The sequence below is a fragment of the Musa acuminata genome, chromosome BXJ1-10, assembly GCF_036884655.1.
Source record: "Musa acuminata AAA Group cultivar baxijiao chromosome BXJ1-10, Cavendish_Baxijiao_AAA, whole genome shotgun sequence".
NCBI lineage: Eukaryota > Viridiplantae > Streptophyta > Magnoliopsida > Zingiberales > Musaceae > Musa > Musa acuminata.
Window position 1 is genome coordinate 23,071,778 of NC_088336.1, and position 69,726 is coordinate 23,141,503.

The 69,726-nt window shown below is 39.5% G+C and overlaps 9 protein-coding genes across 9 annotated transcripts in view; 4 read left to right on the plus strand and 5 right to left on the minus strand.

Annotated features, from left to right (window-relative positions):
- Positions 1 to 6,840: 6,840 nt before the first annotated feature.
- On the minus strand, positions 6,841 to 11,714 carry LOC104000771 (nucleoside hydrolase 3). The gene is made up of 12 exons (XM_065085493.1): positions 11,360 to 11,714; positions 10,976 to 11,155; positions 10,789 to 10,899; positions 10,342 to 10,671; positions 10,016 to 10,192; positions 9,640 to 9,927; positions 9,362 to 9,484; positions 8,967 to 9,164; positions 8,651 to 8,886; positions 8,301 to 8,505; positions 7,894 to 8,202; positions 6,841 to 7,816 (listed from the first exon to the last, which is right to left on the minus strand). Exons 1-12 carry the CDS (start codon positions 11,540 to 11,542, stop codon positions 7,532 to 7,534), a joined length of 2,625 nt encoding a protein of 874 aa, XP_064941565.1. The 5' UTR covers positions 11,543 to 11,714; the 3' UTR covers positions 6,841 to 7,531.
- A 3,088-nt stretch (positions 11,715 to 14,802) lies between these two features.
- LOC135595569 (LEC14B protein-like) lies at positions 14,803 to 25,239 on the minus strand. Its single transcript, XM_065086665.1, has 10 exons — positions 25,097 to 25,239; positions 24,419 to 24,905; positions 24,210 to 24,329; positions 22,214 to 22,291; positions 20,517 to 20,693; positions 20,062 to 20,139; positions 17,463 to 17,638; positions 16,130 to 16,285; positions 15,915 to 15,975; positions 14,803 to 15,394 (listed from the first exon to the last, which is right to left on the minus strand). Exons 2-10 carry the CDS (start codon positions 24,806 to 24,808, stop codon positions 15,182 to 15,184), a joined length of 1,449 nt encoding a protein of 482 aa, XP_064942737.1. The 5' UTR covers positions 24,809 to 24,905; positions 25,097 to 25,239; the 3' UTR covers positions 14,803 to 15,181.
- Positions 25,240 to 28,519: 3,280 nt separating this feature from the next.
- Positions 28,520 to 31,169, minus strand: LOC104000617 (gibberellin receptor GID1C). The gene is made up of 2 exons (XM_009422701.3): positions 30,675 to 31,169; positions 28,520 to 30,131 (listed from the first exon to the last, which is right to left on the minus strand). Exons 1-2 carry the CDS (start codon positions 30,711 to 30,713, stop codon positions 29,121 to 29,123), a joined length of 1,050 nt encoding a protein of 349 aa, XP_009420976.2. The 5' UTR covers positions 30,714 to 31,169; the 3' UTR covers positions 28,520 to 29,120.
- Positions 31,170 to 37,789: 6,620 nt separating this feature from the next.
- On the minus strand, positions 37,790 to 39,010 carry LOC135595570 (transcription factor MYBC1-like). Its single transcript, XM_065086666.1, has one exon. It carries the CDS (start codon positions 38,819 to 38,821, stop codon positions 38,006 to 38,008), a length of 816 nt encoding a protein of 271 aa, XP_064942738.1. The 5' UTR covers positions 38,822 to 39,010; the 3' UTR covers positions 37,790 to 38,005.
- Positions 39,011 to 40,555: 1,545 nt separating this feature from the next.
- Positions 40,556 to 46,073, plus strand: LOC135595571 (uncharacterized). Its single transcript, XM_065086667.1, has 6 exons — positions 40,556 to 40,909; positions 41,033 to 41,124; positions 42,197 to 42,293; positions 43,708 to 44,572; positions 44,651 to 44,784; positions 45,123 to 46,073. The coding sequence occupies exons 1-6, from the start codon at positions 40,803 to 40,805 to the stop codon at positions 45,991 to 45,993; spliced, it is 2,166 nt and encodes a 721-aa protein (XP_064942739.1). The 5' UTR covers positions 40,556 to 40,802; the 3' UTR covers positions 45,994 to 46,073.
- A 1,002-nt stretch (positions 46,074 to 47,075) lies between these two features.
- Positions 47,076 to 50,805, plus strand: LOC135595572 (uncharacterized). The gene is made up of 4 exons (XM_065086668.1): positions 47,076 to 47,600; positions 48,465 to 48,639; positions 50,043 to 50,320; positions 50,416 to 50,805. Exons 1-4 carry the CDS (start codon positions 47,193 to 47,195, stop codon positions 50,521 to 50,523), a joined length of 969 nt encoding a protein of 322 aa, XP_064942740.1. The 5' UTR covers positions 47,076 to 47,192; the 3' UTR covers positions 50,524 to 50,805.
- A 3,493-nt stretch (positions 50,806 to 54,298) lies between these two features.
- Positions 54,299 to 58,002, plus strand: LOC104000612 (tubulin beta-4 chain). Its single transcript, XM_009422696.3, has 4 exons — positions 54,299 to 54,431; positions 54,925 to 55,324; positions 55,684 to 55,953; positions 57,105 to 58,002. The coding sequence occupies exons 2-4, from the start codon at positions 54,931 to 54,933 to the stop codon at positions 57,782 to 57,784; spliced, it is 1,344 nt and encodes a 447-aa protein (XP_009420971.2). The 5' UTR covers positions 54,299 to 54,431; positions 54,925 to 54,930; the 3' UTR covers positions 57,785 to 58,002.
- Positions 58,003 to 58,711: 709 nt separating this feature from the next.
- On the minus strand, positions 58,712 to 62,494 carry LOC135595573 (probable mediator of RNA polymerase II transcription subunit 26b). Its single transcript, XM_065086669.1, has 9 exons — positions 61,533 to 62,494; positions 61,213 to 61,281; positions 60,995 to 61,077; positions 60,443 to 60,495; positions 60,244 to 60,362; positions 60,118 to 60,145; positions 59,613 to 60,022; positions 59,452 to 59,542; positions 58,712 to 59,358 (listed from the first exon to the last, which is right to left on the minus strand). Exons 1-9 carry the CDS (start codon positions 61,953 to 61,955, stop codon positions 59,225 to 59,227), a joined length of 1,410 nt encoding a protein of 469 aa, XP_064942741.1. The 5' UTR covers positions 61,956 to 62,494; the 3' UTR covers positions 58,712 to 59,224.
- A 4,604-nt stretch (positions 62,495 to 67,098) lies between these two features.
- Positions 67,099 to 69,726, plus strand: part of LOC135595574 (calcium/calmodulin-dependent serine/threonine-protein kinase 1-like) — a 6,680-nt gene continuing 4,052 nt past the window's right edge. Inside the window, exons 1-2 of the mRNA XM_065086681.1 lie at positions 67,099 to 68,280; positions 69,316 to 69,446. Of these exons, the coding sequence (XP_064942753.1) occupies positions 67,798 to 68,280; positions 69,316 to 69,446 (614 nt within the window). The 5' untranslated portion in view covers positions 67,099 to 67,797. The remainder of the gene's footprint in view (positions 68,281 to 69,315; positions 69,447 to 69,726) is intronic.

Genomic DNA, 69,726 nt, shown 5'->3' on the forward strand with positions numbered 1-69,726 from the left:
CTGGCATATTAGACATTTAGAAACAAATTCTGCTATATCTCTCTTCATACCATACCACCAGTAGTTTTGGCATAAATCTCGATACATCTTAGTAGTCCCGGGATGGATATTAAATTTTGATCTATATGCCTCCTCCAATAATTGCATCTTTAGTGGATGGCTTTCGGGAACACAAAGTCGATTATGGAATGTAATAGAACTATCTTCAGCTTGGAGGAATTCGGGTCTAAATCCTTGAGCTATCTCTTTAACTATCATCTAAAGATATGTATCTTCCTTCTGACATTCTTTAACCTTTTCCACCAAATATGATTATGCCATCAAACATACAAGAAAACCTTTATTTATCTATGATAAAAGTTTAAGTCTTAAGTCTGCCAACTTCGTCATCATAGAATTTCTTTGAATATTCATATAGGCTACAAGACTATATGTATTTCTGCTTAAGGCATCAACAACTACATTAGCCTTCCCAGGATGATAGTTGATATTAAAATCATAATCCTTTAGAAAGTCCAACCATCTTCTTTGTCTCATATTTAAATCTTTCTGTGTGAAAATACATTTGAGACTCTTATGATTTGTGAAGATTTCAAAATTTTGTCCACAGAAATAATGACTCCAAATTTTTAGTGCAAAAATGATAGCCGCTAGCTCTAAGTCATGAGTAGAATAGTTCTTCTCATGAGGTTTTAATTATCTCAATGCATAAGCAACTACCTTTTCGTTTTGCATTAGAACACAACCAAGCCCTTTTAGTGAGGCGTCGCTGTACACTACAAAGTCATCTCCCCCCGAAGGAATCACCAAGATAGGAGCACTGATTAATTTCTTCTTCAATTCTTGAAATCTTTGTTGACATTTATCATCCCACATGAACTTTATATTCTTTTGTGTAACCTGGTCAATGGTACTGCTATTTTTGAAAAGTCTTCTACGAATCTTCTATAGTATCTAACCAAACCCAAGAAGCTTATAATCTCTAAAACATTAGAAGGCTACTTCCATTTTAACACAGCTTCAATCTTGTGAGGGTCAACAGATATACCAGCACTCGAAATTACATGATCGAGAAATATAACTTCATTGAGCCAGAAATTACACTTGCTTAATTTGACATATAGTTTCTCTTGCCTTAGGACTTCCAGAATTGTCCTAAGATGGTGTTCATTCTCTGCTCTGCTTTTGGAGTAAATCAAGATATCATCAATGAACACAATTACAAATTTATCAAGATAAGGGTGGAACATCCTATTCATGAGATCCATGAAGGCAGCCGGTGCATTTGTGAGTCCAAAAGGTATTATTAAGAATTTATAATGATAATATCTTGTCCTAAAAGTAGTTTTATGTATGTCTCCTTCCCTTATCTTTAGTTGATGATACTCGGATCTCAAATCAATATTCGAGTATACATGAGTATCTTGAGGTTGATCAAATAGGTCATCTATTCGAGGAATGTGATATTTATTCTTTATGGTCACTTGGTTGAGTTGTCTATAATCGATCATAGTCGTATAGATCCATCTTTCTTTTTCACAAATAGAATAGGGGCACCCCAAGGTGATACACTGGATCCAATAAAACCCTTGTCTAAAAGCTCTTGGATCTGTTTTTTTAACTACTCCAACTCAATTATTGTTATTCTATACGGGGATTTAGAAATAGGTGCAGTGCCAAGTAGAAGATCAATTGTAAATTCAATCTGCCTATTTGGCAACAGTGCAAGTAGATTTTTAGAAAAAAACATTCGAAAAATCTTGTACAATGGGGATGTCCTAGCTTCTTAGATTCTTCTCTAGAAATGAAGGCCAAGTATCCCTGACATCCTTTCAGTAATTGTAGGGTAGCACTCAAGGCTAAAATAATAGAAAGAAACTTTTCTTGAATCTTAATGAACTTAAAAGATAGTTGATCTAGGGGTGAGAAAATAACAATCTTTCGAAAATAATTGACACTTACATGGTATGTTGAAAGCCAATCCATACCCAAGATAGCATCGAAATCTTGAAATTCTATTAGAATAAGATCTACTAGTAAATCATGACTTTCAATAGTAATAATATAGTTTCTATATATCTGATCAACTATTAAAGATTTTCCAACTGAAGTTACTACTATTAATGCATACTCATTGTCTCACGATTCCTATGTAGTTTCATAGTAAAATATGGTGATATAAAAGAATGCATAGAACCAGAATCTATAAGCACAGATGCTGGTATACCACAAAGTGTAATGATACCTTTAATAATAGATCCTGAGGCTTCAGCATCTTGATGAGTCAATGCGTGGACTCTTGCCTGTCCTCCCTCTCTGGGTCCTCGCTGTTGCTGTCTAACTATTTGGGGTGGAGCTCGTTATTGATGTTGCTTCTGAGGGCAATCCTTCGACATGTGCCTTGGTTGTTGACAATAAAAACATACAAGTTGTCCCATGGGACATGGGACATGAGGTGGAAACATGATCTGTCTTCCCATAGAAATAACATCTTATGACGACTTGATTGCTAGAAACTCCTACTTATTGATGCCCAAACTGTTTGCCTTTGCCTTTCTTTGAGGGTCAAGAATGTGATCCCCATGGTGAAGCACTAAAAGATCACTTTCGATCTTTTACTTGTTGTAGTCCATTATCCAATTTCTCCACCACTATAGCTCGATTTAACACTTCAGCATATGTTGGCAAAATTAATATTGCAACGAACTTTCTAATTGATGATTGAAGTCCCCTCTCAAAATGACGAGCTCTTTGACTTTCATTGAAAGCAATATGTGGAGAGAACTAGGGCAACTCAGTGAAATAATGATCATATTTCATTATAGTTCTACTTCCTTGGTGGATGTTAAGGAAATCTTGTTGCTTCTCAAAGCAAACTAAATCAGGAAAGAACTGCTCATAAAATGCATCCTTAAACTGTTCCCAAGTTATTACATTACCTCCAACCTCTAACATCCTCCTTTTTGAGGTCCACCGAGTGTTTGCCTTCCCTTCCAAAATAAAAGAAACAAAAGGCACTTTCTGATTTTTCCTACATTTGATAGCTTCGAATGTCTTTTTCACTTGACGAATCCAACGTTCAGTAAAGATTGCATCTGGTTTGCCCTCAAAAACTGGTAGTCCCAATCCCTCAAAGTGATCTAAGATATTATTCCTACCCCATGGAATTTCATCTCGCTCATTCTGATGCTGAAAGTATCCTCTAATAGCATTGAGGACTCCTTGTACGTCATCTTGAGCATTGACGGGTGCTGGGGCATAAGGGGCATTCTGCAAAGTTAGAGAAGCTGGCCCATAATCAGTGATAGGTGTATGTAAGGATTGGGTTTGCTGTACAATGTGTGGAGCTTCTAAGTTATTATTTGTTCGAACACCTCTCTAAGTGCATAGACTAGTAGCATTGTGACCATGAGTACCCCAAGTGATAAGACCGTTAATCTTTGGAATTGGCTCCATTACTCCTATAAGAGGTTAAAGACAATCATCGGTTAAAGTCGATCAATAGATCTAATACACCTATAGGCCCTAGACTATGCTCTGATATCATAAAAGATGTCACATCTTGGATTTTTTTTTTTTTCATATCTTTCCATTTATTCAAAACCAAGTAGATAAACATTACTTTATTCATCAATATCAAAGAATACAAATTAGTCTTGACTTGAACCCTAGTTTAATCGATCCAATTGAACTCAATTTACTAGAACCTAACTGAATCGATCTCTAATCCTCATTTAACTGGCCTGGAACTACCCTAGACTAATATAATTTGGACTAGATTAGGTTCAATTTAGGTTAAACTGACTTGAATAAGTCAATCAATTCGGAATCACCCTGAATCAATCTAGACTAATTAAGCATAGTTTAATTCAATCAATAGGCTCAAATACAACAATAATATTGGGCTAGATTGAGCCAGCCCATCTACTGGTCATGTGCATTACATATGACTGGGCATGCATAACATAAAGCTAGCCCAACCCTAGCTCATGGACTGATCATGCATGTAACCGCCCATGATGGTTGGGCTGAGTTAGCCTATGGGCCAAGGCCTGACCCGTGGGTTGGGCCTGGCTTGTGAGCAATTTCAATCCAATTTCAATCCAATTTTATACCATAATATATATATTAATTAAAAATATAAATAAAAACATAATAACACATAAATAAGGAGATAAACTTTAATACAATGAAATCACATTCTAAATTTGAATAGAAATGATAATACATTAAAAGATAGATCGAGAGATAAGCTTTAATATAAAGAAATAACATTCTAAATTCAAATAAAAATCATCCTTTCAATACATATATAATTTCAACATATTATAGTCAAATAAATTTTAAATCATTCAGAATAGCATATTTTAAATTTCAGATCAAAGAATATCAAAAAATTTAGATAATATATTTTAATCTAATAAAAATTTTAATCTAGATAAGATTAAAGATAAATTGTAATGTCATGAAATATCATATAAAACATATAAATTTTTAACATATTTAAATCTATAATAAAAACCTTAATAAGGGGTCAAAAATTATTATAAATACTGATTGACTTTAATGTAATAATAAAAATTTGACATTTAAAGGACTAATAAATATTTTTCAAACTACAAAACTTTCAACATTTAAAGAATCAAATAAAAACTAAAACTTTTATATTCAAGAAAGGTAGGGAAACCTACTTCTCGTCGGTAGGATGTAACTCCTTATTCCTCCCGTTGCTTGGCTCAGCTAAATGAGGAACAAAGGAGAGAAATCCCTCCCCTTATATAGGAGGAGGTGAGCCTCCATTAAAGGAAATCTATTTTTATTTTTATTTTTATTTAATATAAATTATTTTTATTTAATATATTAACAAATATGATATCGCCCTATTTGGAATGTTTAATAGTTCTTTCCTAATTTGTATTAACAAACAAGGAAATAAATTAAAATTTCCTAAATTACAATGGCAAGTAAGAAAAAAAATTAATTTTTAACTTATTATTATTTTACTTGATTACACTAAACTAGCTTGAACTGATCAAACTTATCTGATTTAATCAATCAACAAGCTCAAACTAATAAAGGAAGAGAAAATTAGACTATGTTATATAGTGCTAGCCCTATATAGTGCTAACCCAAGATAAACCAATCCACTTGAGTCATGGATGAGTCACGTCGTAGCATATGTTTATCTTAAGTAATAGGTAAAGCTAAGGCACAATGAGCTAGATAGAGGAGCGATAATATATATAGCGTCAATCACATAATTGGGTGGGCCTAATTTCACGATGTAAGCTAAGCCTTACTTATAAGTTAGGCTAAACCTTATAATTGAATTAGGCTATGCTTAACTTTATGGGTTGGGAAGTGCCTAAATATATGAATTGGGGTTGTATCTAACTACATAGATTGGATCGTACCTAGCCACATGAGTTGGATCATGCTTGGTTATATGGGTTGAGTCATACTTTACCACATAGGCTGAGTTATACATGGTCATATGGGTTATGTCATACTTTGTCATATAGGCTAGGTTGTATTTAGTCATATGGGCTAGGTCATATATGGCCATATGAACTAGGCTATACATGGCTACATGGGCTAAGTCCTACAAAACCAAGTTGGGTCGACTTGGTTTCAACATATCAAACCGACTCAAGTTAGGTCATAATTGGACTCCTCTTATTAAATTAGATTTTAATAGTTTAAATTATCAACGAATAACTTAAATCCATGAATTAAAGAATTTAAATTCATGATTTTAAATTTAAAACTAATTATATCATAAAAATTCACATATAATTCTTAAAACATAAATATATCTAATTAAATAAATTAAAAATATTATATTAATCCAAAAATAAAGATTTTAATAATTAAATCAATCTTAAAAATTACATAAGCTTAAGATCAAATAATCATTCTAATATCATGAATCAATTATTATTATTTATTAATTATAAATTTTTAAAATTAAAATATTATTATGCATCATAAAACTATAGTAATCCTAATATCAAATATTTCAAATCATGAATAAAAGATAATTAAAAAATAATAGATAATCATCTCTCTCCTTAGGACCCTCTATTAGGGTAATACTCTCTTCAATCCTTCTATTGTCAAACTTTTAACGAGGAATGAAAGAGGAGTGATTTCTCTTCGAAGGTAAATAATAATTTAAATTTTATTTTAAATATATTTTTATTTTACTTTCACACTCAAAACTAAAATATAAACTGTTTAATTCTTAAAATTCATATCACTCATTAGAAAATAAATCAAATAATAATTTAATTCGTTAATAAAATTCTTAATTGATTCACATGATTAAAGAAATTAATTTTAATCATTTTCTTGATCATACTATATAAATAAAGAAGTTAATAATTTAAATAAAATAGTATATTATTTATATTAATTAATTCATGTTAGGGGAGAAAATTATCATTATATATATCCATCACGGTATGATATTAACAGTATATTTTGTCGAGGTGTACGCATGAGCATTAGTATCATACATAACGTATGTGGGATAGAAATGACATCCCCAAGTAACACAGTGACAAATCCTAAAACATTATAGTGCTTCAGATCTATCATCAACTATAATCCATAAATGCTGACAAAGCTTCCAACTCTATAGGCGGGTTCAAAACATGTACAGAAAGCCATTAATGTGTATAAGAATCAAAATTATTCATTGTCATTCCAAATCTTGTGTTTTGTTATATTGGCGAAGAAAATCACAATCGAGTGATCCAAAATGAAAGCTGTGGAAGAAAAAAAGCTTAAGATATTAACCACCGTCCATGACCGATCCACCCACGAATAAAACGAACAGTCTGTTGTAGTTCAAGAATCCTTGTTCGCTTTCTCTTCCGAGGAGGGATCGTCGCCTTAAGCGATGGAACCGGCGATGACATCTGTCATGACTTAGCTCGGTGCGGAGGACGGGATTGTAGTAGTCGGCGCGGGCGGCCATACACTTATTGAGCGAGTGGCTCACCTCCAAGCACTCGCCGGAGGTATCCGTGCCGCTCCTCTCGGCGTCCATGACGCACTTCTCCCAAGCAATGAAGCCGTCCTTGCTGCTGCCGCCGCCGCACTCCAATTCCTCCTCCCCCTGCTTCGATCCCACATATAGAGCTTCAGTGGAAGAGGGGGAATCAGCAGGAGGCGTGGAGACTCTGGATTCTCGGTCGTAGTGGATCGAGGGAGGAGGTATTTTAATTGAATAATGTTGTAAATTTCTAACGGAAAAAAATTAATGTTCACAGCAACATTTATAAATTGAGAATATATATGGAAGGAAAATAGGATTATGGTTGCCTATTAATTTACTACAAGAAGGATTAGTGAATTCAATACATGAATTAGATGCTTCGTGTGGGTTTATGTTGCATTGGAAGCAAATACATGGATCTTTGTATGGCCTACAGGCATTTTACAGATCGTATACCTTTCATTTCTGTTTATTATTTGCATGCAAAAGAAACTTCCTATAGGGTATCATGCCGAATGTTCCACCGCTTCATTTAGGCGGTGTCCTCCATATCTTCTGCTGTTCCTCAAAGCTCCCAATCACTGCAGACTGCTGCTTATCACCTAACAAATCTCCAAGCAGCTTGTAATATGCCTCGCTGTCAAATTCATCCACTATGTTCACTAACTTTCCATATCTTTTGTCTACTGTAATCTGCCCGTCCAGGCTCATGTTCCCAGTTAAAACAGTAATCTTCTCCGTTTGCATCGTTGCGTTTAGTTTAGAATGTTCAACCAAGAAAACTGCACCAAGGACTTCCCCCAGAAATATTTCCTGCAGCACCACAAGAAAAAGAACAAACAGTAAGCGCACAATAGGATACAAGCGGCAAAGAAATGCTGGTAAACTACCATGTGATTGTATAGTTTTGGTTGCTTCTGCTGCAGTTTGTCGAGCAATGACAGCAAGCTATGTGCAAAAATGGACTCAGGAGTCTTCTCTGCAATCTTTAAGTTTTGTAAGGTCCTCTTAAAGGAGCTCACTTTCTGCTGAGCACTGAGAGGAATAAGCGTGATCCTAAGATTCGACTCCATTACCTTCTTCGCAGCTACAGGGTCAAGGAACATGTTGAACTCGGCGAACTCGTTCGAAGGAACCGTGAAGACGTTTCCTCTCTTATTTTTCCCATCGATCACTTGCCCACCGACTACGTAAACATCCTGCAATCAGAGAAGAAGTGCAAGAACTCTCTAGTTCAAGATTTTCTCCTTTCAGATCGATTCAAGAAACTATAAACTTATCAACAGATTCGACTGACCTGTATAACTTCAGCTGCACTTTTGTCCAGATCAATAATGTTGGCTAAGTTAGTAAGAGGTCCATTTGTCAGTACAGTGAGCTTTTCCCCTGGCTGCAGTGCCCTCGAGATGGACTGCCAAACTTCCAGAGCTAATGCCTGTCTAAGTTTAGGCTGATCAGTGTTTCCTAGTGCTCCAAACCTCACAGGATTTTCAACTGTGTAGCTGGAATAAATTGCAACATACTTGGCATTAGAAAGACACAAGTAAAGAATAAACATCAGAGTTAGTAATGCATTTCCTTCTCGACAGAAAGATCTAAATATTTCCTTTGAATCCAACAGCCGTTGCAGGATGCAAGAAAATGTACCTCCTGGGACTCCGGGGCAGTGTTCGACCAAGTCCATAGAGTGTATCGGAGTCGAGAAGTCCACCACTGCCCTGTGGAATGGCCTTCACGTACTTGCATCCGAGACTTGGTGCGCCTAAAGCAGTGAGATTTCCCAGACCAACCGGAACATCATCACGGCCCATCATGTGCAGCACATCGTAGATGATGTCTATGGTGGCGGCGGTTGCCCATCCATTGCCGCTCACTAGTATTCCCTATGAACAAAGTGGATGACAGCAACAAGGATTAGAATTGGTATTCTTGTTTTCCTTAAGTTCATGCATCAGACTGCAACCTTGAGGTCTACGATATCCACAGGAGCTTTGAGCAGATAGATGAGTGCAATGAAGTCTCCAGCGCTCATGTCCATGTCCAACACCACCGGCCTTCCCCGCGTTCGACTTGTACGATTTGGCTTGTAGAGGATTTCTCTGTAAAAAGGGAACTCTGTTATGAAGTTGAAACGCCCAGACGGGTGGTGGACATTGAGAACCTGCGTTTCAAAGCGAGCACGCTGTTATGTTTCAGGTATACTTCACTGCAGACATGGAATCATCTTAAGTCTGTGACATGATAAATTTGGCATTTCAAAGCATGTAGAAATGAAGCTTTTCTTGCATCTGGAATACAGATCATTTATTCACATGGTGGTCGATGTAACATGAACAATCAGTGGTTCCAAACACTTACATCCAGAAAGCTTTTGAAGAACTGCCTGTTTAATGGACTGTGAACATCTTGGTTAGGTTTTGCTTCCTGTGCAACAAGTACTTGAACTGCTTCTGGACCGGCTTCTTCCTTGGTGTACCCATCCTGAATGTGCAAAACCCTCGCATATCACTAATTGAAAGTGCAGAAGATAGTGCGGGAAGGAAGAAGACGAAGAGGATACAATGAGGCCTACAAACGTTTTACTGTAGCTATGTAATGCAGCATATGGATTCCCACTTGTTAAAGGTTGGAGCTACCTGGCATATCCCTCTGTCGCTTCCCTTCACAATGCAAAATGGATCTTGAAGGCCAGTTTGAACATGACCACTGTGCACTCCACCTTTCTGCAGATTGAACTTTGGAACGGCACGCCCATCAAAAAAGGGATTGGAGCCATCACGCACACCATATGGTTCGTTTGAAGTAACGACTGTTATGTTCAGATATTTCATCTCTGCGAATTCATTCTCACCATCATAGTTGTCCGATTTGCTCATGATCTCTATGGCCACACCAGAAGTGAAGGAGTCCCACATGAAGTAGCTCTGCAAGTAGAATCCAAATGACAAGCTGCCCGTGATCAGAAAACATTGCACCAGCCAAGTACTGATAGAAACCTCATGAAGAACTCACTGTGTAGAACTGGTTGTCGAACCAGTTATCCCGAATGATTTTTAGAGATTTGAAACAGTATTGTGCCTCAAATGTTTCTTGCTGCTGTTGGAACGCATCAAAAAATTCCTCATTGATGGGGATAGTGTTGGTCGAATCAAGTGGAACGAGAGTAACTGGAATCCCGGCATGAAAGACCTGCCTCAATGCAGTAGACATCAAATGAACTAGTCTTTCTGTGTTTATGGAAACTAAATTAGAACTTGCACTGCACACAAGCAGTATTGCTTGATTCTAGCAGAACTGTATTCAACTCAAAACAGATCCATGTATGACGGACTATTCACCTGGTATGCAGCAAAAGGATCTCCAAATATATTGAACTCTGCATAAGGATTGCTGATGTATCCTGTAAACAGGTTCCCCTTACGGTCACAGTGCTGAGGCTCGCAAGAAGTGCTTGCATTGTTTGTGCAGCAAGGGTTCTTCGACTTTACACCACCTCCCATAATATAGATGTGCTCGATGTTCTTCTTCAGATGTGGGTTGGTCATGAGAAACAAAGCAATGTTGGTGTGAGATCCAATAACAAAGAGCACAGTAGGGCCAGCAGAGACTGTGTCAATCAGAACTTTTTGAGCTGTGGGTTGCTGAAGAGGAATGTAACGCCTTCTGCCCTGGTGTTTTCAGGCACAAGCAGGATGTAGGCATCAGATCATTGAGAAGACCATGAAAGGTCGAAGAGCATGATCATGAACTATCAGAATTCAACCATTACTAGTTGAATTGAGTACCTGAGGTAGGAAGCTCCTACGCAAGCCATAGTTAGTGTTGACATCTAATCTTCCATGACCACCTACCGGAATCGCTTGTCGATAACGGCAGTCGCCTGCCGTCGACATTCCCTGATATTTGCCTACGGTTAGCGCCTGGTTTCGCAGAAGCCGATAATATATAAGAATAAGAACCTTGTAGATGTACCTGTTCTATTAGGGGGAGATAGCCACCAACGTGCGGGAGTATGGTGCCGTCGTCCAGTATTCCACCATCACCTCCGACTCCGACGGGAATGTCGTCCCGGTTCATCATGTAAAGGATGTCGTACACATGATTGACAGCATGCCCTGCATCGGTCCATGCATTCGCGCTAATCGTAATAGCCTGAAATGATCATGCATGCCACCCAGAATTATGCAAGCAAATACCACTCCATGAGGTTTAGGTTTAAATTTTTGATTCATGAGTTCTATTCGTCACTGCGGTAATGGAGATCACGACTGCAGGTCCGGATGAGAAAACAGTCCCTTTGATCGGACATCACTGACACAAGCAATGTCATTACTGGATGAATGGCGGGAATCAAACCTTGAGGTCGAACTGCGATCGGTTCTGCTTCAACAGGTACAGAAGCGCGAAGAAGTCATCGGTATCCATGTCCGTGTCCAAGAGAATCCGGCGAGGCTTCGCGTCCACCACGCAGGATTTCCAACCAAGGAATTCCATCAACACAAGGAACAGAAGCCCCACACTCCTTGCGGTTCTCATCATCTCTTCCCCAAACGAGCATGCAAAGGAATCACCAGGCCAATCACCAACCTTCGCTTCAAATACTAGACGATTCTTGACCTCAAAGTACACATGATTAACAGCATGCCCTGCATCGGTCCATGCATTCGCGCTAATCGTAATGGCCTGAAATCATCATGCATCTCAATCAGAATTATGCTATCAAACACAACTTCGTGAGGTTTAGGTTTAGCCTTTTGTTTCATGTTCTAAGTGCGTTCCTCTCTTGTTCATTGTGGTGATGTGAATGGAGATCACGACTGCAGGTACTGAAGAGAGACCAGTCCTTGTGATGGAACTCTGATCGCTAACACAAGCAATGTCATAACCAGATGAATGGCGGGAATCAAACCTTGAGGTCGAACTGCGATCGGTTCTGCTTCTACGGGTACAGAAGCGCAAAGAAATCATCGGTATCCATGTCCGTGTCCAAGAGAAGCCGGCGAGGCTTCGCTTCCACGGCGCAGGATTTCCAGCCAAGGAATCCCATCAGCACAAGAAACAGGAGCACCACAGTCCTTCCCGTTCTCATCCTCTCCTCCCCAACCAAGCATGCAAAAGAATCTCAGCAAGCCAATCACCAACCTCAACTATAAAACACGAGACGATTCTTGACCTGAAAGCAAACTCACATCTTTCTTCTAGCAGACTCGCTCCACCAACGCACACAAACATAAACTTACACAGGTGGAGCGAAGGATTGGTGAGAGGAAGAAGGAAGAGGTGAGGGTGGACCGGAGAAGGAAGAGGTGGCATCCCGCAACACCTCAGTTGGCTGCCATGCAGATGTAGCAAGAGCCACCATGCATTGACTATAATTGTATGTTAGTCAAACATCCAAGCAATGCGCCGAAGCCACGAAATTGCTGTGGGTGGACGTGAATGATGAGATCAAACAGTGGCAAAAGACTACTAGGTGATGAAATCTATCGTCATGAAGAGTTCTTCGCCCAACCTTGACGCAAACAGCACATGGAGATGGGTGATTTCTCGTTCTCATCATGTCTCAGGCGTCCACTGTACTCGTCAACTTAGCCACCTTGCTTATTCGCCGTGGTTGAGTGACTTGGATTTATGCCAAAACATTCCATCATCCGCTTCTGAATCTTATTGCTTTGATCATTTTACACATCAAAGACTAGATGGCGGGTGGCAGCCGGCAGACTGGACTAATTGGATGTTTATGATCGTCTTTTCTCGATATGTTTAACAAACATTTGTTTGGATTCATCTCACTGTTACATTAAGGTTTGAGAGCAACAAGCAGAACATAGTGTGGGATCACTGAAATTTCCTGTTTGACATTTGTTACTTGTTCTATGTTCTTGAGAGAGCATCAGCTAACTCTGTTCAATACAAGATTTTTTCTTGTTCTATGTGTTTGCGTCAATGTCTTTTCTATCAATGACTGTGGCCCTCTAACTTTGTCTTCCTCTCTCTTTTATCACCTTCACAGTCATGGTGGAAAGATGGAACATTCTGACAATTACACTTGACAGATCCAGCAAACATAATGTAGCCTACTTGAATGTTTCTTATGCTGTGACATGCAAAGCTCAGAGCTTGAGATGTAGCAAGGGCTGTCATACATATCTGGAAGCAATTGTCTATGTTGCATGCCTATAACTAGCTTACGAGTTTCCTAAGTCTTTGATTCCATCAGGTTGATTAAGAAGAGATGCTTACTATTTTATGATGTGAAGCTGAACTGAGGCCTCAGGTGCAGCAGATGTGGATTGAATGCTTGTCATGCTTGCAAGTTAAAATGATCCATTGACCCAGCAACCATAAGCAGGATGAGCACATGACTGTAGGTGTTTTGTATTCTTATACATCTCAACTAGTATAAAAAAAAAAAAGCTTGGATGTAACCAGAATCATTGATCTAATAAACTTAAATCACTTCAAGCAAAGACAAAGTATGATAAGATGGGCCAGTGTTTCTTGGAGTCTTTCTTCACCTGTAATGACATCATCCTTCATCTTCCTTGAGCCTTGAACAATGAACAAAGGGAGAGGCAAAGAGGGAAGAGTGTCCTCCATAACCATGGACTTTCAGAGAAGTCAGAAGTTGGCCCCCCTGAATCCCCTTCTATCTGAATCCCTGGGGTCAGCCACCCAATCAGTCATCACAAAGATCAATGTAGTTCTGTCATATAAAAAATTAGCTGGGTGGTGTCATCTCATTATAAACTAATCAAGCCACATTTATGGATGGAGTTGCATCATGTTGAGTTTTAATATGGAGTGGTATCAATCTTATGTGATGAAAACAAGACAGAGAAAGACTAGTTTAGTCATTTGGAACCTGATTTTTGTGGCATTTTTTTTATCTATTTAAAATGTGAAAAAACCAAAACAAGAGTCAAAATTTTTTTCTTGTTTTTCTTTATGGTATGAATATTTTTTTCCTACAAACATGAGGACAAAATAAATAGCAAAAACACATGTTGCCTGGTTTCCAATCAAACAAGAGAGACAAGGGACCAACTTTCCATTAGTTATTGTCTTTGGATGAGAGGTGAGAGGTATCCTCCAATGAAGCAAATCAAAACCATACAAGTCAAGACAAAGGTTTCCTTTGACCTCTCATCAACCTAATCCATGGACTCCAGGACAGCTGAAGTTTCAGCCATGAAGAAGCTTCCTTCCTCTTTCTTTACATTCATTATTACCCTTCACATATAAGCCAATGACCACAATGGAACACTTCTGGCTCCCACTTGTTCTTTCTTTATTATCTTTTACTGAAGCTTCTCATAAACAAACACCATGCAACGATTTGTTCTAATCTCTAAGGCACTACCCAAAGAGAGATAATAAGATATTGGGGATGATTAGATTCACTTAAGAAATTAGGGTTTCTTGTGGATGAGATTTTGATTCATTCCATCATTACAAATGCCTTGACGGACTTATCATAATTTGGTTAGCATAAGCTCGATGTTTATTTAGGTACCATTAAACCATACCAAATGAGAGGAGGTGGATGCCCACTTTATCTGCACTTTGCATGTTATGGAGAACGAATCATCTCTATCTGCACTCTTTTTCTTTGGTTGACATGATTCTGGTTGAATTCATCCATTCACAGATAGAATGAACTGTATAGTTAACACCTCCTCATGACAAAACTGACAATACTGGGATTATTGCATGTAAAAATGGTACACAAAATTACTTGACATTGTATCCGAGAACACCATTCGATATGCACTGAAGATAGAAACACTTGGTTCTCATGCAAAATGCAGTCATTTATCTTGAATGACCCACCTGGATTATTGCATCTTTTGAATGGATGAGTACAAGCATCTCGTTTTTACATAAGAACACACAAGACGGCGCACCAAACATGCAAACGCTTCCATTTTACATTTTTAATTTACTTGACAAATTACATGTGATGATTCTATGTTATGTGGCTAATATGTGCATAAGCCTCATGATATATATGGTATGAAAGGTAAAGGTGGTTATGGGAGACCATACTTGTCATGGGCTTGTTGCATTCTTAGGACTTGAGTGGTAGATTTTGCCTTCAGATTCTAGTTGGCGAGTGATAAAAGTGGTTTTGCCTCCTGGTAAGAGTTGATTCTGAGCTATGAAATTTTATGCTCCTCAGAGATACATGACACGGAACATTTGGTCTTCGATGGATCCTCCTCTGATCTTGTTATTGGTGGCATGGACTGCATCATTCCCTGGGAATTCCCATCGAGTAATCTGGCCATCCCAAGAAGAGCTGACGAGCAAAGGGTAGTAGGGGTGCCAGCTGCAGTCTCTTACAGTCAACTGATGGCACTGCAGTCGTGCAACATGATCTCCACTCACCTGAAACACTCAATTAGTCTGATTCCAGTTTTTTTTCATAAATCTACAATATTCAGGATGCCCAATATGTTGTGAAGGTTCAGCAATTTGCTTTAAAATGAACGAATAGCAATTCTAAGTTGGTTAAGGTGACCTTAGTCAGGATTGTGACCACATATCAGATAGCTTTCCAGACTCAAACTCCTCAATGAGAATCTTTGCTTTCTAAGGTTACTGCCAAAGATGACGTGAACACTCGAAGGACAAAAAAGAGACAAATATGATACTGTAGTATGCAAGAATTTATATTATACTGCTAAACTGCAATTAGACAAAGTCATGGGAAATTATTTTTTGACGAAGGTATCAGCTAGCTTGGCTAGTAAAGATCCTAATAATTTATCGCAAGTTCCTAGGCTCGAATCCCGCCTGCGCCACTTACTCTTTCCAAAAAAACACTATTCTTTGATCTTTAATTTATAATGCAGATGCAGCAAAACATGGTTAAAACAGTGACAGACAAGAAAAAGCTTTGACATACCACATCATATATGTAGACGCAAGTGTCATGAGATCCAGTATAAATGTACTTTTGGCCAGTGCTGAAAAAAGAGAGAAGTAAATGTGAGTGATTTAAAGAACGAATATGAGAATTATTAAAAAATTTAATTATTTTAAGAATACCAAATTAAAATGCTTACTCCACTAAAAACAGAAAAGTTAAAATGACAGAAAGAAACATACTCTTGACATTACCTCTTTGAGGGGGAAAAATAACAGCGTATTAGAGTACGTAAAACTGAATGGCCTCTGTATGCAGCTACTGACATATCATTTGGATGTTTTAGATGTTTATTCTGAGGTGGATACTGTGAGTATCTGTAATCCCAACCAGAAGTTCTCGTCTTTGGACTGCATGAGTGAGTTGTGGCAATGGAATCAGAAGAGTAACTTCACAAAACAAGAAATTCAATCTGTACAGGTCAGACTTATTACTCATGTATCTTGACTCAAGCACAGCTGTGTACGGCATCCATGTTCAGCTACTATGACTTATGAAAGTTCAAGCAATACGACTTTCGTCCACATGTCCATGCATTTGAAAAGAAAAACATGATAATGATATGCATATCCTTGCTGCAACTCTATTGTTGGTCCTTTAGCTGAAACGTGGTATAAGGACTATGATCCACAGAGCACAAAAATGACAGGCTTATTTCGCATAATAGCAAATTTGAATTCATTGATTTTGAAAATTAGAGCTTTTCTGTATATCATAGTATTTTTTTACTGATACAGTTAAAAGCCAATTCCCCATATAACTTCTCATTTTTCAGGATCCTAATAGTCAAATTTTTAACAACTCATTAGTTATGACAAATTAATGTTGTATGCACATCATGCATGCTGTTCTATTTTCTGTTCTCTTTCTTATGTTACCACCAGCAGAAGAAGCTATTTTAGGAGAGCTAATAACACTAGTACCTTGGGGAAATCTGAGCTTAATTTATTCATTAAAATATGTTTACAGATTTAGTCTCAAAAAATTGGAAGTGTGCATTAATGCCTTGCCTTGATAATTAATATTCGGTGACATTTTTTGTGGAATTTGATTATTTTGAAATTTTCAGTACTCTTGTATCAGAAATAAGTTAGAATAAACATAAACCAAGAACAGCATTGCATTACAGTAGTTGGCTACCATATATTTCACTGCATGGCCAGATTACAAACATACATCATTTTCTCTTAACTCTTCTAGCATAATTAATTCATAAAATGCCCATTTAAACTTTTGCCAGTTTTACTGGGATGAAGTTCTATTGGATAATTTGAAGTGATCATCAAATGGTTGAGATCAGATAGCATTCAAGTTTTTATTTACACCTAGAACCTGGCACACTCATGATGTGTTACAATGATTGCTTCTATTTGTCTAATTTGGGGTGCCTAAGATGTAGACAAGAGACAGTTAACTTGCCTCTTAAATTAGTAGTCTAAAATCCAACACACACTGCTATGCATTTTATCTACAAATTTGCGACCTGTGAAAAAAGAAAAGTAAAGTTGAATAGGAACTAACACATACCAATTTGTACCAGAAGACATTTTTCGGATGTCCCACAGCTTGATAGTTTGATCTTTACTATTTGAAATAAAATACCGACCATCTCCATGGCTATCGATGAAAGTAATTCCTTCTAAATGGCCAGTCAAAACTCCAGCAGCTTGTCTTTCTGTGACAAAGCAACGCCTGTCCCAGACCTGACAATTGTGCACATTCTTATTTATTGAATTTTGTGATTGAACAAACTTATCCAAGGTACAGATCAATTTAAATACTAAATAAATTTATTTTAATTCACCTAAAATAAAGACTGGAAACAGGAATGATACTATAATTCTTGATATGCTGAATCATGAATGTTTCAGGATAAGAACATGAGCAAGAGTAGTTATAAAATATACAAAACTGGAGAACTTGCTAGTCAAGGAAATCATGGCTTTTTGGTAGAAAAATACATCTGGAAACTTGCTACTCAAGGACATCATATCTTTTTGGGAGAAAAAAAATCATTTGAGGATATGTGAAGAATATTCTAGTTGTCCTATCCTAGGTATTGTCCAAAACAAAGTTCGTAATTTCGTACCGTACTGGAGAATCTGGTACGTTATATATATATATATATATATATATATATATATATATATATATGGTCTGCAGTACCGATCTGTACCGCCCGGTACGGGCGGTACGTACCAGTCCGACAGGCTTCCGGTACACGGACCGCCTATTACCAGTCCGACACTGTAGCAACACTGTAGCTTGGCACGCCCGAGTATACCGCTCGATACACCTGGGTGTACCGCTCGGTATACCGTACCGTACCGGTACCGAGCCCAGGTCAAAATTCCGGTACGGTATTGCGGACCTTGTATATATATATATATATATATATATATATATATAAAAGTAAAAAGAAAAGAAATTGCGACGTCGCCTCGTTTTTCTACCCACGTGGGGAGAAGAAACCAAGGTTTCCTTCTCCCCGTGCAAAAAAGGGCGACGAGGCGACGTCGTTGCCTCGTTTTTTCTGCCCGCGCGGGGAGAATAAACGTCGCCTCGACAACACTCAGTTTCTTCTCCCCGCGATGTCGCCGAGGTTTCTTCTCCCCACGCAGATAAGGAAAAGTCACCGACGACGCCAAGGTCTTGTCGCCTCAGACAAAAAGGAGGCAACATCTCATCTGTGATGTCCTGTGAGGGAGGGCGGCGACAAATCAGGATCATTGATGGAGAGCAATGCCGGATCTCTAGGTTCTCCCTTTTCTTCTCCCTCTTCTTCTCCCTTGGCTAATACCACCCGATAACGGGCGACGACAGTCGAAATCGACCGTCACCGACCGATTTAGGATGGTAATGGGGCGGAAACAACCCCAATCGACGGTACCGTCCAGTAGTGGACGATCTACGTACCAGTCTGTTGACGGGCGGTATTATTTAAAATTAGAATCCTTGGTCCAAAATTCATCTGACTCTTCATCATCTCCTTGGATATGATCATATGGAGGTGTCATAATCCCCAACAAGATAATACCTGACATTCTCATAACGACACATACAGAGTCCAATATTCACTTATGGGGTTCCCATGCCCAACTAATTCACAGCACCTTGTATCTAAACCATCTTGGCTTGCAAACGAAAAGGTAAACCATCTATGCATGTGGTAACCGACATAGTGGGATCTGCAAAATTGATTAAATTGACCTCCAACAATCAACCTATATGCTTACTGTATGTTTATCAGCCCATACAAATGATAAAAATTACCAAAGATTGCAAAGGGAAATGATCTCCTGTTGTTTTAGCACTAAATGATTTTTTCATAAAAATAGCTTGACAAAATAATATTTAAAACCATGCTAAGATATCAAATTTTGTTAAATCATACTAGCTGCATGGTTTTAGATAACAGCACATAACTGGAATACATTTAAAATGCCAATGTCAACAATAAATAATTACCACATGTACTCTTTATTGTGTAATGAGCTACTAGGTTTGGATGGATTACTAGCAATAGAACCTCTTTTTAGAAGCTGCCCACAATCACAAGCATGGCATATCCCAAATCGCCCAAGAATCTGAAGAATTGATAGGAATGAGGAAAGTACAAGATACATTCAACCATCATGGCTCATTAAAATCCCAAGGTTGAGAGTGTGTATGAGGCATATTTGGAATAGGCGTACTGCTTTGTGCACAAAAGGCCTTGATCCAATATACATTTCAGAGAATTGTGAATTGACTGCCACTATCAGATCCTTGTATGCTTTGTAACTCAATAGAAGTTGATGGGTAATGAAGTAGTGACTTATCTCCTGCCCTGCCCTTATATTCTTATGTCCTGCCCTCACATTTAGAATATCTGCCTGATGCTGCAGCTTACGCATCTGAACATCTTAGCCAGTAGAACCTAATGCTTCAAAAGAGTTTTAAGTTTAATTATTCAAGTTTACAAATGACCAAATTTACTACATTGTTCCAGGTCTCCAAGATACAGACAGAAGATTTTGTCAAATGAAACATCTCTGAGCATTTCCACAATGCTGACACTATTTGAAAGGGGAAGTATGATTATGCTTAGAAATGGAGAACACAGTAGTGAAGAACCAGAAAGCACCTTGCAAAGGTTATCATCACTTCCGGAGTATATGACATTCCCAGTTTCATCAGCAAACGCCACTGTGTTCACATCAAACTGGATATATATATGGAAAAAATAGAAGGTATATCAGCTCATACATAAAAGAAGGTATAGCTCATACATAAATGAATTCATTATACATCGTAGAATAGCATAGCTCATACATAAAAGAAGGTATATCAGCTCTCAGTCTTACTGTTTTCCAATTAAATACATTCTTCTATGTTTCAGTTTGCTAAGTATGTCAGCTATCGAACTGAAACCTATAAATTATACAGGAGACACGCCCATCTACATCCAGTTTTCTGCATGTGGCCAGACATTATTTGCACCAAATATGCATGCACAATTGTCGTGATGTGTAAGAGTGGACATAAATGTGTACCTACAACGCTACAATTACTTTCTCCAGGAACAAAACAAACTCGTACCGAATGAGCGGGAAAACGTGATTTTAGTTTGTTTGCTTCAAGGTCATAAACATATATCGAATGGTCACTGCTGCCAGCAACAAGCTCCCGACCATCAGATGAAAATTTTATAGAAAATATGCCAAAAATGCTTTCCACATCCTCATGCATAGAGAAGTCTAATCCTTCATGGATTTCCTGCATGACATTATTAAAAAGAAACTATATGTATCAGGATGTAGAATAATCAATCTGTAAGGATTCAGTAACCTAATGAAAATATTATCTGAAACATCCAAACACAAGAACGTAATTGTAATGAGATTGAACAACGGAAAGATATTATCTGGAGGGTAAATTGGTGTGATCCAATAAACAAAAAGAACATTTTACTTTTGTGTAAGGGTAACACATCTCTATGTACCAATTATGCTCTTATAAGAAGATAACATGGTTACTTTTTTCCTAAGAATTTGCAACTCTATAAAACCTGGTAATACACTGTGGACTCTTCCAGAAAATTTTTGAAGATTAATGGAGGTCTTACTCTGGTGCGCACCACTAGTTTAATTGGGTACCTGATAATGGATACTTTCACAAGCAACTTACTTGTTAACTAATGTCAATTGAGTCCTGTGATATTTTTGAAAATGATTATCTTAAGTGTTTTGACTTTTGTCAACATATGGCAAACAAAGGCAAAACCTTTTAACTAATTTAAACCCAAAGTCCCAAAAGCCGAATAACACCAACAATAGTTTATATAGAAGACCTTTTGGATGTTCAGATCCCTCTAAAGTGTAAGAGTTGTGTGCACTCTAAAGTTAATCAGATATGTCAAATATGGTGATGCATATTATTGAAGAAACTGACTGTTTAACTCTTACTTTGATATAACCAGGCCTCTGTCAAGCAGGTAAGCAAGAAATATGAAACCATGTATCTTCAGATCTCTCTACTGATCAACTTTGAAAGTTGATCGGTGCCAAATTATCACTGACATGGGAGAAATATATAAAAAAGACCATTTCATTTAAAGATTTTTAAGTAGTAGAACACCCTTTAGACTGACTAAATCTGAAATCTTTGGATAGTAGAATACAGGCATGGCTGTATTAAGCATCAGAAGCTTTAGGCTTGAGCCAATTATAGGAGCTAAAATGAAATTATTGCTTAACCTCTTAAATCAGATAAAAGAACATTGAGATGTTTGGAACAAAAGAGAGTTTTATATTTTCCAGTTGTCAATACTGCCCTTATTTCTTGAAATAAGACCAGCCTAAAATAGAGGTATATCGTGTCAACCTTCTTCTGTTTAAGGTAGAATATTACCCAGTTGTGCTCTTGCAAAAACCGCAACTATTGAATGCATCATTATATTTGAAGCCCCAAAATTGAGCAATAAGAAATTGTGCATATATCTACCCACTATGGTCATTATCTTTAATAAGGTATACCAAAGCAAAATTCTCTCAGTAAAGAAAAAAACATTTCTATTTTTCTAGAGTGACATGAGGTGTAGTGATAGGATGGATTTCATGTTCAATGCAAATGAAGATGTGAATAATAGTACTTGCATAATACATTTCTATCTATTAAGTAACAACAGTTGAACTCAGAGCAATATAGAAAAAGGTGATAGCAATTCTAAATAAAAAAACTACACTTTTTGTAGACCCAAAAAAGTTATATGGGCATTTGTGAATCATGAAGCATACTGTAATATTAGCATGTGATTCTGTTGCAGCGGTTCCCATATTAACAATATGAACAATAGGCGTCATACTGGCATAGACCTGCAAAATGTAAGGACCAGAGCTTATAAAACAAATTCTTTATCGGATATTGTAGAACCAGAGCAAAATATAAAAAAGAAACACAAAAAAAAAGCATATACAGTTGTACATATTAGGTTATCCAAAAAAGTTTAAAAAGACTTAGTCTACTGAAAAGATACCTTAAAGCACCCAAAGCAATAAATAGCAATTTACAAGTTTATTTTGTGTTCTGATAGTATAATTAAGTCTAATAGGGTGAATCATTCCTGAAATTATACTGCAAAGTTAGTAATCATATGACAAATAGGTAGACCAACAGCTAAAAAACAGTCCGCTCTTGATTTACATGACATGTTTTGCAAGACTATAATTATTAAGTACTATTTCACATATATAGCCCAAAAGTTTTAAGTAAATTTACGAAACACGTTTTTATTCTGATTTAGCCATCTACTGTCAGTGATATTGCTCAAGGTCCAAGCTTATACGATCAAACAAAGCTTCGTGTTGGCTGTCATCTAAAAAAACTTTATTAGGAAGAACAAAATGAGATTTGACCACTCTGAGTCTTCGTAGTGATATTCCCAAATAGAGCTCAACAATGGGAAATGATCCATGCAGCCAACCCCATGTAGTTGAGAACTTCGGATACTGTGGGTTGCTATTTTTTCATTTGTGAATGATGTAGGCTAGCTTGTAAAAATAAAAACTAGCAAATCTCTGAAACTGCAACTTTATGAAAGTTAAAGAAAACAGAATGTAGAATGATTATAATTTCCTTCAAATTAAATGATCTAATTCACTATAGTTACTTCCATGCATCTACAACTAAACAGAATCAACAGACTGTTGTGAATGTAAACATTGAAAAATTTCAGATTGTACATATGAATAGCCATACTACAAAATGCATGAAAAAATGTTTCTTAGTCAGTTGGAGATTGTTTTATCTAGAAAAAGAAAAAAGAACAACCCCATGAGAATCACCTATATCAAGTACTTATGAATCACATCTACAAGTATTCAGACTGAGAATGTCTTCCAAATTAAGAGGAAACAAACACTAGGGAAAGGAATGGTTTGTTTTGTTTGATGGGGCTTGGTTGATTCTATTTGGCCGGCTTAATGAATTCCTCAATCTCATTCTTTATCAAGAATGATTAAGTTTTTCACTCCTCTGTTCCACCATTATCTTTCTTCAATCCTTACCATTTGATCATATCACATATTACAGAGGTCAAATGCAACCACAGAATTAATCATGAACCTAACTTCCATCACAATAGACATAAAACCCTTGATGGGTTTACTCTCATGCTAACTTTGACTAGAGCATTATAGGGTGGGGTCAGATTCCTTTGTCGGGAATGAACTGCAAAAGAATTGAACATGGTTTAGTGATTACCTACTCCACAGAAACTTCCACCACCAATCGAGACACTACAAAAAGAAAATATAATTCTTTTTCTCTAACACCATTCTCAGCAATCAGGTGCACACAACATTCTCACGACAAACCTTGCTGTTGGCTGCTCATCACTAGGTGGACCTCTCATGCATCACTGGAGCACTCATAGCACCTCTACACTGTAATTCACAAGCCTCTGCCACTTCATGATCCCTCACCTTAAATGTATATAAGGACAACAAATTCCTATTTACAAATTCAGTTCTTAAATCAGTCCCATACCAGAGGACCCATTTAGACTCCATTACCAACATTGCAACAGTTGCCACTATCTAAGCAAGCTTTGCCCACTTTGCAGGATAGAATTAAGAGTGATTAAACCTTAAAAACTTCCAACAACAACTTCATCTATTGAAAATTACCGTTGGCCATCAGTTTTCCAGGAACAAAAGCATGAATCAAGTATCCCCAGGAACAAACAGTTCAATGATGAAGCACTCTTTTACCAAGACTGATCCAGGAACTCACAAGATATCGTCGATCTGGGGAGAGGGATGTATCAGTTATTGTCCATCTCAAGCTTCTGGCACGGATATCCTTTTCCACTTTCCACCCCTTATCGACATTGTAGATTCTTATACGACTTCCCTGTCAAATTTCGAGAAACATGCAATGATAAGGTGGACGCAAAACATATTCTGTTTAAAAATGAATCAATGAGCAATTGCAGCAAACACCTGGAATGCAGCCACAAAGAGTGAACCGTCTTCCGAGAACTGCGAAACATATACTCGGCTATCCATTCTGTCTACAGGCCACGGGCCATTGACAGGCAGATACTGGCCAAGAACATAAGAACAATCGGCGGAGGAGAACCTCCCCCTTCCAGAGACATTAGCCTCTCTTCCTGACAACATCCTGACCGTCGAGATCGGCGCCGTGCGCCTTCCATCGATGCCCTGCCGGACCCGTGCACTAGGCTCGGATCTCAACCGGGTCAGATAAAAGATCTCATTGTCCACATCAAATGTTTCACCATGGCCTCTCCTCAAGCGAGCTGCATCCCCGCCCCGCGCAGTATCATGCATGTCGATGTCCATATCCGGCCTGCTCATGCCATAACCCATCTTGAGATGGTCCTCTGCAGCATAGACTTGTAACTATTCACCAACAGACTCCTTTTTCGCTCCAATTTCAACCTCGATCTTTTTGATGATGATAGTCCTGAAAGATAACACCAACAAGGAGGCAACTGCACAAGTCAGCTAGAAATCTATATAGAATCAGATTGTTTATCACAGTATCTACATCTTCAAACACGAAAAGAATGAAATATTTGTCGATTGTATCAAGATCAAAGAAATTAATCGGAACGCTTGTTCCAAAACCTATGATTCTCTCCGTTGCGAACTTACCCGAGAGTGAACATGGGAGTCGCAGCGAATCCCTTTCCCCCTTACTAGCTGGCCACGGAGGAAAGGAACAAACGTTTCGTGCCTCGAGGACGGATGGGTTTCTTCGATGGTTTTTAGGCAAGGGATGGATACACGGCGCGGGGGCTGAGATGGATCTGATGCAATTCACATTGTAAAGAAGCGGCAGAACGGAGACATCCGTCGGATCTAATGCCCTGCCGCGGTGGCTGTCGGCCGAGACGCGGGACCGGGTCTGTCGCTCGCGTAATGGCGTTCCACGTCGGACGTGGATGCGGGCCCCGCTACGTTTCGTGTGCGGTTGATTCGCGCTGTGCGTGCGGCGATGCGGGCCCGGGACTGGGACATGATAATAAACCTCGAGTTATTTTCCGTCCCTCTCCCCTGCGTCACCCGCCGCGGCACCGGCGCCGCTACGGGTACGATGAGTGGGTCCCAGAGTCACCTCATCGTAGGTAAGGAGCGGGTAGAAAAAGTGGTCGCTGGTTAGCGGCGGAGTAAAGAACGACGGAGAGCACCGGCGACGGAATTTAAGACAGGAGAGAAAGTTAACGACCGAGGCATCTTCTAGAAGCACAGAAGAAACGGATCCGATCGATTACGTCAGGAATATACATCGACAGTGTACATTAGGAGTGACGAGGACATTAGGAGTGCACTGAGTTGAATTGTTGGCGTAGGAAAAAGTAGCGATGTGTCAATGTCAAAAGCATGTCGACTTGGATTAGGAAGTGTTTGAATGCACGAGACGCAATAGAACACACAGAACTATGAGGTGTTCGAACATGAAAAAAGACACGAGAGAGCATTGGAAGCTTATAAACTTAAACCATCTTTACAAAAATGTTACTCTTACGGCGTACACGAGGGTATCTCAGTGTACTCACTTGAATTATCATAAGAAACGATAAAATATATGAGAGACATGAGAGTATTAGAACATACTATCTTAAACTTCTCGAGGGTAGAACAATGAAGATGCATTAGGACATTGAGAGCATATTGGCTTACATTGTATATATAGAAAATATAGCATATAAAGAATGCACGAGGGTGCTTAGGCATATCGATTTAAAATGTACGTTGTATGGAGTATTACATGATAAAGACATGTGAAAGATAGAAATGTGCCAACTTGAAATGCTTAAGCTTGGAGTGTCAAATGTGACAGAAACATAGAGTATTGGAGCATATCAATTTGAACTATCAATATAGGATATGTCAGATATAAGGAGATGCAGGAGAGTGTCAATGGTGTATTATTTTAACTGTGAGTATAGGAGTATCGGATGTTAGAGATATGTGCATAGTGTCTAGGTTATGGGAGAAACATGAGAGCATCGGGTATATACCGGGTTAAGTTATCTATTTAAAAGTGTTGAACACGAGTATCGAGACATGCTAACTTGAATTACACATGCATGGAGCATGCAATGCAAGAGATATTATAAGAACGTGATGATGTACTAACTTGAACTATTTGAGGGGGGAGCATTGAATGTAAAAGACACACGAAGGTGTTGGAGCATGCCAACTTGAATTACCATCTAAGAAGCACCATATATACAACAAGAGGGTACCACGGGCATATCAATGTTAACTAACTATGTAGAAAGTATTAAGCATTAAAAATATACAATGGTGTCAAATTATGTTAACTAGAACTTTGCTTGCTGGAAGAGTTAGATGTGAAAGACACATAAGGGCATCAAGGCTTGTCAACTATAACACATTGTTTCCAAGATGTGATGGTGCATGTGAGGGTATCATAACCAATACCAATCCATTGTAAGTTTTTAAAATATCCCCAAATGTGAGGCATGACAAATTGAATTGTTGATGCCATCAAATGCAGAGACACAAGAGATGTTGTGGCATGCTAATAAAATATATTGGTGCAGAAAATATCATATGCATGAGATGCACAAGGGCTTTAAGGCATATCAATTTAAACTGCATTTGTAGAAAGCATCAAATGCGACGACACGAGATATGCATTGGGAGTTTTGTTGTGTTGAATTGCTCATGCAATGTGCATTAGAGACTTGTATAAGAGTATTGAGGCATGCCAAGATTCTGACACGAGATATGCATGAGGAAAACAAAAGCTTGTAGGCTTGAACTATCTTAAGATCATCGAATGTAGGAGATATGCAAGAGTGTCATCACATGCCAACTTAAACTACCTACGTAGAAAGCAAAAGATGTAAGAGACACATGAGAATATTGAGATATAGCAACTTAAATTAAGGAGCACCGAACAACCCATGTAAGGAGCACTGAACACGAGAGACATACAAGAGAATTATGACATGCTATGAAAATGTAAAAAAAAATAGACACACACAAAGGTATTGATGGCATGTCAACTTTAACAACTCGGGAACTTCAATCGTATGAGATATGAAAGGATATCAAAGACATACCAAATTAAATTACCCATGCACAAGATGTCAAATATGAAAGACACATTAGAGCATCAAACATAAGAATATCACAGAGTAACAACTTGAATTACTCAATTAGGGAATGTTAGACAAGAGAGACATCGAGGTATACTAACTTAAACTACCAACGAAAAGAGCATTTGATGTGAGAGATGCTCGAGGGTGTTGAGGATTTGTTAACTTGAATTGCTTATGTAGAAAGTATCGAATCCAAGAGATGCACTAGGATGTCAGGTGTGTCGAATTATTCTACCCATTTAACAAGCGTTGAATGTGAGAGACACATGTGAGAATTGAGATATGTTAATTTAAATCGCCCATGCGGAAGTGTAATATGTAGAAAATACACGAAGACATTTGAGGTCTACCAACCTAAACTATCGATCTATGCCGATATGATGATCATCACATTACGTTACATTACCATTATTGGTTCTAGAACTTAAATCTTGACGACAATGGTTACATCACAAAGGGCAAGAAAAGAAGAATAGAAAGTCGATTACAATGTAGAAAGTCAATAAATCGATCATCGATTTGACTTTATAAAGTCAATACGAATGTTATCATGACCGAAACCCTTATGCTCCTTCATGTCTCTCGTCCCCTTGATAGGAAACTCTCTCCCGAGCCCAAAGATCATGCAAAACTATACATCATAAGCATATCTGATAAAATTTCTTCAATACTTAAGCTAATAAAGAGTTCATATAAATAAGTTTAGTTCAGAGAATTCAAGTGTAATTATCAAATCTAGTCAAACAAAGAGAAGTGAAAGAGTAGATATAATCCATATAGAGAGAGGTATGGACTGTCGGTTAATATATAGGGTGATGCAATGTATTCGCATGCTTCATCTCGTTTCTAGTGTCTCCCATGGATACCTGAGAAGGTATCAGTGATGGGGAAATGTTCCTTGTATCTGTACACTTCATAATAATGGAATCCATTCACTATGTGCACACAATAAGATTAATAATCCACTGTATCAGGACACCAAAGATAAAAATAATGTCAAGAAAGAAATCACAGGCCATCCTTATACCCAACATAATATTCATGGCACGCAACGTTGACCAGGAAGGAAACTAGTCCTGTCGATGCATCCCCATACACAACAAGAAGGTGTTCCATCATCTTCTTCCTGAACTTGAATCACTGTACAATATGGTGTCCAACGGATACCACTGAACACACACACACACACACACCAGTAGAAGGAAGAAAGGCAATTCAGTTGTTCTTCTTCCATAGACTGCGTCACCTATAGAGTTAGCACCAGCTTCCAACCTCATCAAATATGAGGAGGAGCTGGATCAGGCAATAACAAAAGACTCTTATCAGTAGAAAGATGAAGAAAAGTCACCTTTGATTCAATGTTCATGAACAGCTTTGAGAGGTTTCAGTGGAGGCCAAGCTATACCGCTCTTGCCGCGGAATCATTCTTCGAGTTCTAGCGAGCGAGCAAGACGCTACCCGAGCTGCAACAAATCATTGACATGCCATCGAACTAAACTAGATCTGAGAAAAATGTGTAGCTTCTGTGAGAGTGTAGAGCTTCATATATTTGCAGGTTGCTTTAAGTTACAAGTAACGAAGTTCCTGATCTCCTCCATTACTTCATAGAAATGGTCGGTGTTCGGCAACAAGTAGAACCCGATCGTGGCCTGTTCACGGTAGACAAGCTTGACCTCTTTGCCGGCCTTCTTCAACCCCTCGGTGTAGGCCAATTGCCAGTCCTGAACAAGATCCAGACCTGCCACTATAACGAGGCTTTTGGTGAAAGGAAGCTCTTCGAGCTTCATGCCGTTGGGGCCAAAGGGGTTGCAAGCGGGGTGGTCTCTGTCGGCTCCCTCGGGGAGATAAGCCTTCCAGTACCAATCCCTGTCTTGAATCGTGACGAAGTACTTCCCATCCAATCTCTTCTCTGACTCGGTCCGGTGATTACCACCGAACATGGGGTTGAGGAGGATGTTCCCGGACACCTCGATCCCGGATTCTGCAGCCTTGACTGCCACATGGTGTGCGATGTTCCCCCCGGAGCTGTCACCACAGAGGAACACCCGAAGTTTAGCATCCTTGCCGCTGTGGAGCCATGGCTCGGTGGAAGCCCACTTGAGGGCGGCCCATCCGTCGTCATAGGCACAGGGATACCGGTATTCCGGTGATCGACGGTAGTCGACGGAGATGACGACGGCACCGCACAGGGAAACGAAGCGGCGGCAGAGGGAGTCGTAGATGGCAGTGTTGGACGAGGAGTGGGCGAAGCTGCCGCCGTGGAAGAAGATTATCACGGGGAAGGGATCGGGGGAGGGAGGCCGGTGGAGGTCGGCAAGGGGCGTGGTGGGGTTGGGAGGGGCGGGGCGGTAGATGCGGGCGAGGAGGTTGTTGGTGCGATCGATGACGACGTCGAAGGAGACGACGCCATTGACGGGAGAGGCATTGGCGGGGACCTTGCGGTCGAGGAATTCGGCGAGGTGGCGGTCGAAGGTGCCGTCAGGGCGGCGCAGCATGTTGTAGGCCAGCTTGAAGTTGGAGATGAGGACCCAGGTGTGCAGGGGAACCACCATCTGTAAGGCATCACAACACCAAAAGCTCAAATCAAGAAAGAGAATGAGGGCTTTTTCTTCGATTACAGGAGGAGTCGGTCGCGAAATGGAAGCAAGATTGGATCTTTTTGCGATGACAGCCAGGTGGGATTTCTCGAGAGCTTCCATGAATGCGTCTCTTGTTTCGTTTGATTAGCATCGAAGACAAAGATGAAGACAACAAGCGAGAATCAACGTGGTTTTTGTTTGCTTTCGCTATTTTCCTCTTTGGATGATGACGAAAGATTCCAACTTTTCCCAATTCCTTTAGTGGCCATCGATGATTCACGAAATTACTTCGCTTTTGGAATTCAAGAACTCAAAAGAAACACCCACCGCAGAGAGGAGGAAGAGAGAGAAGGGAACAAAGGGGAAGAGAGCCTAACGCAAGAGAAGAAACGATTCCAATCACTCAAAGCTGCCACCTTTAACAACACTGAAATCAAGATAAAACCCCAAAATCTGGAGAAAGAAGATGATTTCAAGACCAAATTCAAAGCAGGGAAGGCGAAAGGAGGTCCGTACCTTGGACTCGTTGGAGTTCACCTCGTTGCTTCCCGCCATCGCGAAACCGCACCCGGACGCAGAATGGCGAGAACAAGGAGGAGAAGGAACCGGAGTGAAAGAGCCACCCGAAGCGGAGAAAGCTCCCTCTTTTCCCCGTGAACCGAGCTCGAGAGATCCAACCCTCGACGACTCACCACCAAACCCGCAGCTTCTGTGCCCCACGAGCTCTCCTTCCACCGCACCACCACCCCCCCCGATCCCGCCGAAAAGAGCCGCCTTTCGAGATCGCAAGCGAGAAGATACTGCTCCAAGGAGAGGAAGGGCGATGGAAAGAGGAGGGAAGAGGGGGACAAGGGAGAAGAGAAGTTGTGGAGAAGAAGCCCGAGAGGAGGGCACCCGAGGACAGGGAGAAAGAGACAGAGGGAACCGTGAGGGAGAGACACAGCGTGAGAGAGGAAGTCGCGAGAAACGGCAAGGCGGAACCGCGGCCGCAGGAGACGACAAAGTGGGGCGGCAGAGGAAAATAAAAATGAACTGGGATGTTATGCGACCCACGTATCCACGTGGTACGACAAGTTCGCCACGTCAGAACGGCATGTCATCCTATGTCCAACGCGAGCATCATGTCCCCATATATATATATATATATATACCTAACACAAATTTGGTGGTTATAAATGCAATTAAACCTAATAATAATATACTTTATCGACCACCATATTGCATCTTTGAATAGGATTAATTATTAGTGGGCCAATAATTTGGATACATGTTGATAATTGTAAATAGAGAGAGAGAGAGAGAGAGTCATACCTTGAGACGATGTCTTATGTATAGCGAGGGGATTAAGTCATATCAAATCAAATGATGATATGGATACTGATGTGATGAAATGGTGTAGTAAACATAACAATATCATTACTATGTGTGTGTATATATAATAATTACTTATCAATGTGTATTCTTAAAACAAATGGGTATTTAATTTCAATCTCAATTTGTGCCCAAACGTCCCCTCTTGACTAAATCAAACTCACACATCGAGATCATGTGGTTCGCGAGATTCTTGGTAGAATGAATTAGCAATCACCTAACGAAGACTAACTCATCGGGATGGACCAATTCATTATTTTATATCAAAATGAAATGATATTGACATCCCCTTCTTTCACTGATTTGATCTAATAGTCTTACAAATAGTTTTTTTCACCATAAGAATATCTTATTTTAGTTTCTTCTCTATCTAATTATATCCTTAATTTAGTGGACATGTAATAGATTCCTTTTATCTTTCAATAAGATGCAATCTAATTAGATGTCAAATCCAAAGCTTGTCATCTAAACATATTTGACATACAATATATATATATTTGTATCATGAATTTTATTTTTGTCGGTGTAGATTGTAGTTGTTTGAGTTACGGAGATGATTTGGATCTAATCGAGATTTGTTTTAAATCTATCTCATTTTATATCACGATTCAACACTAAGTATGAGGTATTCTCGATGAATACCTCTTTTACATAAATTAACTGGACTAGTTCATCAAAGCTAATGAAAAATTATGTTAGAGAATATACAGTCCATTTTATAAAACAACCTAAGAGTTAATTATATTTCGAATCATCGGTGACAAGAGAGTACGTGATGCATTTCAAATAGAGATATAGTATGATGTTCTTAGCACCTAACTAAATTAATCATGAGATATGAAAATGATATGTTCGTTGTATCTTTCCTCGAGTATAATTCTTGTGGTCTATACTAATGGGAGACTTTGGAAGAAAAAAAAAAAGTAATTATAGATATACGATTTATAAAAGTAGATACATACGATATCAATAAATAAAATAGTAAAGATAGATGCAAGTAATATTGACCCTTCTTTTGTCTTTTGCAAACATCAACACGACAATGTAAAGTTGGCCGAGTTGAATTAGTGATATGCATGTCTACTTGAATCTAACAGTTAAACATACAATTTAATACCTCTGTCGGCAATCTTATGCCATTAATTACGCAAAGACAAATGCGAGAACAACACAATAATAAATGAAGAGAGAGAAAGCGAGGAGAAAGAGACAAAGAGTTTGCCACGACAAAAAGAACGCAACCCCCCCTCTCCCACCTTATCGTCTTCTTCTCTCCCTTCTTTAATGGCTCGGTGTTGACGTGCCCAACCAGAGTCCCTCTCCCTCACCACCCGTTGCATTTGTCTTCACACGAAGAGAGAGAGAGAGAGATCAGGAAGGAAAAGTGCGCTCTTCTTCGACCCATGGTTGGATCACGTCGTCAAAAGGAAAACACCGAGTCAGAGTAAACACAGTGATGTAAAGTTTGGAGTGCTTCGCCTTTGGTGGAGATGATTGTGGTCTTACAAGCTGGTCAACAATGGTGAAGTAATTAATCGAAGGGTTGTTGGAGTCCACGATGACTTCCATGGTGCATACCAACCGACCTAGATTCGTATATATCTACATTAGAAGATGATAACAGTTTGCTTACCACGAATGATGTCAAGGGAGAAATGTGCATGTAAACTAGAAGATGGACAAGTGATGGCAAGTGCTTTGATCTTTGGACGCATACGACATGCACCCAAATCCTTGTTTTCTTGTGTATCCTCATAAGAAAAGTGTGAGAAATAGAAAGCAAAGAGTAGAGAGAGTTCTCTTCTTCCTGTGGTTTATGTTATTTCCCATCGAGCGATCTCACTGCACCAAGCAAAAGATGGAAGATTTTGGACCCGGGAGAGTATCTTGGCATAGATTTTGTCGGGGTCAACTCAGATCACCAGCATCAAAAGTCAACCGTACGAGAGCCAACCGGTGGAGGTCAGAAAAAAAAAAAGTCAACGAAAAAAAGCAAAACACAAATTTGAACGTGACCTCGAAGAATGTAAAGTGGAAAAGCGTTCGTCTTTTCCGCCCTTTTGCATCATCATCTCGTTTGACTTCCCCACAGTGAGGTGAAAGAGTGCAGTAGTATCCATGCAAGCAGAAGAACCATGATCGTGTGAGGAAGAAAGATTTCTGAGCTCCCCAACATTTGCCATCCAGCGAGTCACATACACTTTCCACTTTTCTCTCGTTCTTCAACTCGGGATCTGAATGATCAGATCATATTCAGTCTTGGCTATAAGATTTATTACGTTGCAATTTAATATGATCGATATTTTCGCATAATCAAGTGATATAATATATATCATTCTAAATATAATTCAGATTCGACCACTCTCTTATTATAAAACCTCAAAGTTTGACGATCGATTTGTTGGATGATGCCCTTCTACTTCATGAACAGTAACTCGGATGGAGCATTAGGGGCACTCACAGAAACAGACAAGAAGAAGAGGGAAGCTGAAGTTGACAGATGGAGAGGGGGGGGTGGAAGCGAAGAGGGATGAGGACAAAGTGCAGCTCCACATGGTGGTGGTATGTTTGGCCACGGAGGACAGCCCATCTGTTGTGCAACACAAGAAAGGTGTCAGTGTGGGGTGTGATGGGAGGAAGAAGATGAAGAGGAGAGGAGAGGAGAGGAAAAGGTGTAGCCATTTGTACCTTCTTTTTGGCTTCTTGTGCTGTCGTTAAGGTTCTTTTGGCACAAGGAAATATATTAGTTAGAGTGCACTCCCACCGTCCCACATTAGAAGACTATGCTCCAACAAAGGAGTGTTATGTGATTTATTTTATTTATTGTGTTCAAGGAAAATATATATATATTTGTGGAAATGAAGATAGATAAGTCAGACATAATTGATATAAATGTGATAATAGGAAGGAAAGAGTTTTAGATAATTTTTGCATATTAGACTTTATTTATAGTACCAATAATACTAATCATCTTACATCATTTTTTATATCGATAAATCGACGGTCCCTAAATATAAAAATATATTAAAGGGAAAAACACTTCTTCACATTTCTATAATAGATTATGCTAAGGGGTTTGTCTTGTAAAATCGCTTTGTGTTTATTCATTTTAAACAATAAAAACATGTAAAGAGTTTAATATTTATTTTCTAATATTATATATATATATATATATATATATTTAATTGATGTGATATATCTAACTGATTCTTTATCATCTTTGATATATTTATAAAAAAAATGATATCAATTTTATTTTTTATCTTTTCTAATGATTGCATTTCAACATTTCCATCGATGTCATAAATGAGAAAATTACAACTTAGGTTTCCCAATCTAAATCTTAGTGAGCCAACCGATGTCGAGAAGGTGTGTGCCACATGACAACAAACGGTTAGTTAGGACTCTAATAGAGAGTTTGGTATGACGGAGAAGAAAAGCAATTTGATGATGAGAATATTATATATATATATGATGTGATTTTGATGTAAGGAGAGAGAGAGAGAGAGAGAGAGAGAGAGAGAGAGAGAGAGCTGACAAAGGGATAGAACGGTACAAAGATCACGGGAGGGAGGGTTGGGAGGGGTTAGATGTGATACCGATGGAGGCATCAACTGGCCACATCAATTGAAGTGTGAATGGTGGTGGGTGCGTCACGAGGGCGAGTCCCGTAAGCTACGCGACAACCCTCCTTTTGCCTCAACATGTGCTGCATGCTCTTTTCCTTCTTCTTTCTCTATAGATAGATAGATAGATAGATAGATAGATAGATAGATAGGTAGATAAGTAGATAGAGAGAGAAATAATTGTGATCGTTTTATTTGATTCCAAAATCCATCAGTCAAAATTGAAATCAAAATCAAAATCAAAATCAATCAATAAAAAAAATAAAATTAATTAGGTATTGTCTGATGATCAATCTAATTAAACAGAAATAAATCCTTCTGAAAGGAGTAATGTTTTCGAAAGGTGGGTCAACGATGCACCGAAGACGGAGTCAAGTGCCGTACGCTGACAGGGAGAAGCAAAGCTTGGGTGGCTCGGAGGAGGAGGAATGTGAAAGGAACAGTGCAGCCACCATCACTGTTGCTTTCGGCTCTTCCTCCTCGTCTTCCATGCTCCCCTCTCCCACTTCTAGCGGAGACAGGGGGTGATGGGAAACCGGCGGGCATATGGTGGAGAGGCTTTTCCGGCACTTTGTCAGCGGTATTTTTGGCGAATCGAAGAAGAAGGAGGAGGAGGAGGAATAAAGAATTGGTCGATGCAGGGTAAGGTATGGTAGGCCTGTCCCCAGCATGCACTGTTTGGAGTCCGCTGCAGCTTTCTCGAGCTCATGCACAGAACTGTGACTACACCAAGTATTGCAGGGACTAAAAGAAGGGAAGCAGCCATGACTTGGCCTCCGCAGGGACAGTCAGTATTCTGAGGGTTTCTGGAGTCTATCATCATGGTCTTTCCCACAGATATATTATCCTTAGCATGTTGGACACAAGTCTCTTGTTTTGAGATCTGTATTAAGGAAGTTGGCATCTGATTCCACCACAAGTCGAGCATCTAATTCCTTGACAGGCGCACCACCTTTCCTCCTTCCTCTTCACAGCCGCATCTTCCACCTCTTTTCCTTTTTCTAAGCATGTAAAACTCTCTCTCTCTCTCTCTCTCTCTCTCTCTCTCTCTCTAGTTTAGGGAGATAAACTATGTCAAATGGGCCTTCTCTTTATAAGAACACCAACAGTTCATAAGCAGACATGATGTGGGAGGCCCATTAACAACACCAGACAGAATGTGGAAGAGGTAGTAGTCATCATCCTACCAATTCCTAATTGTCACATAAACTGTTGTAGTGAGAACATACCCTATCTTTCATGATTTTGGTTTAAGATCAACAATGAAAACATTAGTGATGAATGAGTCCTGCAAAATGGATCATTTGTGGACCAACTGGAGCATCAGAAGAAAAAGGAATGTGGTCTTTCTTATGTTTTTGTTGCTTATCATTTACATGTATGTGGTCATTTCACAAAGTTGATGTTTTTTTCCCAGCCAAACAAGCCTTTCATGGACTGCAAAAGCAGATGATTCAAAATCCAACAAGCTCAGCTCCAAATGAACTTACCAAGCAATCATATTTTGCACCTAACTGGTCCACTGAAGTAAGAAGCAGTCCCTTAAGAGTCATCTGTAAGAATAGTTATAGCTATGTACTTGACAAAGGTTAATCCTTGTACTCTTTGAATTCAACCAATCACCACAATTCCTAATTGTCTCTCTCTCTTCTGATTTTACCCATGGTAGGTTAACCCTCCTTTTTCTTTCATTTCCTTGGAAACTAGACAAGCAAGATTTTCTAACGTAGCAGGTAAGCAGGCAAATTTTGGTGACTACAAACATGGAATGCTGAAAGCTAAAAATTCTGTAGATGATATGAACAAATTGTTGATGCTCAAATCATAGGCTTCCCAACTTAATGCCATGTTCTGAGGTTGATGTTGAGGCACCAATAGCATTGTGTTCAACCACATCAAAATAACCAGAAACTAGATGTTTGTCTAGGGATATGTTCTGATGTCATCAGAATAGATGGGAAACAAGAAGCAGAATATTCAGGAAAGAAATCATGCTTTAGGAAGGAAGAATGGAAATATGATATTGGGTTGATGCTTGTGAGGTTATAAGGGCATGGGTAAAACCATAAGAAATAAGCTGAGCATAAATCCAACAATACAACAAAGTGCTGAACATCATAGTTGCACCAAAGTATATATATGTATGAACAGATCTTATTTTATGGTTGCTCATTTTTCAAAAATAATAATCAGAAGCAACCCAAACAATGGTCAACTGATCATATTGACTTTGGAGTTAGAATTTATTCATGTGCAACAGGATCAGTGTTAGCATGATATCTTCTCCAGCATCCTCTAATCAAACTACTAATTTTGGAGCAAAATATCACCATTACCTGAATATAACAAAATTTCTAGGTCATGCAATTTGCACAAAAAAACATTATGACAGGACACCAGCCTTCTGAAATATAAAGGTAAATAGATAGAAGTCATCTACAGAGCCATGCCAATAGCAGCAAAAACATGGTGCAAAAATGAGTTACTAGTCATTGTGCAGTGTGCACCTTGCTGCAGAATGCAGGGTTGTAAGAGCAGAGAGCTATGCTCAGAGTTGTAATAGTGTTCATGCATGATTCATCACAAACAATGCCATGAGCAACAAAACTTGGCAACCAAAATGAAACAATCAGAGAAACAAATGCAAACTACCAGATGTGATGCCATTCTTCTCCCTTCCTCCACTGACTCTAACACTACTGATCAGAAGTGACAACAACAAGAACAACAAGAACAACAAGAAGATAGCTGTCTGCTAAATCAAAGAACAGGGAAGATGCATGTACTTCCCCTGAGACATTAGACTGGACATGGTGAATAGAGTAACCATGGGGAAGGAGAATACCAGGATCAGTCCTCTCCTGTAGGGAAGAGCGTTAGCTCCTTCCTCCTTGCACCACCTTCTCCCATCCCGCTCCATTCCGAAGTATTCAAATAAGCGGCGGCGGTTGAATGCGGTGACACTGGCGCCGACCCCATTCCGGGCACCAGTCCCATCGTCCGATGCGTCACCGGAGGCGGCTGCATGTTTCGAGTCAAGAACCCCGGGCCACTGCCCGGAAAATGTCCCAAATGCGTCTGATGGTAGTACTGATGCTGCTGCTGCTGCTGCAGCTGCACGGGCGCCGTGTTCTGTTGGTGGTGCTGTAGCGCGGCCACCGGCATCCGTCCCAGGAAAGGTTGTGGGGCCGAGGAGGGGGAGGAGGGGTTGAGACCATGCATCTGCATGCGCTTGAGGTAGAGGCGGTACTTCTGGAGGTGGCTGGCGACGTTCTCGCGGGTGAGGCCGTCGACGCCCATGAGCTGCATGATGGTCTTGGGGACGGCGTTATTGATGCCGAGGTGGGCGACGGCGTCCACGAACCGCTTGTGGAGCTGCGGCGTCCAAACCAGCCGCGGCCGCTTCAACGTCCTCGCCGGCTCCTCCTCCCCACGGCCTCCGTTGAGGTCGGAGGAGTGGGGGCCGCGGAGGAGATCGTCCGGCGCCGGGTCGGCGCCGGTGGTGGGAGCGGAGGAGGAAGAGGGGATTCCGAAGGCGAGGGCGAGATCAGGGGTGATGAGAGCTTGGGAGAGGGGCATGAGCTCGTGGGGCGACGGGAGCTGCTCCTCCCAATCCCAGCGAGCGAAGCATTTGGGCTCTTCATCTACCTCTACTTCTTCCCTCATCGCTCTCTCCTCTTCGCCGTAATCCTTCCGCTACTTGCGCGACAGAACCAGACGGCAACGACGATGATGGTGAAGGACGCAATCGAAGGAAAGCAACGAGAGGAGATAAGTGGTGGCGGCGGCGGCGGCGGCGGCGTTGGGACTTTGAGAGAGAACGACGGAGGGAAGGAGGAGTTCGAGGTGGATCTTTCTTTCGTTGGGACAACAATTCTTTCGTTACTCACGTGACTTACCCTACTAATATACCTGTTTCATGATTGGACTTACTAACGGCTCCAGGATGTGGCTCTCTCTGTGAGAAGCCAAGTGGTGACGTTTCTGGTGGCAGTATTATTATTTTGTTTTCTTCCTCCTCTTCTTTTCTTAATGGTTTGGGAAAGTATTCTTTCGTGCTTTGTCGGTTTGCTTTGTGTTTTGGCGTTATCTGCGGACTATTCTGGAATTTAATAATCGTACGTAAATGCATCCAATTTTTCACCTTTAAAAATAATATATATTAATATACGCTTTGAAGCTTTTTTCCGTAGTAAATTCTAAAATAATAATAAATAACTCCACATCTTCTAGTTCTAGAAATAATAAAACGTATCAATTATATAAATTATATTAAACAAAATATATTCCTTTATATTTACAAATAAAAAAAAGGACAAATAATGATTTCTTAATCCACCAAGATGGGAAAGCTAATTAAGGCCTCCTAACTCTGCCACTACCGACGTGAGGGATCATATGCAATAAGGCAGCATCCAAAGCACGCTTAGCCTCCATCATCATCTGACACGTTGATGGAATTAGCACTATTTCTTTAAAGGCCGGAGCTCAGTTAGCACCGTGTGATGATTTGATGCTGCCCACCTAAAGAATAATAATATTATCGAGGAGTTGTAGACGAGCATCTTACGAATAGAAAAATAGAGAGCATGCTCTTTGCATGTGATGTGGTCGCATTGGGTGGATAAAACCCCATTATGAATGATCCAATCATGTCTTTTGTTGTGGGACGCTTCATAATTAATTTGATTATACTATCATCGTAGAACACTTCAACCACTACACCACTAAGAGTCATTACTGTTTTATTATCATAAGACACTTTGTGAATAATTTAATCATATCTTTTGTGTGTAGGATGTTTCATAGTTAATTCGATTGTATTATCATCGCATGATGCTTCATGCTCGATTTGATCACATCCTTATCGCATGATGCTTCATCACTAATTTAGTCGCATTAGCACCAGGATAGATACTTCATGGTTGATTCAATCGTATCGTCATCGTAGAGGTTGATTTGACCATCAACTGCATCGTTATTAAGTTTTACCTTTTGGTGACTTAATCACATTAGGGTTGAAAATATCATCATCTTTAGGTGGTTTGATCGCATCAACATGACTCTTTGTTGCTTATACCATGTGCGTTGCTTACTTTTGTCGCTTTGAATTTTGAGTTACACAACAAACCCTACAATAGATCATATCTGCTTATGCAACTCATTGTCGTCGCATCAACTTCCGATAGGCCTACTACTTGGAGCGCATTGTGATCGTATCAATTTCCGATAGGTTGACTATTTCGGTGCATCGCTATATATTCTATTCTAATACTTTGAATAGATAGGTAAAGGCTTGATTATTAAAGGTTCGCACTACAAGAAAATGAAGGATAATTAACAATTATTAGACTTTTCTTTTTTTTTGTTTTCGTTTATAATTCATGGATAATTTTGTAGCTGCAGAGCTCGATTCCAATTAACTCGGGCCCAAATGCGATTTCCACTTCCGATTTAGGTCGAGTTCGGTCTCCCAAACTCCATCGAGAGTGGAGCTACCACCACCTCGAACTCCCCTCTCTCTCGCGCCGCTCACTCCTGCTAGAGATCCTCCGCCGCCTCCGGCGTCCCTCCGCTGCGCCTCTCCTTTCAGTTTGCTTCCCGAGGAGGCCTCGACGGAATCCTCCCTCCGAGGGCGGCGTCGATCATGGCCGCCGAGGCGGGGGACGGGAAACCTCAACCGGGGAGGCGGCCCAGATCCAGGCTCATCGTCCGCCTTGGTGCGTTACTCGTCGCTCACAGCGTTCTCGTCAGGTCCCCTCTTTGTCTCTCTCTCTCTCTCGCTCTCGCATTCTTACTGTTTGATCGTTGAGATGTGATGCTGATGGAGTTCTTTACTTGTTCCTGAACGGCCCATATCATCGCCTCGAAATTTAGTGTCGTGTGTTGCATCGCGGGGTCGATTGCTTTCCTCCTCCTCCCCGTACTGGCTAAGAACACTTATGTCTCCGAGAACGCGCTGATGCCAGGTCAGTACCTTCTCTCGCATAAAAATTCCTTCATGGTTATGTTCCTGCTAAATTGTCTCCAGTTGGTTGCTTTTTGATGAGAATTTTATACTAGTGTAAGTCTGGACTTGACCTTCATACCATTCCTCTAAATTTGTTGGGATTTCTCTGGCTAGAGAACTCTTGGAAAAGGGAAGTCAATGTTGGGGCTGCCTAAAAAGTGCATATGATGATGGGAAACCTAACATTCGCCAGTTTAAGCTCATGTATTTGGTCTGGCGCAGGACTGTTCGCTAGTTAAAATTGTAACTCAAATAAAGGGGATTTTAATGATTGTGGATGTACACTTTCATCCTTGTACAAGAATTAATGCCATTGCTATCAGGCACCAGCTTATTAACAATAGATGATACAAATATACCTGAGATTGAAGTAGTTAGTCAAGGACTGTGATAAAAAGAGCTTACATGGTATATCAAATATAACTGAGATTGGCCAGCTTACATAGGTTTTATCAAAAACTTTGAGCTAATTAGATAATACAGGAACTGAGTTTACCAATCTCCCTCTTTGGTTTCTATGCATATTTTATGCGCATAGACTACCATACATGAGCAAATTTGAAAATTAAAATATAAATAGTGGAAGTGTGATATGTGTAACTATAATTTTAGATAGAGAAGATGGAAATAGGCAAGGAGAGGCACACGACCGTCAATAGTACAGCTGGCTCTGGCATACGCTTGAATTTTGAGCTTTACCGATGACCAAAGCCATTGTTGTGCTGTAAATACTAAATACTGTCTAATTCAACTGATAACTCAGCCAAGCAGAAGAAGAAAGCAAAAGCAACTCAATAATGATCCTTTTCAGTTTTCACTTCCTTTGAAATAACGTTATTCAAGCTTTAGCATCTCGCTAATGTAGAGCCATCTATCTAGATATGGAATCAAGTCTTGGAGCATGCCCATTTACGATAGACTAAATATTTTCATCTTAATTAACTGTTGACCGTAATACTTTCTCAAAAGGAATTTATAACTGATTAGTCAGTGATTACATGTGCTTGACCAATCAAATGCCCTGGTGATAGGTTCTGCCAATCCAATGTTTTCATCTCACGATGTAGTTGAAGCCAACAGATTCTTCAAGGAAATTCTTGACCGAGGAAGTGCAAAAGTTACAGGAACGTAAGTCCATCTTACTTTTATATATGGTGTTTCTATTTAACTTACTCTTGTTCACTTCTACATTCTTTTTGTCTTAGTAGAATCCTATGGAAGTTTAATGCCTTGTTATGAATGAGATGTTAAAACATGTGGCACTGGTTTCATTCTGTTTGATTTTATAGGGAACCATAATGATTTACTTGTTTTCAGTTGTCATGCACTTGCTCATTCACAGACACAGATTTACAATAACCAACAATATAAAGAAATGTGTCATTGTATACAATTATTGTGGCATCTGATGGTAATCATTAAATATGTTTCTGTTAACATTTTGTCCAGCTTAAAATTTTGTTATTTCGATGCACGCATGATGTCTTGGGATTATGCAGTTTAGAAATTCCATTGTTGAATAGTTGGTACCCATCATGTTCACGAACAAGACGATGAATGTTGATTGGCTAAGAAATTGGCTATGATCTAGAATCTCATTTGGCTAGGGGATTGGCTGTGTTCTAGAAGTTGATGTTTTCAAGTGATGGTTGTGTTATTCACATAAGCAATGGTGATTAGGGAAAGATCCAAGCCTTCAAAAGGTTGTTTGTCTTGTCTAAGGGGTGACATCTAATGAGACTTACCTTGTACGTCATAAATGCAAGTAAAATAAGATTTGTTCATAATATAAAGTAAACAATTTGATCAAGTAAACTATGATTTTGATTATGTTCTCATTCAGTATCTGTTGCACCTTCTAGGAGTTTTTAGACACAGCATTGGCATTAGACATTAGAGTTTTATTGTGTCACTTGAAGATAATCTAATAGCTTCTTTCATTATATGTAGGAATTCTGGGTGAACTCTTAAGAAGTATAAGATGGGGCATGCAATCTGTTCTATCAAATTTAACCTTATACAAGTTATGCAACATTTCTCCTGGTGGAAACAGAGGTTGAGTTGAACTGCTAACTGAAGAATTAGCCATTTGAAAAGAATCGGATATAGATAACCCTGTAAGGGAAAAATTATTTAGTTGGGAGTAGGAGTTCTGGAAGCATCCACCACGATTACTCGATGGGTAAAGAATTTGAAGCCTAAAACAATGTGCTTAGTGCTTAAAACACTCCTCTTAACAAGAAACCTTAAACATAAACAAGTATGTTTTTAAGGATGCCACCAGAATAAGGGCTACTATCTTGCTTATGGTTCCCGAAATTGGAGTAATCTGACACTACATTAAGTATTTGGCTTCTAAAGATTTAAATATGGGTATGTTAGTAGTGCATTGACAATAATGCCAGAAACTTTGAGGCACATCATACAAGTGCATTTTATTTGTACTTGATATTTTGGAATAAGTTCTCTTAATTGTCAAATTTTCATTACAATTTCTCTTTAGTTTGGTACTCTTACTCTTATACTTTCCCAAAAATTACAGAGAAATAGCAAAATTGATTGGTCAGCATGTGGTGGATGTGGGTGCTGAATTGTATTATCACAAATTCCATCCTCATGGTAATCAGTTCCACCCTCTTCATTTCTTCTCATCCATCACTAATACTATGGAGATGCAATATAATTCTAGCTGCACATTGTTTGGTCTCAATTCTGTTGGTATTATCCGAGCACCTCGTGGTGATGGGAAAGAAGCAATTGTGTTGGTAACTCCTTACAATTCACAGAATATTGGACAGAGTGAAGCCTTATCACTAGGGCTTGCATTCTCAATTTTTTCACTTCTGAGCAGAGTTACATGGCTTGCAAAGGATATTGTTTGGTTAGCTGCAGATTCCAGATATGGAGAGTATACAGCAGTTGATTCATGGCTGAAAGACTACCATAATCCTTTGTTCCTTAGTAATTCAGGGAAGATAGGTACTGGTGTATGTTTTGAAGAAAATATTCTCCATCTTCTGGATCAATTAAAGGTTAAAGGGCCAAGATACAATATTTTCAAACGTGCTGGAACTATGGCTGCTGCACTTGTATTCAAGGTCATCGAGAAGAAGGAAAAGGAGGAAAGAGATAGCCTTACTATATATGCAGAGGCGTCTAATGGCCAGATGCCTAATCTTGACCTTATCAATATTGTCCATTATCTAGCAGTTCACAGGCAAGGTCTACGCGTGAAGATTGGAAGCATGCAGTCTTTACTTAAAGCTGCATGGCTCAAGTTTGTTGGTGAGATGCTGCAACTGTTTGGCAAATTGACTAAACACTTGAACCCCAAATGGAAATTTGATATTACATCTGCTGAGTATGTTGAAGGCACTGCCACACTTGCAAGCTCAATTTATTATCAGGTATAAATCATAGATCTCTTGCTCTCTGATTTTTTTGTTTCCTTATCTAGCTTATTAGGTTGTTTTTCATTGCTGCAGGCCCTCGGTGTCCCAACTGGGTCCCATGGTGCTTTCCGTGACTACCAAGTAGATGCAATTACTCTTGAGCTCTCCCCAAGATTTTCTCTCAATAATGAGAATAATCGATCTGCATTTCTTCTTAGAGGTGGCAGGTTAGTTTCCATATACAAAGGCATCTCTTCAAATCATTTATACATGTTTAATTCAACCTTTTATCCCATTGGTGACACATATGTTGCAACTAAGGCTTTTGCTGTCGACGTTGCTTTCTTTATTCATGATGGTTAGATATGTTAACTTCATAGTTGACCAATGTAGTTGTTCAATTTGTTGAAATGGTTATTGTATTTGATGCCATCTCTTTTTTTATTTTTTCTCGAGTATTATAGAAGAATGACATCTTATATTGCAGCTCAAGGACTAAAGATCAGGTTGAATTTTGTAACCAGTTAACTAACGTCTTTGAAAATGCATGGCACTGTTAATGCAGGTTAATTGAAGGAGTCATACGCTCAGTAAATAACCTTCTGGAGAAGTTCCATCAGTCGTTTTTCCTCTACTTCTTAACAGCTCCTCATAAGTTTGTATCTGTCGGAGTTTACATGATACCATTTGCGCTGCTACTAGCTCCTCTTCCCATAGTTTCTGCTGCTCTCTTTTCTGGTAATGATAATTTGGGAGTTTCAACAGAAAAAGTTAACCAGGAACCTGGATGTATTGGTTCCAGTGACATGGAACTCCGCTCTGGATCATGGAAATGGCTTCAGGCTGCCAAAGTGGTATTCATGATCCACTTGTGGGCAATCATCGTGTCCTTGTTACCTTATGTGCTCTCCCAATTCCCCCTTACGACCCCTATAACGCTCTTGTTAGTTTGGGCTGCACTATCCATTTGTATCCTGCTGATCTTCTACCTCATTTTTGGTGCTTGTTCTACCCATTGTGGATGGGAGCTTCTAAAATCTGTGATGATAGCTGCTGCTTCAACAGGACTGAGCTTAATGTCCGTCATCAATTTCTCAACTGCACAGATTGGAGCCATGCTGATCGTTCCAATGTGTTTGTTAGTTCAACCTCTAAGGAAGCAGATGCAGGCAGGTGTTTGTCGGAAGGCAGTACTGGTGATCTGTAACTTAACAATTGCTGTGGTTGGGTTTCCACCAGTTGCATTACTAATAGCCAAAGGCGTGTGTGAGGATTTTGGAAAGGCTGGTGTCGGCGGCTTTTGGGAACTGGCGCAGCTCTTGTGGTCATGGAACAGCGCCACTTACCTCTACCTGCTATGGATTCATCTTCCTTGTTGGGTTCTTTGCTTGCATATTTTGCTGTATCCTTGTATTGGGAGGTCCTCCGAGGCATGAAGAACAGTGTTATGATCTATGATTTGACATGAGTTGTAACTGATGACTGATTTATAGAGGAAACTGTTTAGCTTTGTTGATGCCTCTTGCACACTCTCAACATATTGAAATGCTCATTCTTAAGTTGTGGTGAAGCATACAATTGGAAATTTTTTTTGTAGCGAAGCATCATTCATAAGTTTGCCATTTGGAAATATTCATCAAGAATGATCTGGAAAAAATGAAAAATTTTAACATATTTTGTATATTATCTCTATAATTTTGAGTAGTTTTCTAGAACATTGGTGGATGATAAATTATAAACTTCATAATAGCGAAACAATTATTGGCTGAGTTAATTATTCTTTAAGTATTTTAAAACATAAAATAACTTATAAATTCTTAAAATTATTACCATTATAATTGTTAGTTATAACTTAAACATAGCTACTCTAACATTCAAATAACAGTTGAAAGGAAATATGCGAATTTTTTTATATTTTGCTTATCAAATTAAATTTAGAGAGATTTATACTTAAATCGTTAATTTTAGAGGAATATTTGTGTGTATATATATATATATATGTATATATATATGTATATGTATATGTATACATATACATATGTATACGTATACATATATATATATATATACATATATATACATATGTATATATATATATATACATATATATATATATATGTATATATATATATACATGTATATATATTTATACATGTTTATATATATATACATATATATATATACATATATATATATCTACATGTTTATATATATATACATATATATATATATATATATACATATATATATATATATATATATACATATATATATATCTACATATATATATATATACATATATATATATACATACATATATATATATACATACAATATATATATATATACATACATATATATATATATATACATATATATATATATACATATATATATATATATATATACATATATATATATATATATATATATATATATATATATATATATATATTCAATTTTGCTTGAAAATTTTTTAGTTCGGTTGCTTCGAACGGATTCGGGTTCGATTCCATTGCCCATCATCATCCGGCCCATTAATGTCCGTCTCGACGACGACCGAAACGCCGCTCAAAGAAACCCTAGTTTCCCCTGGATCGGAGTCGTCGAGACTCTCACCAGGCACTGATCGACGATGACTTCCCCTTTGAGTCGATTGTTGAGGTCCCTCAACCCTCTGTTCGCCATCCGGCGTCCTCCGACCTCTGCCCCCGCCCACCGCTGCCTTGCTACCGCCGCCGCCTCTACGAACGCAGATGATTCGGCTGCCGAGGCGGAGATGGACGAGACTATCTACGTGAAGCGGTCGGGATCGGCGGCGGCCACCCGGGACCAGACGTCGGTGACAATGCCTATGTCGTTCATGACGGGGTCCATCGTCGGAAAGCGCTTCTACAAAGAGGTCACCACCCGCATGGCCGATGACGGGAACGGGTGGACGGTGATGCTCGATTACAGGACCCTCAAGACCCCCTCCAAGAGGCCGCTCAAGCTCCAGAGCCTTGCGCTTGCCAAAGCCATTGCCGCCGAGTGGGACTGCCAGGTCCGCCTCTTTGACGTATTTACCCAGAAAAAAAATGTTTCATTTAATTCTAATATTCTCTATCCTTTGGTGCGGCTTGCTGTCTGGATCATCGAATTATCGCTAATTAATCTAATTCAGGTATGTCTTAAGGATCTCCTTTGTAGGTGCTAGAATCATGGTTATCTGGGTTGCCATCGAATTACGCTAATTAGTTTAATTCAGATATTTCTTAAGGATCTCCTCATCGTTTAGTTGTTATCTGGAATGATGGATATCCTCCTCTTCATGTGATCAATTGTTCTATTATAGAACATCCTGTGGAAAGGTCCCAACTACTTGAGGTTGGCTACAGGAATCTTTTGTCACCTGTCACTGTGTCTCTTGATTGAAAATAATATAGCTAATCTAGTAGTTCTGATCAATTAATGTGAACCTATTTTCATGGTTCATGTTGTGCATCTGTTCTGATGTCATACAACGGAAAAAAGAAAAGAAAAGTATTATGGCTTATGTTCAAGGGGGAGAGGCACTGACAGTGTGTTACAGATTTACCTTTTCCCTACATCAGAGGTGATAGATCTAGCCATAGTAGATAAAAATGATTGGATGTCATATTTTTTCTTGTAGTTTGTGAGATCTACTCTGATTTTCTTCATGTAAGATTTAGTTTCAGTAAATATATTGCTGAAGCTATTCCTGAATAAATTATTCCTTTCAAATTCAATGAAATTTTAGAAATTTAAATGTTCTTGTTTAGTAATTATGAATTTGTGCACATGCTCTGCGATTTATGATCTGCCATTTCAGTAAATTCATAATTATTCTTCTTCATGTTCCTTGGAATGTACATAACCTGTTATAGTAAGTTCTCCATTTTTGTAGCAAACAGATGGAATCCGACCTTTCACAATGCCACTCATGAAGCTTGCATGCACTGCACTGGAAAGGGTTCCACTTACTCGTGCAAAGATTTTTGAAAATTTGATGTCAAAGTTTCATCAAGATTTGGTTTTTTGCCGATCCCCAAGTGACAGTGATTTGACAATAGGAGTCCATGGTAAGTTTTACCTTCTCTTTACATGCTTACCTGACCTGCCATTTGCTTTAATTTTATGGTCATCTTGCTTTTTACTTGGTTACCTGAGCTGCCATTTCTTTTGAATTCAAAGTTGAGGCATATATAAATTAGTTCATTAGATGTTACTAATAATTAGCTCGAGTCCTATTTTCCACAAAGCATCAGCAGGGTAATGAGTGAATCATATGATTTAGAACATGGATTTTGCCATTTGGAATGAAAATATTAACATTCCCAAAAGCCTAAAGGAAACAGAGGAAGATGAAAAGGATATATACACATTCAATAGATGCTAGCACGTATCTGTGAGCATATACATATATATATATATACATATATATATGTATGTATGTATATATATATATATATATATATATATATGTATGTATGTATGTATGTATGTATATATATATGTGTGTGTGTGTGTGTATGTATATGTATGTATATGTATATATACATATGTATATACATACATACATATATATACACATATATGTATACACACTCTCTCTCTCTCTCTCTCTCTCTCCCCCCATAGCATTGGTGGGAGCCTTGCATTTTGGGCTCTCTATATATATGTAAAGTTGTGTGTGTTCATTGTTCCGAGAAAATGTACCTGGTTCTGACTAGCCAATATGAAGAACTTATCCCTCTCTTGCCATGTCTCAGAATGAGTAATGTTTTACATTCCCTTGTTCCATGTACTCAATTGATCCACGCTCAAAGTTTTAGTGTGTCATTTAATTTTAAACATTCCCATATTAGTTTGCTTATGCTTGATTTTTTACATCAGTGTATCAGATAGCATGTGGAACTGAGAAGTATGATCTGGCAAGACCTATTCCTGATACACTGCTTGGCCAGGATTGACTGGTCTATTAGACTGAATTGGCCTTAATTGTTCTTTTTAAATGATATATGCATGAAAATAACATTTAGCATGTTTTAGAATTTATGATAGGAGGGAGGGAGAGAGATATTCCTTTGGAAGGATATCTGCATGAACATAACATTTTAGCATGTTCTACAATATATCTGAATTTTGTTTATTGGTTTTCATTTTTGCGTGTATTTGAATGTATACATAAATGTAGCAGTTTTACGTGCACGCTAGTCCATTCCTGTACTGGTACAGTGTATATGGAACTCACAAATGGACACCAATAGACCGCTGCTTAGAGAAAAATCTTGACTTATGCAGGCAAACTATTACTTATTTTGTATGGTTATTCTGCAAACTTTAGCAAGTTACTGGCGTTTCTTCTTGAATGTTTTTGGAAATGCTTTAGTTCATTCGGGATAGGATGTGTGTTGTGCAGCTTACACTTTGGTCGAATGATCTTGCTAACTTCTATTTCCAATTTCTGATTTATGATTTGCAGAAAGACAAAAGGAAAAAATAGACCCTATTCTGGATTGGGTGCAATCAGAATTTGGTTTTAAACCGGTAGTGTATACCAGCTTTTTTGGGGGCAAGCAGGATGATTGTCTTGCTAAGGCTATTGAACACGTTCTAAAGGAAACAAATGACTTTGAATTAACTGCAATTGATGCTATGGCTGCTGCGGCACATTCTTTGGTTATTCCTCTTGGAATTTTTCGTGGGAGGTTAGGAATTGAGGAAGCCATCGAGTTGATAAGGCTAGAAGAGGATTTACAGGTTCCTAGAAGCATTAGTTCTCGCATCAGTTAGTCTGATTCGTCACTGCTGAGTTCTCAATCCTCAATTTGCTGTATTGTTGTTTATTCCTTCAGGTAGACAAATGGGGCCTGGTTGAAGGAGGCCATGATGTTGATATTGCTGATCTCAAGGTGCAAATCTCATCTGCCACTGTGCTTCTTGGGCTTTCAAAGTTGACGTGATTATGCTCCAATATCTAGTGTTATACAGCCCCTCATCCATCTGGCAATGCGAAAGAGCTTCTGCAAACTTTGAGTTACCTTTTTATTCCTTCTTCCCAGAAATCACCTTGTAATCTATAATGTGCTTGTTGCTGCGTCAACAAGCAGACCAGTTTGATTGCACTATCAAATAACCTGTTTCCTTGGTATCTCGAACTGGTGCCAAGCCATCTGATTTGGCTGTTTGAGAGATTCTGACATTCTTGTATCAAATGTGTTTGAATGTGGATGACTTTTGTTCTATTTTGAATCATTTGACAAGATTTGATAGTGCCTTTTCATCTCCATATTTAAAGCAGATTAATCTGGACATTTAATTAGGTTAAAGTTTTCTGAGAGCTCCTGCTGTGCAAGACATGTATCAGCTATGTGAGCAGGATTCTGCTGTGCAAGGAGATGAATCAGTAATAGTTCCTGTAACCACACCTTACATGGGTCATTATCCATGATTACAACAATTGCATTCATGCAGGTTGTCAACACTCAAAAAGTTCCACCATCCTATTATTCAACCCTAAATCTCCTACTGCCCAAACTCACATCAAATACATGGCAGTCACCTGTGAACCAGATATGTACGAAAAGAGTAAGAGATTCAAACAAACATGTAATCTTCCAGAGACAACCTCCTGGAGAATATTGAACACTGTACACCTCAAAGAATATTGCTGAATCTGTAAGCATTGCCATGTAGCAACTCATGCAAGTTTTTCTTCCAACTATGCTTGGAACATTGCTTCTTTTCCAAGGCACTAGGCATGTTACTGAACAAAGGACAAGAGGAAAAGATGGAAAAGGGACTTGATGACCTATCTAATTAGACCATAACCTGTTTTCTTTTAGTGGCAATTACCTCCTCAGTTTCTTGTTGAATCCCAAAACTTCAAAGTTGAAAGTATTTCTACTTTGTGTCAATAATCTTCAAGTCCTCATGAGTAAAGAAATGACTGACAATTGTGAGGTGATTATGCCTACTATACTCATGTTGACTACACAACTCCCAGCCAACTCAAACATGGGAGTAGCTCTGAGTTTTGAGGTGTCAAAAGTAGCATCACTATTTAATTTATTTCTCACCCACTCATTTCTTGAATTCATAAAAGTTTGACAGCAGAATCAAAGGATGTCACTGTGAACCTAATCAGACTTCAATGAGGATGAGAATAAATTTCACATGATTATGCCAGGGATCAGACAAGGAACTCCTTGTTCATGAGCTAACACTGCCGACATTACAACACTCATCATGAATGCCTAAGCAAAACTCTAGTAATCAATTATTGGAAATAATCAATCCATATGCTTTCTATTGTTCTTTGTCTTTAATCAATAATCCCTCTTCCTACTGATCATGATGCACGACTGTACAATGCAGTCCCACCAAAGAAGGGGACACTGGACATTTCAACTATAGGATCTTCTTTTACCTCAAAGAAAATGCATTCTCTAGTGCATCTGCAATAGAAAGAAAAGATCTAATTCTCTTTAGCAATTAATCACCCCACCATAGCTGGAGTAGCTTTGTCATGATGATGCTTAATTAGACATGAAGAGGGAAGCTTAGTTATGATGTCCCCTTCAAAAGCACTACCAGTACATTATCTGGATTTTGTTTGCCGACAGTCGTATCTTCTCATTGTTGCAGAATCTACATTCATAAATATATGGCCATCATTGTATTACAGCAATGCCAAATGACATTACATCTGTGATGCCATCTAAGTCGAAGTCCAAACAGAAATATCTATGAAAATTACTGTGAAGTAATATTGGCTACAAATTGCCCAGTGGTGACAGTGAGATTAAGATGGCCAACCTTCAAGGTGAGACTTCCCTCACCAGTGACAAGTATTGCAAGAATGGAACTGCTAATTGTTCTGCAGATATAAAGGCTTTCCAGAGAATTTGTGATGGCATTACAAAGGCATCCAAGGTTTGGCAAGCCAAGTCAGGAACATGCTGCCCTGCAAAATATGATGATCTATTGTCCCGGACATTACCGAGTAGTCAAGCTATCAGATGAAGACACAAGTCGATGCTCAGCAAAATCCATTGATGAATGGTATTAAGATTTGATTCTAAAGTTCATGAAGGATGCATGGTAGATGGTTGTGTACCTCAAATAGTATATAGGAGAAGACTACTTGCTCTGGCTCAAAAATACAAGTAATGTCTCCACTTGATCACTTGTCTCTTCAGTGAGATTGAAAGCTACAAGCATCACATCACATGTAAGTTCTTTGGATATAGACCTAAGACAACCTGTAGCCTATGATTCCATGTGTTACAGTGCTATTGGATCAATTGTTCACCCCATAAATACAAGTTGAATGCATCACAATTTGGGGTATCCAAAAAGTCACTGAAAACATTGGTCAGTAGGCACAGTAGGAAAGGAATAGAAGTCTGATAGATAAATCCTCTACTGCAACAAGTCAAACATGTTACAGCTATCTGGAAATTTAAATCCTTTCCCACCCCTCATTCATGCAAGCTTGTGACATGGCACTGCCTTGACAAAACTGCAGGAACAGAAGTCTCGGCAGTGCATGATTGCCAATTGAAGTCATCAATATGCTTAAATTCTAAACCACGCAAAGATCTGAAGGTGATCCAACAGCCAACTCCCCTCAGCTTTCTCTATCCACTTGACATATCAACCATGGCTGGATTATTCAATGTCAGCAGCTAATGGATAAACAACAGCAGTAGAGATCCAGAGCTGATCCGAAGAAACCAATGAGAGAGCAGGGTGGGGTGAGAGGCAGACCACATGGGTGCCATGTCTCCTCTCCTGTGAGACTGCTGACAAAGACTTGGCTGCTGTTTGTTTGTCTTCTTCCATGGTACCACCCTCTTCAAAGGGTCACTGCTATCACAGCCGAAGAGTGAAGAAACGTCTCCATGAGGGACCAAACTCTCCTCCTCTCACCAAGCTTTTGTGTGAAGGTGAAGTTAGAACACAAAGTTCCATTGACATCTGGAATCAAAACTTTCACCGCAGTTAAAAAAGCTCATCGAGTACTCCACATTTGAATGCTGAGCTACATAGATCTGCTACAGTTGTCCTTGGATAGTTAATGAGTCCACAGCAATTGGCTACAAGCAAGATGTCATGATCCTTAAAGTGAAAGCTTAAACCCAAAAAAAAGATAAAAGGAGAGAAAGGTAGAAGCAAGAACAGTTGATTGGATAAGCCCACCACGCGAGAAAACATCATTCTAGCCAACACTACTTTGTTTGCTTCAGCTCTTCTGTAGTTTTTACTGTTTTCCAAGGCAAATTTATATGAGCAAAATATAATATCATATATATATATATATATATATATATATATATATATATCAATATATAAAACCAAGCTTACCATCAGCCACACTATATTAATCTCGTCCAATTAGTTAATTAATTAGGCCAATAATCTTTCACATGTATTGAAGGAAACAATGCATCTAGACCGTTCAACTTCAAATCCACGGCTCCAGATCAAGCCGATGCCTGTCGAGACGAGACGACGCTGCAGCGGGACTGCCACGTAATCACGGAGTTACCCCGGAATTAACGGAGGATAGACCGGCTATTTTGGATTGCTTGTAAGGGCATTATTGTCATTTAGGGATTTAAATTTCAAAACATTTGGTCCCTACCTGAGACCGACTATAGGGACCGTCCGATTCACCCATCGTACGGCATCCGAAGGCGGTAAATGAGAAGGAAAGGGAAGGGACTGTGGCCATCGGATTCCTTCCCCATCACCTATATATACACCTCGAGGGTTCCGCCTCTTCCGGAGCGCGTCAAAGCCGTCCCCTCCTCCTCCGCTCTCTGTGTACACCGTTTGAAGCACCCCGATCTCCTCGTTCTCGCCAGTAAGCCCTCCATTTCGCGATCGATTCTTAGATCTTGCTGTATCGAGTTCATTTTCCGACGGATCTTGCGATCGTTGTGGTGAACGATTCGTTCCGATCCTGAGAAACCAGAAATTTGGTTGATCTGCCTTCTCCGTCTCTTAATTTGAGTGCATTTCTGGTTTTACGTTCGTTTCCTTGAGATCGTTCTTTGATTCGTTAATGTAATGGGTTTGAGTTACTGCATGACATCACAGTCGTCGTGGATCATCTCGTGTAGATGGGTGTTCGACACTGATTCTGATTGATCTGATCTTTGGGATGCTACGGATCTGTGTTCTCGTTTTTTTCGGTTTGTTTGCTGGAGTTCCTGCGGATCCTAGACTTCGCCATCGTGGTGAGGTTCCAGGTCCCAGTTTTAGGAATGCCATGGGTTGTGTTTTCGTAACGGAAGCATAGGATGTAAGTTATATGCACCGTCAGACCTAATTTTACATCCTTGTTTTTGATATAGGGAAAAATGAGAGAAATCCTCCACGTCCAGGGCGGTCAGTGCGGCAACCAGATCGGATCAAAGTTCTGGGAAGTTGTGTGTGATGAGCATGGGATAGATCCCACTGGGAGGTACACTGGGTCGTCAGATCTCCAATTGGAACGCATAAATGTGTACTACAATGAGGCCTCTTGCGGGAGGTTTGTTCCCAGGGCGGTGCTGATGGATCTGGAGCCTGGCACTATGGACAGCATTCGAACTGGGCCATATGGCCAGATCTTCCGCCCTGATAACTTTGTCTTTGGTCAGTCTGGAGCTGGAAACAACTGGGCGAAGGGTCACTACACTGAGGGAGCCGAGCTCATTGACTCTGTTCTTGATGTGGTGAGGAAGGAGGCCGAGAACTGTGACTGCCTTCAGGGTATAGTTACCTTCTCTTTTATTTATGTATTGTCACGGGACATCTCAAATCCCTTACTTTTCATTTTTAATGTCTGATCTGCCTTACTTTGACCCAAAAAAAATCTGATATCGTTGCTCGTCATGATTTTGGTTAGAATTATTATTCTAGACAAAGTTCAGAGCGAACTCAGCACTTTGATCACCTTGAGCTTCTCTTTCATCATAGAAATGCATATAATCTCCAGAATTTTTTTGTTATTTTAATACTGATCTGATATTTTCATTATGTTTTAATTGTCACAGGCTTGTTTATTTAACGTATTATCACTTAAAAGACCCTTTGCATAGCATTTCTCGTATTTGCAATTTTGTTTTCAGGATTCCAAGTGTGCCACTCTCTTGGTGGAGGAACTGGCTCCGGAATGGGAACACTTTTAATATCAAAGATCAGGGAGGAGTACCCGGATCGGATGATGCTCACCTTCTCTGTTTTCCCTTCCCCCAAGGTTTCTGACACAGTTGTGGAACCCTACAATGCAACACTTTCTGTCCACCAGTTAGTTGAGAATGCGGATGAATGCATGGTGCTGGACAATGAGGCACTTTATGATATCTGCTTCCGTACTCTCAAGCTAACCACTCCCAGCTGTAAGTCAGACCATTTAATTATTATCAGTTTTATTATTGGGAAACAAGATACCACTGTCGGTGACACTATTTATGTGAGCTTAATTGGATTCATTTTCTTCATAATCATGGCACTTCTTAATGTGATTCATTTTCTTGATAATGACAGAACATCTGATGGTTATGTCTCGAGACAATGACACAGGATATAATATATTGATCAAAATCAGTATTGTTTCATATGGTTAGTTGGGTGGTGGGATCAAAATCAGTATCGAGTGCCCTGCCGCAGCACTCGATGAGAAACAAAAGTTAATGCCTCTTCTTTTGCAATAAACATTAGATGTTTAGGGGTCCCATCTATTGATGTTTGAACAAAGTTCTAGTTTCACGTTTTCCACTTCAAGGAAGATCTTCTTGGACTTATGATTTTCAAAATAAGTTATCATGGCATTACTTTTTTCCTTCTGTCATCTTTCCTTGGTATTTGCTGAAGGGACCCTGTTTTTCAGCTCTGTTGCATAAAACTAAATGCAGAGATACTTTAGGTAGGTTATAAGAAACTGATTAGACCTATCTATTGAGTCAAATCAGATGCCTTTTGACAGGCATTAATCATCGAGTCATAGTTTTTATTTGCATCAGATTTCCTTGATTGTTATAGATGACTAGAAAGTAGAGTAATCCTTGTTTGCTAAAGTTGCCTGGGGACATAAGTTAACAATATTTTCCAGATTCTTGGAAAAATTAATAGGTCATGTACAGAGAGTCACATCAATCATGGATTGTCTAACTTGTTCCTTCTTCTGATTGGTGCCAGTCTTTACATGGCATCATCTGCTACATGTGATGTCGGCTTGAGCTTCGGTAAGTATACTAAAAGTATTGGATTTCCCATATGTTCTTTAGCAACTTGAATCAAATGGAAAAGAAAGAAGTAGCTCCTGATAACCTTGTAAACTTGATGTTACTTTGTTACACTCGTTTAAAATTCTTTTTATAGGTTGATTTTGTAATTTATGTGTTGAACACCAATTCCTCTGACGATCCTTATTGTGTATGGACTTTTTCTATGTTTGCTATGTTGACTATAATGCATTGCCTTTATATGATATATTTACTTTTGGGCTAAAATGACACTTGAAAAATTAATTTTTGTTTGCTGTCATCAGTCGGAGACCTAAACCACTTGATATCGGCAACCATGAGTGGCGTCACATGTTGCCTTCGGTTCCCTGGGCAATTGAATTCTGACCTCCGAAAGCTGGCTGTGAATCTGATCCCCTTCCCTCGCCTCCACTTCTTTATGGTCGGTTTTGCACCCTTGACCTCTCGCGGATCACAGCAGTACCGTGCCCTGACCGTCCCCGAGCTCACTCAACAAATGTGGGATTCTAAGAACATGATGTGTGCTGCAGATCCGCGCCATGGTCGGTATCTCACAGCCTCCGCTATGTTCAGAGGCAAGATGAGCACCAAAGAAGTCGACGAGCAGATGATCAACGTCCAGAACAAGAACTCATCCTACTTCGTGGAGTGGATTCCCAACAATGTGAAGTCTAGTGTTTGTGACATACCACCTAGGGGCCTCTCTATGGCGTCCACCTTCATTGGCAATTCAACCTCAATCCAGGAGATGTTCAGGAGGGTCAGCGAGCAGTTCACTGCCATGTTTAGGAGGAAGGCTTTCTTGCACTGGTACACTGGGGAGGGTATGGACGAGATGGAGTTCACCGAGGCCGAGAGCAACATGAATGACCTCGTCTCGGAGTACCAGCAGTATCAGGACGCCACTGCTGACGAGGAAGACGAATACGAGGAGGAGGAAGAAGAAGCAGCCCAGGAGATCTGAGTTGCAGGATAAAGAAGTTGCTCTCGTAAGCCATTATTCTGTGGTAATCTGCGCGAGTAGTTGTAGGTTATTTCCTATCCTGTTTGCATTTCTATGTTACTCTGCACTTTGTAGTAGGTAATCTATCTTAAGCTGCTGCTGCGATATGGCCTATTGTTTTATATATGCATAATGTATGAAAAAGAGTCAGACCGTCGTCCTTTCAGTACGGTTAATTACATTGATACGTTGTCAGTCATTAAGTTCCGTGAAAACCAATACTCTTCATTAGTTTAAAAAATAAAATATTCGCTACACATATATTCTTATATCATTAATATTAATTATCTCACATCTTTTGTTAATAATATATCCATAAAATCTTAATTTTTTTAATCAAATTAAAAATAAGCTTAAAATCGCAATATTAAATCAGATAGACAGACAGCTGGAAAGTGTCGGCAGCTCTGAGAGACGTATAAAACTTTTAGAAAGGATGGATGTGATGACTAGATGTTCACCGAGGCCGAAAGTTTCACTTTTAACCTTCGGGGCCAAAAGTATGGAACAAAAAGGGTCCCACCGAGGGCGGTGACAAAAAGACTACTAAAGCTGTCAAAATGATGGAATAAATGCCGAAAGCAGTGCCCCACCGCACTTGAGAAGATTTCTCAAGTACAGTTTTCAGTCTTAGAACAATGATTAGCTTTACAGTTTCCTTCAAAAGATTTCTCACCTACAATTTATGAATTGAGGAGCATTCTTCCTTTCCAATAATCTCTGTAAAGATCTATCCTTCCTCCTCTTTATTCCAAAAGATTTCTCTCACAGGTACAATGAACAAAATGAGTCTTTTCTTGTCTCTTAAGCAATTAGCTTGAAATCAAGGAATGGAATGCATGATATAATCATTGTGATAGATAGATAACACAGATTGGCCAGAAGAAAGAAATCAAAATCCAAATAAGGAGACCTAGTCACCCTCGTATCTTTCGGTTCTCAAATAAAAAGGAATGCTTACTCAACAAGCTGACCAATAATAAGAATTCAATTGTCCTTGTTCCTCTGTGACAAAAGGAATTCTTAACCTTCAAAACATCAACAGAACCAATAAGCAAAGACACTGCTGCTTCTTTTACATAAGAGAGAAACCAGGCAGATGCATTCTAATGGAAAACCTAAAGTATCTTTCACAAAATTGGACTTCTTCCTTAGGGTTCTGTTTCTTTTCTTCTTTTTTTTTTTTTTTTTTTGAACTTCTCACTGTCCCCTTTATCGAACGAACTGTATGATTAATATGTTTGAAGTCTATGCTACAAGAATTCCCTCTCCTTTTGTCAATTTCTTTTTTTTTTTTTTAGTCTTTTCACGGAACTCTTCCGATAAATACAATCCGCAACTTGGCTTCCACTAAAGAAAAAGGAAGGTCTAAAGCAACCAGAAAGTTATTCTATCTGAAAGTTAACTGAACTGGTGCCTACTATTTGCTGAACTCCTAATGAGGTTTCTGGATTTCATCACTGACTGCCCACTGTTATGTGCTTGCCTTGGAATGTCTTGCAACTCCATTACTTGTATCGTCCGCTGCCTTTTAGCTGCATCGTGTTAACGACAAATAAGCCACTAAATATACACACAAAAAAGGCCAATCAAATGGACTAGAATTTTCAGAAAAAAAATTATCATACCATTGTCTGCTTGCTGATAACCTTCATGAAGCTTCCTCTTTGAAACTTCTAGCTTAGCCCGTACTGAAGCTTCTTCAGAGTACTTTGATTTCTGTAGATTAAGACACAGAAATCAGCCTGTCTACCATGTCTCAGATGTTTTAACATCTTGTTAAACTTACATCCTGAAGGATGATTCGTGGCTTCCTCTGAAGGGCAGCAACTTCTTGCTGCTTACTGTGATTCATCTCATTGCCATTCTTCTGCTCAGAGGACAACGTTGATGATCTGCCCGGGCCAGAATCAGGAATTACACGGTTGTTTTGCCTGTTGATCATGACTTGAGGCTTTTCTTGCACAACACAGAGCTCCTGTGGCTTTGTTCGCCTCATGATTGGCTCTTCTCTACCCAAATTCCCTTTTGCTACTTGACTTGCTGACTGCTGTTCTTGCCTCCTCATCTGTTTTTTCTCTTCCAGGACAAGCGGCTTCCTAAGTTCTTGCCTCCTCATCTCTCCCTTCTCTTCTGGAACAACAGGCTGCAGTCGAGGTTGCTGTTTCCTCAATTGCTCGTGCCCATTATTTGTATAATCTACAACAAAATCCAGCGGAAAGATCATAATGATTATTTATAACAGAATAGACCACAGACATGTTAACCGAGCGGTAGGAAAGCCAGCTACTCACTTCCATCCTCATCCATACCGTCAAAGAACTTCACAAATAAACAGCAGGAATGCACACAAAACAATGCCGAATCAGTGAATTTGCAAAAAGTTAAGCGGGAATGCTCAATAAAATTATGTCTCAAACCTTAGAGTTCCGGATGGAAGTAGTTTGAGCAGCAAGAAAAACTCCCTCATCTAATGAAGGACAAGGAATACCTCCTTCCTCATCCACCATACAAGGATTTAAGGAGTCTGGAGAGCTATCTGTGAATTTATTTCAGTCACCCATCAGAGATCTTATCAAATCGACCAATTTCAGACAAGAGGCAAGGAAAAACCTTTACCTGCAATGGCAGCTGTTGCATTGACCCATTCATCAACTAAAACCTTCCAACCACTGCAATTCAAGCAGTGATTCAAACAGTATTAGGCATGTCTTTAAAAGTTGATATGCATCTCTAAACTATATTGAAAACATCCTTATGTATCATCTCCTCTGTCCATGAGCAGTCAGAAGCTGAGAAGATTCAGAAAAATTATGTGCAGCACAGTGTCAAAATCGAACCATACAAAAACATTTCCTGATTTCAGGTTAGTCAGAAATGGTCTTCGACACTGGCAGGATATGAATAATAGATGGATCCTGGGATTTTGTTTCTACAGGTTTCGCACGTAACCATGAGAGATTGAAGTAAACATAATGAATTAACAGTAGTCATCAGAGTAGTCATTTCTTCAGTTCTGAGGGCAAGTAAGCAATTTATCACAAGTATTATAAAATCACTGATATGTATGAAACAAATTATACTTCAGGAAACTAATATCTACATGAAAAACTTCTGCACCACTTTAGTTTGTCAGTTCTAAATATTTCTAAAGAAGTAAAAGGATCTTACTCTATGAGAGCCCTCACAAGGTGGCGAATTTGCTTCAAGTTATGCTTCCGCAGACCATTGACAGCCTTTCCAATTTCAGTTGCCTGAGACTCGAAAGATATCATAAATAAGAACAGCAGAAGCAATCTTGAAGGCATTGCCTCTCAGCAACAAGATGGTGCATCATCACATGAACAAAAAAAAAAAAGAAAATCAAATAATGAATATTGAATTCATACCTTGAGGACTTCGACTGAAAGCTGCATCGACTGCAGCCGCCTCAACAATTCATACAAGAGGCTGTCTGACTGCAAAGCAGCAACAATGATTTTAATCTTCAAGATGACAATTGAAAACAAACAAGAACATTACCATAATCTTGTTCTGAGAGTAGGCCATTACCATAATCTTTCCCAACCACCACCAACAACAACAAAAATCTAATTGATATAATCAAACCAAGTCAACGGCACAAGCTACTGTTCATCTAACCAATGAGAGTATCAGGGAAAGCTCCGACACAACAAAGGAGACAAATTTATTGGAAGATGAGACAAACCTCATCATGGTTGTGTTCAAGGATCTCTTTTATCCTCAAAACCTCTCCTACAGTTTGGCTCTCCTCCTGCACCTCCTCCGTGAGCGCCTCGGCCTCGTCGTAGCTATTATTACTCACGGCCCGATTCAACTCCTCGGGGCCATCGTTGCTGCTATCCACCTTGCTCCCCCTCTCTTTCTCTCCATCCTTCCTGCCGCTGCCGTCCCCCTCGGCTCCTCTCGGCTCCACGCGATCGCACCCCAAACACCGTGGCAGCAGCACCGTGAAGAACTTCTCCACGATCTGATCCCTCCTGCTCTTGAATTCCTGGGGGTAATCGGACGCCGCGACCGCGACGGCTTGCTCTATCACTCCGAAGATATCAGAATTCGCACTTCGGAAGAACTTCCTCCAGTAATCGATCGATCCCGACGAACTCGCCATGGGCGGTTCTCGATCGAAAAGCTACTGCAAGATGGAATTTTGACCCAAGATTGGAGTCTGGGGAAGGAAAGCTCGAACGGAAATCGATCTTTTATTCACACCAAATCCGTTGCAGTAAATTTTTCTTTACACCACCAAATCTTTATCAGGGCATTAACCAAAAGATACGTTTCCTTCAAAAAAAAAAGAAAAAAAAGAAAAAGATCGGATTTTTATTCCCACTGGGCCGAGGTAGGGTTTCAATTAATCGGACCAAGAAAGAGAATCCAAATTTCTTGTCAGAGGAGAGGAAGGTAGAATTCAATCGGCTTATCCAGAGGTAACCGAGACGGGCGTTTGTGATGCCTTCAACGCCAAACCAACTCTCCTCTCTCCATCTCTCTATGGTTAAAATGGATTACTTGTCTTTGTGATTTCCCCCTTTTAGACGAAACCAAATCCCTCAGAACGGGGAAAGAGCAGAGGAGGGACGAAACCAAAAATCCAAAACGCACTCTCCGCTCTCTATCTTTCTCTCTCCCCTCTCTCTATCTCTCTCCATAAACGGAAGAAAAAGTTGGAAAGAGACGGCGAACAAAGCGCAGGGTTTTAAATGGGAGCTTTTTTGTTTCAGTCCCTGTACTATTCGACATTTCCATCAAAGACTCTCGTCCTCCGTACATGCATAAAAATCTCAATTTCTAAGTATATTTGGACTATAAAGAATAATGCAAGTGTTGTTCGCTTCGCTTTTGAATGTTTTCATATTAATCCCTCGCTTTACGATATTTCCTCATCGACCCCTAAAAAGCGAAATATCTAAGACGCCATGGACTGACTTCATGACCCGCCCTCGGCTCCTCTGCACGACAAAATTCGTGCACACATGATCACTGGCACGAATCTTAAAGCAGGTTATATATATATATATATATATATATAACCTTTTGAGAGTCTCTGTTTCAGGCAACGTTATCATTCTAATTTCCTCTCTCTCTCTCTCTCTCTCTCTAAGAATTTAGTGTTGTACAGCTCTTTGATTCAGTTATCGTAACCATGTTCGGCTCTCCTGTGCATTGCATGGAGTGAAGACAACAGGAATGAGAGGAACTGCAGCATGAACATGTCACAAGTAAAAGAGAGACCTTCGAGGTGATGAACAGTGATGCATCTTTTCTTCCTTGCTGGAGTCCACAATTGCAGGACTACCAACCTCGAAGACCCATCTCAGTCGATGGTCGATTCATCATTCTGTTCATCCTATTAACACAGTGATGCCAAATGATTCATCTAAATAGGTTTCAAGGGAATGCTTGTGATTTTGTGCATCCAGTTTTGCCATGGCTATCCATCAGATCAAATCTGATATGTTGATGAACATAAGGAGCAAGATGAGCAGTGCTATAGGTTTTATGGCCTCTGTTGCCTGCCTAAGTCAAGGATGATGAAATGATGCATCCTTTTTGGCTTCTCCTTCACAGTGGCCACCATTTGTTGTGGCTCCACTGTAGGAGCAGCACAGCTACTGGAGGGAAGACGTTGGAGCATTCTTGATGACCATAAAAGGAGAAGAAGACTGGTGAACAATGATCAGATATTGCAAGCACAATTGGCACTGTCATGCTCACCCAACATCAAATCACAAATGCCATAAGACCATGTGAAGGATGTGGTCCACCTCCTGTTATCTATGCTTGAAAGGTCAAGCACAGGAGACCACATATCATACAGAGGACAGCTACATCACTGAATCCCACCTTCCATTTGATGGAAAGAAGAAAGAAAATGGATTGGGTGTTGTCTTCTTCTTTCTCTGTATGTGTTTCTCCAAGAGATTTCTTGAGATTGGGGCGACACTAGTATCTTTATATCCATGTCAAATGTACTACAGCTCAAATACTAAAAGGAACAGTGACAGGTTTATTAATGTGTAAGAGAGGGACATATGGATGTATGATTTGAACATGCCAAAGGCTTCTCATCAATGAGATGGATAGATCAGCCCAGTTAGATAGATCATTGGGCTGGATTGGGTAAGGATTGATTCAGATTATTTCAAAGCTAACACAAACCTGATTTGCAAATGGACTTGGAAAATATCTATACTACATTCCTGCAGTTAACTGCACTTTCTTTTTCTTCTATTACCTCCACTCCTCTGTTGTAGTCCCAAACTCAATCAGATCAATATGGATTAAGCTACACTAGAATCTTCTGAATTCATATAAATACTATACTGAAATCTAATGTTTCTGTCAGATTGTGTTGCTGAAACTTCCTTTTCAACAGCTTTTGGGTTATATGTTTTGATACTTCCAATATAAGAAATAGCATTTTTCAAGTGCTGTCCAGTGTCATGATTCCATGATATAATGCTTCAACCCCTTACTAAGAGTATAAATTGTGATGCTTCCAATATAAGAAATAGCATTTTTCAAGTGCTGTCCAGTGTCATGATTCCATGATATAATGCTTCAACCCCTTCCTAAGAGTATAAATTGTGATTCTTTCAATATGAGAAATAGCATTCTTCAAGTGCTGTCCAGTGTCATGATTCCATAATATAATGCTTCGACCCCTTACTAAGAGTATAAATTGATGTCTGGCTTTCCTGACATCAATTGCATTTTTCTTTAAGCATGCAAGATTATGGTGGGTTAGGTTGAATGAGGTTCGACAGGCTGAGACAAGGTTTGCCACCCCAAGTTGAGTCCTTGTATACAACATGCATCAAACTAGCTACCAAATGATGGCATCATCCCTGTCAGCAAAGATAGAGTGGGTGAGAAGAGTGACATGATATGAAATCTTCTCAACCTTTGTGCCAAGGATGACACTATAAAATGATAAATGTATGGTCAAAGGTGAGGCAAAAGTGAGCTATTGAAAGGATGAATCAGGATCACAGTCAGAAGTAAAGGTGAAAAAGTAAAGAGAGTATGACACTACCAGTACTACCTGCATCTCTGTATTCTTCAATAAGCACTACAATTATTGCTGTCTGAAAAATGATCTCAAGCAGAGTGACTGTGTGACAGAACTGTAACAGGACTAAGAGCAGTAATCTACTCGAAGCCATTGACAGATGAACTGAAGGAAGAATTGATACTTCTCTCCAGGGTAATGAGTTCTGATGTAGCTACAGTACAGCACTAATTCATTCTCAACCAGACTGACCTACTGGCTGTGGACCAGCTCCAGTTTTTAATGTTACATGTGCCACATGGAAAGCTCTTTAAGTCAGTTGGGTGGCCAATTATGAAGCTTCCATTTACTCTATTAATATTTTGATTCTACCATGTTCACTGAAAGAGGATAATAGATTTTGTTGAATTGTCTATTTGCCAGCCAAACCCCCCAAAATCCTGCTGGCAGTTTAATGTATCTCACTGCTCCAGATTGATGGATTCATAATGTGCTTTAACACTAGTAGAAGTCAAACCAAGAAAATTATAGTAAAATCATAGTAATTTATGAAAAATTGTCATAAAATCTCCAGGCCAACCAAGTGTTGTACAACATCATGCTCCAGTATGATTGAGATCTCAACAACTCCTTGAACTTGGCCTTATTTTACCAGTGATTTGAGCATGTACACTTTCCCTGGATGTCAAGATAACTTCTCTCCACTTAGGAAACATGACTGTCCAGAGTGACAAATGCTTTGATTTAACCTATGCTAGTTTATTAGTCCAACAACATATGAAAAGGAGAGCTCAGTGATGAAGCCTAGTTTAAACTCATAGATACTTTTAAGAGGGAATTCCAAGTTGTGAGATTCAGGAAACACTGCCCAAGAAGAGGTCAGTATTATGGTCCAATCTTTGACATTTGATACGCTTTCTTCATTTCATCCATCATTGCATAGACAACTCACACTAACTCTTGGCCATGCAGGATGTGGTGATGAACACTAAGCTTTCAGAGCTTCATGCATTGAACCCTGATGGAAGGAACCCACTGTGTGTCATGGATGTCAAAGTTGCATCAGAAGTAGTGTCCCAATACACATGATTCCATGCACCTATTGGAATGCCAGTCTCTCACTACTGCTTGCATTAGGAAACCTCCTCTGTCCTTGTAAATGGTAAGAGTTATAAACCCTCTTGATGTAATAGCATTTAGGGTTTTTCGGAGTTCCTTCCAATGCAATGAAAGTACCTGTACTCCATGTTCCTCCATGTTCCCACAGCCTTTATTTAATTTGGCCTAGACTCTACTTTAGTTTCTGGTGGTTGCTTCTTTTGCACCATTGTTCCTACTTTACTAGCTTTATTCCAATAGAGAATACCTTGTCTTACACTAGCTTCTTGTTTTTGCTCTTCCCTATGGCACTGCCTCTGCAGACCCCCCAATTGCAGCATTAATATAGGCAAACAAGGCTCTGACACATTCTACTTCTCCAAATCCTAAAACCAGAGTGAGCCAATGTGCTTGGCTTGCATATGTGATCTTATCTGCTTAGAACTCACCTTGCCCAAGGCCACCAAATAACAATCACTATCTGGTGATCCATTCTGCTATCCAAGAAAGTTTGAGAGAGGGGTGGGGTGGGTTCTGTTTGAATTCCAATTATTGATTTAAACAAATAATGACATGTGTTGGCATATATGATGTAATGATATGGGTTGCATCAGCACAAGAAGCCATTGCTGAAGCCATTCCTGCTCCCCATCAGATGAAAAATATCACACAATTTTAACTCTTGGCTTGGTTTTAATAATCAAAATGTAGTGTACTTTGACCAACAAGACCAATGTACAAAGCTTGCAATGCCACATGGGTGATGAACACTGAGCTGTTGTTCTTTCAAGATGCCAACTTCTTGTTCTCTGAGCTGTCCTCCTGCAAAGGCTTTGGGAAGCCTTCATTTCAAAGCTAATGTATCTACCAGGCTCCATCAGCTTCAGTAATTACCAAGGCAGGTACATTAGGATCAATATTGACCAAGTCCCAAAGAAAACATTTTCTGAAGAATGCAATGATTTCTCTCATCTGTGGAAAATACAATCCTCACTCTTCAGTTTTAGGGAGTTGAGTCCAAGTGCTAAAAGCCACAAATCAAGTCAAAGTTCCATGTGTGATCGATCAATCGCAACATAAGATGCAGTGGAACAAAGGAAGTGCAACAGCAACAACAGCTTATTTATTCTGTGTAGCTAAAAGTTGGGCTGTGAGGGAGGCATAATCCCAAACTACCAACATTAGATGTAGCATTTCCTTCCATGACACAGATGCCACCATCGGTCACCTCCCCAAATAATAGCTGAAAAAGCAAAAAGGAGCTCCTTTTCCTGCTTTCCTCTCAACTCTTGTGTGCCAATCCCTTCCCTCTTCCACCCTCTCTTCAATATCTTCCCACTTGGGGAAGGAAGCCCGGCATCTCTTTCTCCTTTGCAATATTTGCAATCTTCGTCCATTGCTGCCGATTGTTGATCTCTTGTTCTTCACTTCCTGAGCCTGCTTTCATCTGAAAGCTTCCTTCTTTTCTCCTCTCTACTCCCGAAAGTTCAAGGCTTTGTTCCAATTTTTCTCCTTTTCCTGTTCATGCCTCTCAAAATTTGATTTTTCTTCCCACTTCTTTGGTAGTCTTTTTTGCGTGCGAATCTGAGTCTTAGCTTTTCCAACATTGGTGAGCTCGGGAAGTAGATTAGAGCAGACTCACCTTTGATTCATTCTTGGTTTCCTTCCTTTTCTGTCCCTTGTTTGTGTTCTTGGTTTCCTGGTTCTTGTGACCTGGCGAAGACGTTCTATTGAGTGCTGATACATCAGTTTCCGGCTGGATCCTGAAACTTGGAACTCCATTGGAAGTTTGATCTCCTTCAAGTTAGGATCTTTTTCCTCTTACTGGCTTTTGGTCTCCATGGGAGTTTGCCATGGAAAGCCAATACAAAGCCCTGAATTGCAGGAAGAGAGCTCGCCGGTCCGCGACATTAGCGAGCCTACACCGGTTCCGTCGACGCCGCAGCAACCAAAGTTCCCCTTCTGCAGCCCAAGCCCCCTTCCAGGCTCTTACAAGAACTCGCCGGCCAATTCGAGTGTGAACTCGACACCATTGCGTTTCCTCAAGCGGCCGTTCCCTCCTCCGTCGCCCGCAAAGCACATTAAGGCCCTGCTCGCTCGTAGGCATGGCTCCGTGAAGCCAAACGAGGCATCGATCCCTGAGGGGAGCGAGGTGGAGGTGGGCTTGGATAAGAACTTCGGATTCTCGAAGCAGTTCTTCTCAAAATTTGAGCTTGGTGAAGAGGTTGGGCGTGGGCATTTTGGTTATACATGCACCGCAAAGGTGAAGAAGGGGGATATGAAGGGACAGGAGGTGGCTGTCAAGGTTATTCCGAAAGCAAAGGTTGGTGTTTGTTGATTGCAGATGTGTGCTTTTGCCCTCTGTTTTCTAGTCTGAAGCCCATGAATGCATCTTACATCTCTATGGAATTGACCTTTTCATTTTGCCTATCATGCATAGGTTGCATGCTCTCTCATGGCACTGTGGATCGATTGAAATGTCAATATGTGATGGTCAATATGCTACTTATTGTTCTCCTTTTCCTGTCTAATGTAGCGTAGAGGATATGGTAGGAACTCGAGGAGTTTCTATAAATTTCCTAGCATCTTGTTGTTGTCTTTGTCAGATACATTATTAATTTATTCTATTTCTTCCACGACCTTTCGGTTCATGTAGTTGTAATCATGATCTGTACTGTATTTAAAATTTTGGTGCTCTTGTGAATGGTATTGAATTTTGATCTATTAAAACAAGTTTTTGTTCTTGCAGTCCATCTAGATATATGTCTTTCTATTTTTCTGGTGCGAGTTACACTTGAACCTTTTTGTTCTCTAGGTGCAGTTCCTAATTGTACATGAATTCACTTTCTTTCTATCGTTTCTGTTAGATCTCCAAGAGGACTCCCTATAGGTTTCACCGAGAATGATAAAATGTCATGAGAGGTGAAAATTGCTGCTTTTTATAGTGCAACAATTCCTGGCTGCAGCTTATTCTTCAAGTTAATGATTGCTTTCTGGTTAACAAAACTTTGTGTTGGTTGCGCGACTCAGCCACAAAATGTACGATTCATTCTTTCTTTGGGCTTGACCATCTGAGCATCTTGTCGTTAGAAAACTAAATGGTCAAAGAGGATTGTTTGTTGGGGGCAAAAGTTCTTGTTGCATTATTTGTTGGATGACTAATTGTCTTCTCTTCTTATGATATTGAAGTCCAGTAATTGGAATGCCATCTTATACCTTTTTCTTTGGTTAGCTATATTATATCTTGTTTACTTCATGTTGTAGAGGTTATATTATTTCACGTGATTTTGTAATACATCAGAATTAATTTAAAAATGCATATATTTTCAGTCTGGTCACATACGAAAGTACTTTGCAGATGACAACTGCTATAGCTATTGAAGATGTGCGAAGAGAAGTGAGAATATTAAGTTCTCTCACAGGGCATAAAAATCTAGTGCAGTTCTTTGATGCTTATGAAGATGAAGATAATGTGTATATCATGATGGAGTAAGTGGACACTGCTTTTTCATGCTTTCAAATTCTTGTGCCAAAGCTATTCATCTAGTTGTGGAAACTTAAGGCTATTTATTTTGGCAGTGACACACGAAAATACATGCATTTTCATTATTACAATTTTCTCAAAGTTATTATAACTCTTTTCTTTGATCAATAAGCTGGCAGTCAATTAGTTAGTTATGCGTGGGCTTAAATTTTTGTTCCTAATAATTGTTCAACTATCCAATATTTGTAGTGAAGAAAATTATGCATTTAGCTAATGAAAGTTTGA

What these genes read in the sequence shown, in the direction of transcription:
- LOC104000771 (XM_065085493.1), bottom strand. Translation starts at nt 11,542, where the DNA reads ATGATGAGAACCGCAAGGAGTGTGGGGCTTCTGTTCCTTGTGTTGATG. An exon ending in CTGCCCCGGAGTCCCAGGAG is followed by an intron (nt 8,506 to 8,650) that starts GTACATTTTCTT and finishes AATTTATTCCAG; the next exon opens with CTACACAGTTGAAAATCCTG. An exon ending in GTGCAGCTGAAGTTATACAG is followed by an intron (nt 8,203 to 8,300) that starts GTCAGTCGAATC and finishes CTCTGATTGCAG; the next exon opens with GATGTTTACGTAGTCGGTGG.
- LOC135595569 (XM_065086665.1), bottom strand. Translation starts at nt 24,808, where the DNA reads ATGGGTTATGGCATGAGCAGGCCGGATATGGACATCGACATGCATGAT. An exon ending in GTGATGATAACCTTTGCAAG is followed by an intron (nt 17,639 to 20,061) that starts GTGCTTTCTGGT and finishes CACAATTGTCAG; the next exon opens with GTCTGGGACAGGCGTTGCTT. An exon ending in ATGTCTTCTGGTACAAATTG is followed by an intron (nt 16,286 to 17,462) that starts GTATGTGTTAGT and finishes TCACTCATGCAG; the next exon opens with TCCAAAGACGAGAACTTCTG.
- LOC104000617 (XM_009422701.3), bottom strand. Translation starts at nt 30,713, where the DNA reads ATGGCGGGAAGCAACGAGGTGAACTCCAACGAGTCCAAG. An exon ending in TGAACTCCAACGAGTCCAAG is followed by an intron (nt 30,132 to 30,674) that starts GTACGGACCTCC and finishes GATGCCTTACAG; the next exon opens with ATGGTGGTTCCCCTGCACAC.
- LOC135595570 (XM_065086666.1), bottom strand. Translation starts at nt 38,821, where the DNA reads ATGAGGGAAGAAGTAGAGGTAGATGAAGAGCCCAAATGCTTCGCTCGC.
- LOC135595571 (XM_065086667.1), top strand. Translation starts at nt 40,803, where the DNA reads ATGGCCGCCGAGGCGGGGGACGGGAAACCTCAACCGGGGAGGCGGCCC. An exon ending in CAAGCTCAATTTATTATCAG is followed by an intron (nt 44,573 to 44,650) that starts GTATAAATCATA and finishes TCATTGCTGCAG; the next exon opens with GCCCTCGGTGTCCCAACTGG. An exon ending in TTTCTTCTTAGAGGTGGCAG is followed by an intron (nt 44,785 to 45,122) that starts GTTAGTTTCCAT and finishes CTGTTAATGCAG; the next exon opens with GTTAATTGAAGGAGTCATAC.
- LOC135595572 (XM_065086668.1), top strand. Translation starts at nt 47,193, where the DNA reads ATGACTTCCCCTTTGAGTCGATTGTTGAGGTCCCTCAACCCTCTGTTC. An exon ending in TTTGACAATAGGAGTCCATG is followed by an intron (nt 48,640 to 50,042) that starts GTAAGTTTTACC and finishes TATGATTTGCAG; the next exon opens with AAAGACAAAAGGAAAAAATA. An exon ending in GGCTAGAAGAGGATTTACAG is followed by an intron (nt 50,321 to 50,415) that starts GTTCCTAGAAGC and finishes TTATTCCTTCAG; the next exon opens with GTAGACAAATGGGGCCTGGT.
- LOC104000612 (XM_009422696.3), top strand. Translation starts at nt 54,931, where the DNA reads ATGAGAGAAATCCTCCACGTCCAGGGCGGTCAGTGCGGCAACCAGATC. An exon ending in GAACTGTGACTGCCTTCAGG is followed by an intron (nt 55,325 to 55,683) that starts GTATAGTTACCT and finishes TTTTGTTTTCAG; the next exon opens with GATTCCAAGTGTGCCACTCT. An exon ending in CAAGCTAACCACTCCCAGCT is followed by an intron (nt 55,954 to 57,104) that starts GTAAGTCAGACC and finishes TGCTGTCATCAG; the next exon opens with TCGGAGACCTAAACCACTTG.
- LOC135595573 (XM_065086669.1), bottom strand. Translation starts at nt 61,955, where the DNA reads ATGGCGAGTTCGTCGGGATCGATCGATTACTGGAGGAAGTTCTTCCGA. An exon ending in TTGAACACAACCATGATGAG is followed by an intron (nt 61,282 to 61,532) that starts GTTTGTCTCATC and finishes GCTGCTTTGCAG; the next exon opens with TCAGACAGCCTCTTGTATGA. An exon ending in TGCAACAGCTGCCATTGCAG is followed by an intron (nt 60,363 to 60,442) that starts GTAAAGGTTTTT and finishes ATAAATTCACAG; the next exon opens with ATAGCTCTCCAGACTCCTTA.